The 59,898-nt window shown below is 47.5% G+C and overlaps 1 protein-coding gene across 1 annotated transcript; it reads left to right on the forward strand.

Annotated features, from left to right (window-relative positions):
• Positions 1-18,407: 18,407 nt before the first annotated feature.
• Positions 18,408-58,507, forward strand: LOC116986581 (T-lymphocyte surface antigen Ly-9-like). The gene is made up of 5 exons (XM_033042179.1): positions 18,408-18,471; positions 37,759-38,076; positions 54,586-54,867; positions 55,362-55,460; positions 58,406-58,507. The coding sequence occupies exons 1-5, from the start codon at positions 18,408-18,410 to the stop codon at positions 58,453-58,455; spliced, it is 813 nt and encodes a 270-aa protein (XP_032898070.1). The 3' UTR covers positions 58,456-58,507.
• The last annotated feature ends 1,391 nt before the right edge of the window (positions 58,508-59,898 follow it).

Genomic DNA, 59,898 nt, shown 5'->3' on the forward strand with positions numbered 1-59,898 from the left:
ATATAAAGAGTAAGAAAGAGTCAAGAGTGGAAGTTGGGCCACTGGGGAATGATGCAGGAGAAGTGATAATGGGGAATAAAGAAATGGTTGGGGAGTTAAATAACTTTTTTGCGTCAGTCTACACAGTGGAAGACACCAGCAACGTGCCTGAAATCAAGAGAGTCAAGGGGTAGAAGTTAGTGGAGTGGTTATTACTAGGGAGAAGGTGCTTGGGAAGCTGAAAGGGTTGAAGGTGGTTAAATCGTCTGGACCAGATGGACTGTATCCTAGGCTTCCGAAAGAGGTGGCTTTAGATATTGTGGAGGCATTGGCAGTGAGATTTCAAGAATCACTCGAGACAGGAGAGGTCCCAGATGATTGGAAAAATGCCCCGCTGCACAAGAAGGGAGCAAAGCAGAATAGTGGAATCTATAGGTACACAAAAATGCTGGAGAAACTCAGCGGGTGCAGCAGCATCTATGGAGCGAAGGAAATAGGCGAAGTTTCGGGCCGAAACCCTTCTTCAGTCTAGTGGAATCTATAGGCTGGTTAGTCTGACCGGTGGTTGGTAAGATTTTAGTGTCTATTATAAATGATGAGGTTAGGAGTACTTAGTTCACGATAAAATAAGCCGAAGCCAGCATGGCTTTGTGAAGGGGAGGTCTTGCTTGACAGATTTGCTGGAATTCTTTGAAGAAATAAATAGCAGCACAGACAAAGGAGAGTCAGTAGATGTTGTTTACCTAGATTTTCAGAAAGCCTTAGATAAGGTGCCACACGTGAGGCCGATAAGAAAGATGAGAGCCCACAGTATCAAAGGGTAGAAATTAGCATGGATAGCAGGTTGGCTTGATGGCAGAAGACTAGTGGAGTTCCACAGGGGTCGGTGCTGGGGCTGCTACTCTTCTAGTTGTATATATATTAATGATTTGGATGAGAGGATTGAAGGCTTTGTGGCCAAGTTTGCGGATGATACGAAAATAGGTGGAAGGGCAGGTAGTGTAGAGAAAACAAGGAGTCTGCAGAAGGACCTGGGATTGTGGGCAGACAAGTGGCAGAATTAATATAGTGTCACAAAGTATGGAATCAAGTATTTTGGTAGAAGGAATAAAGGTGCAGACTATTTTCTAAATAGGGAGAGAATTCAGAAATCGGAGGTGCATGATGGTCTGTGTGGACTCGGTGGGCTGAAGGGCCTGTTTCTACACTGTATCTCTAAACTATAAGATGTATATTATACAGATCATCCTCGTGCTCCAAAGAATAAAGTCCTAGCCTGCTCAAACTCTCCCTATAGCGTTGGCCCTCACATCCTGGCCACATTCTTGTAAATCTTCCCTGTACTCTTTCCAGCGAACAGCATCCTTCCTGTAGCAGGGTGACCAAACCTGAACACCATTAACCATCCGTCAGCTCACCTGCCCAACCAATTAAGTTCCTACAACAATATGTGACCCAGGAGCTGCACGTGCTGGATTCACTCAGGAACACAGCACGCTACCCAGTCTGGGTCTGTGCTCATCACAGTCCCAGGGCTGCCACTGTTGGCCAGGTTCTGGGCCAGTCTGAGTTGGGTCACACTCGGGTTTTTAAGGAACACTGGGACCACTCACAAGTGACAAAAGATATGGAACTGGAGAGATTCCCAGGATACAGAGCCATAAACAGGACATAGTGGAGAGTTTGTGGATGAGTGCGGGCAGTGTTCGGGAAGAGGGCACATGACACGTGTGGACTTCCTCCAGCAACAACTGGCTGAACTGAATGGTGAGGGAAGAGTTAAACTGGTGGGTGGAAATGAGCTGGGATCGGCTCATTCATGTCTCGTGGATCTTGGAGACGGGTTATGGGGTATCGAGGGGTTTACAAGTATCTCCGTTACTCATCTTTCTTCCCTCTGCCCAACCTCAGAGCCCGTGGCAGGAACACAGATCAAGGCCGAGAACATCACTGAGATCTGCGACTTCACACTGACCTGCTTCGTGACCTCTGGTGGCCTCATCGACTTCACGTGGTCGAAGGAAGTTTTGGGAAAGGACAGCACCCATCACCTCGAGGGACATGGAAAGACAATACAGGTTCATCACACAGCAGAGCTCGGGGACGTTGTGTACAGGTGTGAGGCCAGGAACCCGGTCAGTGAAGGCACGGCACAAATCCGTTTGAAGAACATCTGCAAACAGACCACACCTGGTGAGTGTCAGAGGGCGAATCAGGTTTGAAGAATGTGGTGGTTTAATTGTTCATTGAGACAGTGCAGAGGGAGCTTCACATTTTTTTCCCCTTCCAAGGACTTTATTCAGTAATTGCATATTACAGTGTACCAGAAAGTACAAAAACGTTCAATGGTCACATTGCATCAGGCAATCATCATAAAACAATAATGGCATCTTTACAATGCATTCATTGTAAAGATGCGGAAGGTCATTGTTCACGGAAGGCCACCAGAGTCCCCGTGGACACTACATGTTCCCTCTCCAGGGACATGCGAGCACAGACATAGGCCACAGAAGAGGGGCAGGCAGCCGACTTTAGTGTGGCCATTGACTGGACCTGGAGCAAACCGACAGAGAGATCCTACCCTCCTGATCGACAATCCCCACTCCCTGCCTTGTGCCCAAACACCAGAATCATGGGACAAAAATGCAACCAGAACCTGAGGAGCAGCCCCTTCAGATACTCATACAGGGGCTGCAACCTCTCACGCTCCATATACACGTGGTACACGGTCTCGTTCTTGCCACAGAAGTTACAGACAGTTGCCGAGTCTGTGAACCGACTTAAACATCTGTCTCTGAGCAACACTCTGCACCCCAGGTCCCCGATGTAAAGGGGGAGACCTCCACTGGGGACCTCTCCCGCCGTCAGGTGGTAACTCGGATCGCCAGGGCGTGTCCGGATGGAAGACGAGGGTGAGGAAATGGAGAGTGTGCAGGAGCAAACTGCACGGAATGGCACGCTGGGCATCTTGGAAAGGCGGCTCGTGTTGTGTAGGGCCGGCTCCCGGGAAAGATTCCGGGGCCTGGTCCCAATGAGCAATTCTGATGGAGCGGTGGTCAGCTCGGTCTGAATCATTCCGAGCACACGCCTCTTCACAACACCCACCATGACAGGGTGAGGACCGGCCACCCTCGCAGTTACAACACCCCCCTCCCCCTGAGGAGCAGCACACTGGCTGAAGGTGACCAGATTCATAATTCTCAAGGCATCACGGTAGAAACTGTGCAGATTCGATGTGGCCGGTCGATTCAAGTATTCAGGGGTGTACGTCCTATCAGAAAGACAGAAAGGTGGGAAGAGGGTGTGGGGTAGCTCTGTTAGTTAGTTATTTACAGGACCCCAAACATCAGCCAGGATATAGGGTACAAGTTACATCAAGAGATAAAATTGGCATGCAAAAATAGACAATGCAACGGTGGTCATGGGAGATTTCAATATGCAGATAGACTGTAAAAATCAGGTTGGTACTGGACCCAAGAAAGGGAATTTGTAGAGTTCCTCCGAGATGGATTCTTGGAGCAGCTTGTACTGGAGCCTAATAGGGAAAAGGCAATTCTGGATTTAGTGTTATGTAATGAACCGGATTTGATAAGGGAACGCAAGGTAAAGGAACCATTAGGAGGTAACAATCACATCATGATAAGTTTCAATCTGCAATTTGAGAGGGAGAATCGGATGTGTCAGTATTGCAGCTGAGCAAAGGGGACTACAGAGGCATGAGGAAGGAGCTGGCCAAAGTTCACTGGAAAGAAACCCTAGCAGGGGTGACAGTGGAACACCAATGGCAGGAATTTCTGGGCATAATCCGGAAGATGTGGGATCTTTTCATTCCAAAGAGGAAGAAAGGTTCTTGGGGGAGAAAGAGGTGACCGTGGCTGACAAGGGAAATCAAGGTCGGTATAAAACTAAGAGAGAATGGATATAACATAGCAAATATTAGTGGGGGGATTGGGAAGCTTTTAAAGAACAACAGAAGAACTAAAAAGGCAATATGGGGAGAAAAGATGAAATACAAAGGTAAGCTAGCCAATTATATAAATGAGGAGAGCAAAAGTTTTTTCAGTTATATAAAGAGTAAGAAAGAGGCAAGAGTGGAAGTTGGGCCACTGGAGAATGATGCAGGAGAAGTGATAATGGGGAATAAAGAAATGGCAGAGAAGTTGAATAACCTTTTTGCATCAGTCTTCACAGTGGAAGACATCAGCAACGTGCCTGAAATCAAGAGAGTCAAGGGGTAGAAGTTAGTGGAGTGGTTATTAGTAGGGAGAAAGTGCTTGGGAAGCTGAAAGGGCTGAAGGTGGTTAAATCGTCTGGACCAGATGGACTGTATCCTAGGCTTCCGAAAGAGGTGGCTTTAGAGATTGTGGAGGCATTGGCAGTGAGATTTCAAGAATCACTCGAGACAGGAGAGGTCCCAGATGATGGAAAAATGCCCCGCTGCACAAGAAGGGAGCAAAGCAGAATAGTGGAATCTATAGGTACACAAAAATGCTGGAGAAACTCAGCGGGTGCAGCAGCATCTATGGAGCGAAGGAAATAGGCGAAGTTTCGGGCCGAAACCCTTCTTCAGACTAGTGGAATCTATAGGCTGGTTAGTCTGACCGGTGGTTGGTAAGATTTTAGTGTCTATTATAAATGATGAGGTTAGGAGTACTTAGTTCACGATAAAATAAGCCGAAGCCAGCATGGCTTTGTGAAGGGGAGGTCTTGCTTGACAGATTTGCTGGAATTCTTTGAAGAAATAAATAGCAGGACAGACAAAGGAGAGTCAGTAGATGTTGTTTACCTAGATTTTCAGAAAGCCTTAGATAAGGTGCCACACGTGAGGCCGATAAGAAAGATGAGAGCCCACGGTATCAAAGGGCAGAAACTAGCATGGATAGCAGGTTGGCTTGATGGCAGAAGACTAGTGGAGTTCCACAGGGGTCGGTGCTGGGGCTGCTACTCTTCTAGTTGTATATATATTAATGATTTGGATGAGAGGATTGAAGGCTTTGTGGCCAAGTTTGCGGATGATACGAAAATAGGTGGAAGGGCAGGTAGTGTAGAGAAAACAAGGAGTCTGCAGAAGGACTTAGGATTGTGGGCAGACAAGTGGCAGAATTAGTATAGTGTCACAAAGTGTGGAATCAAGTATTTTGGTAGTAGGAATAAAGGTGCAGACTATTTTCTAAATAGGGAGAGAATTCAGAAATCGGAGGTGCATGATGGTCTGTGTGGACTCGGTGGGCTGAAGGGCCTGTTTCTACACTGTATCTCTAAACTATAAGATGTATATTATACAGATCATCCTCGTGCTCCAAAGAATAAAGTCCTAGCCTGCTCAAACTCTCCCTATAGCATTGGCCCTCACATCCTGGCCACATTCTTGTAAATCTTCCCTGTACTCTTTCCAGCGAACAGCATCCTTCCTGTAGCAGGGTGACCAAACCTGAACACCATTAACCATCCGTCAGCTCACCTGCCCAACCAATTAAGTTCCTACAACAATATGTGACCCAGGAGCTGCACGTGCTGGATTCACTCTGGAACACAGCACGCTACCCAGTCTGGGTCTGTGCTCATCACAGTCCCAGCGCTGCCACTGTTGGCCAGGTTCTGGGCCGGTCTGAGTTGGGTCACACTCGGGTTTTTAAGGAACACTGGGACCACTCACAAGTGTGACAAAAGATATGGAACTGGAGAGATTCCCAGGAAACAGAGCCATAAACAGGACATAGTGGAGAGTTTGTGGATGAGTGCGGGCAGTGTTCGGGAAGAGGGCACATCACACGTGTGGACTTCCTCCAGCAACAACTGGCTGAACTGAATGGGGAGGGAAGAGTTAAACTGGTGGGTGGAAATGAGCTGGAATCGGCTCATTCATGGCTCGTGGCTCTTGGAGAAGGGTTATGGGGTATCGAGGGGTTTACAAGTATCTCCGTTACTCATCTTTCTTCCCTCTGCCCAACCTCAGAGCCCGTGGCAGGAACACAGATCAAGGCTGAGAACATCACTGAGATCTGCGACTTCACCCTGACCTGCTACATGACATCTGGCGACTCCATCAGCTTCACGTGGTGGAGGGAAGCTGTGGGAAACGACAGCACCCATCACCTCGTGGGACATGGAAAGACAATACAGGTTCATCACACAGCAGAGGTCGGGGACGTTGTGTACAGGTGTGAGGCCAGGAACCCGGTCAGTGAAGGCACGGCACAGATCCGGCTGAAGAACATCTGCAAACAGACCACATCTGGTGAGTGTCAGAGGGCGAATCAGGTTTGAAGAATGTGGTGGTTTAATTGTCCATTGAGACAGTTCAGAGGAAGCATCACATTTTTTTTTCCCTTCCAAGGACTTTATTCAGTAATTGTATATTACAGTGTACCAGAAAGTACAAAAACGTTCAATAGTCACATTGCATCAGGCAATCATCATAAAACAATAATGGCATCTTTACAATGCATTCATTGTAAAGATGCGGAAGGCCATTGTTCACGGAAGGCCACCAGAGTCCCCGTGGACACCACATGTTCCCTCTCCAGGGACACAATGGGAGCCAACAAAGAGCCATTGATCTTGACAAGGCACTTTGCAGCAGTGTTCTATCCATGCTCTGGGAGTGTGTGAATGGACAGCGCTGTCACAGTTATTTGATGTCAGTCTACATTGCGGGCCCAGAGTTCTTGCTGAGTTTGTGAACAAGGCCCAGTGCAGTCTCTCTGATGAGTGATCCCCTCTCTTTCACCAGGGTTGAGAAGCTGTCTCTGTGGATGTTGGTTGAGGGCCACGGTCGCAGCCGTCCTGCTTCTGATTCTCATCTCAGTCACTGTCGCCACCCACATCATCAGTGAGTGCTGTTTTTAAGTGTTTCCAGTGAAAATGTAGAAACAATGAACTGCAGGCATTGTTTAATTCAGAAAAGGACACAAAGTGCTGGAAGGAAACAGGTTCGCTTGGACCATCTCCGAACTCTTCCTACCATTTCTGAATATCACCGTCTCCATCACAGGAGACAGACTATTGACCGACATCTACTACTAACCTACTGACTCCCATAGATATCTAGACTACATTTCTTCCCACCCTGCTTCCTGTAAAGACTGTCATCTACTCCCAATTCCTACGTCTACGCTGCATCTGCACCCAGGACGAGGCTTTCCATGATCATTGGAGATGTCCTCATTCTATAGGAAACGGAATTTTGACTCTTCCATTATAGATGAGGCTCCCACTAGGGTCTCCTCGATATCCCGCAGCTCTGCTCTTGCTCCCCATTCGCAACAAGGAAAGAGTCCCCCTTGTCCTCACCTTCCACCCCATCAGCCGTCGCATACAACATATAATCCTCCAACACTTTCACCACCTCCAACGGGATCCCATTACTGGCAACATCTTCCCATCTCCACCCCTTTCTGCTTTCTGCAGACATCCTTTCCTCCGTAACTCCCTGGTCAACTCGGCCCTTCCCACTCAAACCACCTTCTCCCCAGGTACTTTCCCCTGTAACTGCAGGAGATGCAACACCTGTCCCTATACCTCCCCCTTCGACTCCATCCAAGGACCCCAACAGTCATTTCAGGTGAGGCAGAGGTTCTCTTGCATCTCCTCCAACCTCATCTATAGTATCCGCTGTTCCAGGTATCAACTTCTGTACATCGGTGAGACCAAGCGCAGGCTCAGCGATCGTTTCGCTGAACACCTCTGTTCAGTCTGCCTTAACCTACCTGATCTCCCAGTGGCTCAGCAGTTTAACTCACCCTCCCATTCCCAATCTGACCTTTCGGTCCTGGGCCTCCTCCATTCTTAGAGTGAGGCCTAGCACAAATTGGAGGAACAGCACCTCATATTTTGCTTGGGTAGCTTACACCCCAGCGGTATGAATATTGACATCAAATAGCCCTTGCTTTCCCGATCTTTCTATCCCCGCTCCCTTCCCAGTTCTCCCACCTCTTACTATCTCCGACTACATTCTACCCGTCCCGCCCACTCCCCTGCCAGCAATCTGAAGACGAGTCTCAACCGGAAACATCACCCATTCCTTCTCTCCAGAGATGCTGCCTGTCCCGCTGAGTTACTCCAGCATTTTGTGTCTACCTTAGGCTCAAGGATCTAACTAGTAGAACAGAAAAAGGCTCACTCATCTGTTTAGTTACAAATTTGTTTTTTTGGCAAGAGAGGACAAAAAGAATACTTGTCTCGGTATGCCCGGCGTCCAGTTTTACAGCAGCACACATCTCTCTCTCTCTCTGCCTCTATCTGCAGCGCTGATCGCGTCTCAGCCCGTCGGAGAACCCCTCTCGTACATGAACTTGAAAATTTCTCATATAACATTCCACCCCTTGAACAATCTGGTTACCGTCACATCCGGCCCACAGGCTTTACCTCATCACATCCGGCCCACAGGCTTTACCTCATCACATCCGGCCCACAGGCTTTAGTAAAGTCCACACGGTCGTGATGCAAATCCGCACATAGAAGGCTGTAATATTATGGCCAACAAGATTGTCCCAATGGTCAGTTCCCAGTGCACCACTGTTGTCCACCAGCCTCCAAACATCCCGAAAGGCCACCATCCTCCCGGGAGATTGTAGTCATGGTGCTGTTCTCCGACCCTTCCCCATGGATTCCAGGATGTGGTCAGCGAGGATGGTGATGTTCTCTTTTACCTCACTCAGTGTCAAACCAGTCACCGAGTCTGTATGACCACGCATGGTATAAATTAACCTGTTTTTGTCGTAGGTCCCAAACTTGAATGTTGTCATCAATACCATCAGAGATTATCTGATCGCTTGTGTCATTAAACGTTGCTGCCAGTACCTGGCACGTGTTTTGAAACATATGGATTGCAGCCTTCTTCCGAATGTCCTATAGTTTAATTGTTTCGTCATTGCTTCCTGTACAGCCGTTGGGCTGGATAACATGAATTCAGAAAGGATGTGTGACCTTTAAGTCCCTTGATTCTTTCACCTGTTTCATTATCTCACCGTTACACTGACCACTCCGAGCTCACTGTGTCCACACCGTCACACTGACCACTCCGAGCTCACTGTGTCCACACCGTCACACTGACCACTCCGAGCTCACTGTGTCCACACCGTCACACTGACCACTCCGAGCTCACTGTGTCCACACCGTCACACTGACCACTCAGCCACAGCGCCATGGGTCACAGACTGTTCAGGGAAATTCTCGTAAACAGTAGCTCAGCAGTTTAAGAAGCATCTCTGGGGAACATGGATAGGCGCATTTCTGCTCGAGATCGTTGATTGTAGGGGCAGGGGAAAAGGGTGGAAACGGGAAAGGCAGGACAAAGCATGGCAGGTAAAAGATTGACAAAGGCGGGAGAGGGTGGTTGTTGATAGGCAGATGGTTAAAACAGAGGCCAGAGATAAGAAAGGAAGGTGAGAGACAGGTTTAAGAGCTCCAGATTGTGAAGCCAGATGGGGATAATTAGCAAGTGGTGACCTAAAATTGTAGAATTTAATATTAATTTCGCTGGGTTTTTTGAGCTATCCTCATGGAATACGAGGTGGTCCTCCATTTTGTGTATGGCCTCACTCTGGCAATGGACGAGGCCTAGGACAGAAAAGTAAGTGTGGGAATGGGAAGGTTCAAAGGTTCAAAGGTTCAAAGGTTGGTTTATTGTCACATACACCTAGATGTAGTGAAATTCCTTTTGCCCATGCAGCACATAAAAAAGAATACAAACATAACAACAATAAATAGCTTTAACATAAAAACATCCCCCCACAATGGTTCCCATTATGGGGGAAGGCACAAAGTCCAGTCCCATCCCCAATGTTCACCCATAGTCGGGCCTATTGAGGCCTCCACAGTTGCCTCTACGGAGGCCCGATGTTCCTGGCCGTCCTCGCCGGGTGATGATATTCCGGCGTCGGGAGAGTCCTCTCAGCGGCATGGGAACCTTGGAACGGCCGCCTCCCTACTCGAGACCGTGGCTTCCGGAGCCGACAAGGCCGCGCCGAATGGAGCTCAACTGGCGATCTCGTCGCGAGATCCCAGTCTCCCGATGTAAAGTTTCAGCGCCGCCGCTCGCAGCTCCGCAATGTTTTTAACGCCGGTCCCAGCTCACCGGAGTTCCAGCGCGGCGACTCAGGCAAGGCACCGCCCGCCCCGCAATGGCGCTCCAGCGCTGCACCGCCGTCCTCACACCCGCAGATCCTCCGATGCCGGTGCCGCCGCCGCAGGTACCGCCGCCGCCGCAGCCGCCGATGCCGAGGCTCCGGGCGGTCCCCTCGCTCCTCGGACCCGCAGGTCCGCCGATGCTCCGGGCGGTCCCCTCAGGAAATACCGTTCCAGGCCCGCTGGTAGGCCGCGAGGACGGGTCGAAAGTGCAGCCCGGAGAAAAGCTGCATCTCCGACCAGGTAGGGACCCTGAAAATTAGTTTCCCCCTCCCCCCCCACACATAAAAAAGCTAGAACTCCTCAAAAACAAAACACTAAACTAACTAAAAATAAGAAAACAGAAATGAAAAACAGACAGCTGCAGGCTAGGCAGCCATACCCCCTACAGGTCGGCGCCAGATCGAAGGGGAGTTAAAATGATGGCAAATGGGAAATACAGTTGGCATTGGCGGACCAAACGTAACTGTTCATTGAAACAGACAACGAGTCCATGCTTGGCCTCCCCAGTGTACAGGAGGCTATGTTGGGAAAACTGGATGTAGTAATTGAGGATAGAGGAGGTGCCTGTGAACGTCTTTCTCAGCTGGAAGAAATGCTAGGGTCACTGGATAGAGGCGAGGGTGAAGGTATACGGATATGTGTTTCATCTCCTGCGGACCCCCATATGGTGCACTGACCTCTCCTATCTCTCTCCCCACAGGCGCCCGCCCTGTCAGTGGAACTGCAGACAGGCCTCACAAGACTGAATGACTTCCCCTCACCTCTTTCCTTCTCCACATCTGCTTTTCCACCTCCCTCTGCCACTGCTCCTCACTCACTTCCCTTCCTCTCCTCTTCCCCATTTTTCTCTTTCCCTTCCCTCTCCTTCCCTGCACACCTCTCCGTACTTTCCCTCTCGCACTCCCTACTCTATAAAGGGAAGTCAGCAGGAAGGTCGGGAGGGTGAGAAGAGTTATGGCAGCCAGAGGTGGGGAGGGTGAGGGACGGATAGGGAGGAGAGATAGAGAGAAGTGACAAAGGATAAGAGGAAATGGATGTAGAGGGTTCGGGGGGGGGGAGGGGCAGAGGTGTCAGGAATATGAAGGGAGATGGGGGGGTTGGACGGAACATGATTGGCATGGGGAAGGACAGATGAATGAGGGAGGATCATAGGGATAGACAGTGGGGGGAAGGCAGAGCAGAAGGAGGTCTGGAAGTGTAAAGAGCAGAGTGAGGATGGCTGGGTGGGGCTGGGGATTGGGAGAGCATGGGAATGGAGGCTGCCTGATGGGGAGAGAGTGGCAGTGGCAGGTGACAGAGTGAGCAGGGGTCGGGAAGCCGGGAGGAGGTAGGAGTGAGGTTGGAGCGTGAGAGAGTCTGGGAAGGAGAGGAGGGTTTGAGGTTGTGAGGTGCTGTGTCTGCGAGTCGGGAGAGGGAGAGAGCCGTTGGCACGGAATCAGAAGAGAGCCTGTGCCCAACCAATGATCCTAAGAAACAGCGGACCGTTCCTGGAACCAAAGACGGCTGCAAAGGTTTCCAATTGTGTTTGTTCTGGGATGAAATTGCAAGTTGTCTGTAACGACCGGACATTTATTCCTCCCCCCTGTAAGTGTGAATATATCTGAATAAAACAAACTTCTTTTTTAAAATTTCAAAATAGACATTATTCAGGAAATAAATATATGCAATACATGAACCATGCAAAAAATTAATCTGACATTTTCGGAGGCTATACAGATTATTCAATACAGTCTACATACAATGCGCAAATTTCACAAATTTATCCCCCATCCTTGCCACTCATGTGGCCCACTGGCGTGGGATCCCTACCCTTATTTTGAAGGGTGTCTCCACCACACCCTGCCCCCCATGTCCAGCAGCGGAAGGACCCTAGATTGTGGTCCTCCACGAGAGATCCTTGGCGTTGGCTGCACCGAGCTTCAGTGTTTCCCTCAGCACTTACTCCTGCAGTCTGCAGCGGGCCAGTCGGCAACATTCCCTGACGGACATCTCGCTCTGCTGGGTGGTGAACAACGCTCGGGCAGACCAAAGAGCTTCTTTCACTGAGTTGATGACCTTCCAGCAGCACTCGTAAATCACAGTCCTCTGTGATGGAGCTGTTCGGAATAAACAGTGACAGGGACCCTTGCAGAATCCACACTCTGCAAAGAGGTGGGCAACCGTCTCCTCTCCACAGCAGCTGTCCCGAGGGCAGCGTGCGCTGGTAGTGAGGTTCTGACGGTGCAGGAAGGATCAGACTGGGAGGGCTCCCCTCACCGCCAGCCAAGCCAGGTCTTGGTGCTTGTTGGTGAGTTCTGGCGATGAGGCATTTTACAAGACAAGCTGGGCAGTCTGCTCTGGGAACCACGCCACCGGAGTCCTTTCCCTGCAGTGCCTGCAGAACGTTTCGTGCTGACCACTGCCCGATGGACTTGTGGTCAAAAGTGTTGGTCCGGAAGAACCTTTCCACAAATGACAGATGGGGCGGCAATGTCCAGCTGACTGACACATAGCGTGGCATCTGCGCCAGGCCCATCCTTCGCAACACCGGGGACAGGTAGAACCTCAGCAGGAAGTGACACTTGGTGCCAACGTACCTTGGCTCTATACTCCGCCTGATGCAGCCACACATGAAGGTGGCCATCAGGGTGAGGGCGACGTTGGGCATGTTTTTTACCCCTTTGTCAGCCGACGTGCATTGTGGCCCGTCGCAGCCGGTCTATCCTCGACCCCCAGATAAACTGGAAGACGGCCCGGGTGAACCCTGTGGCGTAGGAGGAAGGGACAGGCCACACCTGCGCCAAGTACAGCAGCCCCGAGAGCACCTGACACCTGATGACCAAATTTTCCCCCATTATGGAGAGGGAGAGTTGCTTCCAGCTTCTTCCCCACCTTGTCTATCCGTTCCAGCCAATTCTTGTCACAAGCCTCAGCCCCCCCACCCCTCAGCCACGGTCACAGGATCAGCACCTTCAAGAAGTCAGGCTTAATGGTGAAGGGGATGGAAGATCGGTCAGGCCAGTTGCCAAAGAGCATGGCCTCGCTCTTCCTGCGGTTCACCCTGGCTCCCGTGGCCGACTCAAACTGGTCGCAGATGCTGATCAATCTGCGGACCCAATGAAAGCATAGAGAGCGAGATGACTCTGGTTGACTGAGAAACTACTTTCTAACACATGGTAGGAACCAGTTACAGCACCATTTAACTAGACTGAGCTAGTAGTTAAAAGGATTTCCACACCGGAACACAAACAACAGGAGTACTACAGCTGTGGTTAATAAGATTAAAGAGATTTTTTTAAAAGGAAGGACTAAAACTGATGTGCCGCAATGCTGGGAACTATATTCTGCTCTCTGTATATTTGCCTTCGCTCTGTACAGGGTCTTGGTGAGACCACACCTGGAGTCAAGAACGGAACTCACTATCAAAACATGGAGGGGACGGGGGACACAATTTTTTGGCGCGCGCTATTTCCCGCAAGCCCAGGCAGGTTAACCTGGCGGGGATGTCGCCCACCTCTCAAAACATGGGGGGGACGTGTGTCCCCTGCCCCCCCCCCCCCCCCCCCCCGGGTTTTCCGCCCCTGCCTGGAGTATTGCGTACAGTTTTGGTCTCCTAATCTGAGAAAAGACATTCTTGCGATCATACAGAGAAGGTTCACCAGACTGATTCCTGGGATGTCAGGACTTTCATATGAAGAAAGACTGGATAGACTCGGCTTGTACTCGCTAGAATTTAGAAGACTGAGGGGGGATCTTATAGAAACTTACAAAATTCTTAAGGGGTTGGACAGGCTAGATGCAGGAAGATTGTTCCCGATGTTGGGGAAGTCCAGAACAAGGGGTCACAGTTTAAGGATAAGGGGGAAATCTTTTAGGACTGAGATGAGAAAAACATTTTTCATACAGAGAGTGGTGAATCTGTGGAATTCTCTGCCACAGAAGGTAGTTGAGGGCAGTTCATTCGCTATATTTAAGAGGGAGTTAGATGTGGCCCTTGTGGCTAAAGGGATCAGGGGGTATGGAGAGAAGACAGGTACAGGATACTGAGTTGGATGATCAGCCATGATCATATTGAATGGCGGTGCAGGCTCGAAGGGCCGAATGGCCTACTCCTGCACCTAATTTCTATGTTTCTATCTACTATATTTCAGTTTGAAGTTATTGTCTGTGTAAGGACTATCTAATCTGTTTGGGTAGCATGCAATATAAATATAATGCACTGTATAGCAATGTTACAAAATTTTGAGATTTTAAAAATCAAGTCTGTAATTTATCCCATCAGATAAAGCATAAAAATAAGTTTAATTTGACACCTAATTCACTTTCATATCTCAAGTATTTAAAAAGTTATGGCCATTTTCATACTGGGAAATGAGCATCTTGTTCCCTATTGATTTTCTATGGACATTACAAAAAAGCTGTGATCGTGAACAGTCAAAAGCCCATAACTTTCTTAAAAATTAAGAGAACTGAATGAAATTTTCAGTTATCATAGATTGAAGCATTCTGAAACAAATATAAAATAATCTTACTTGGATGACCTGAAATTAAAGCATATAATTAGTTAGTTACCTAATTGTAGCTAATTTCAGACTTCAATTACTAGATCTAAACATCTATCCATTTCTTAATAAATGATTAACATTTTTAAATAGCCTAAATGTCCAAATAATATTCACAAATAATTCACAATAAAACATGATTTTTAAATCTCATTTACATTAATTTATAGGCCAAATGGAAGGAATTTAGTGTTTAATTGCTGTAAATAAATGCCCATTTAAATCAGCTTTCTAGTGGGTCCCTGTGGAACGCGCTGGTTTAGAACGTTCACATTGCGGTAGATTTGTGCCCCAAATGCCGAGAAAAATACTGCGCGACATAATGGGCCCAAATTGAGCTACTCGCAATATTAAACTTTGTATAAAGGGATCTTTAGAAGCCCTTTTTAATGTAAAAATATACAACCTAACTTCTGCTATTTGCTTTATGAGACTCTGCGGTTGCTGGCGGTCGCGGGTTTAGAGATTGATTTTTAAACTACTATAACTATTATTCAAGGCCTTTAAACCTAATAATAGCTTTTGCGACGGGGTCTTCCAGCGATTTTTCGTTAATAATTAACTAGGCTGAACATTTTCGATTGGAACAGCTTAGAGAAAATCGCGTTTTAAACCCGCCCCCTCTAAACGGCGCCAAAATCGCGCACACCCTCAGCAGCAGATCTTCAACGACGCTTCAGGTAGGCTTTGCAACATACCTACACTGTACCTCAGCACACGTAACAATAAACACAAACTTCAAATGTTACCAAAGAATATTAGGCCCACAGTTTGTAAAACGTTTCACAGTTGAGAAAAGAATCAAGTCATTGACAAAGAAAGGGGAAGCAGAATAAAAGAGCAAGAAAAAACAGCAAATGTTTAAAAACATCTGAAGATCTGTAGTGTGGCAATGATTGACTAATGTTGATATGGAACCATCACGACTGAGACAGGAGAAACTATATTTTAATTTAGGTTAGAGATGCAGCGTGGAACAGGCCCTTCAGCCCACCCAGTCCATGCCGATCATCAATCACCCATTCACTCTTGGGCACTTGTTGCAATAATACAATACTATACAATAATGCTTTATTAGCCAAGTATGTTTTGCAACATATGAGGAATTTCATTTGCCAAGTCAGTCATGCAAATAAAAAGCAACAGAACACACAAAATACACTTTAACATAAACATCCACCACAGTGACTCCTCCACATTCCTCACCATGATGGAAGGTGAAAAAAAAAGTTAAATCTCTTCCGTTCTTTGTTCTCCCGCGGTCGGGGGCCTCGAGCCTTCCATTGACGGGGCGATCATACTCCCGTAGCCGGTGGTGGGGCCCTCCGCGTCGGGGTGACCAAGCTCCTGCATCGGTGGTAATCTCAGCTTCCCACGCCGAGCGATCTGACCCCGGTCGGGGCTTGTAGAACTTTCTGTGTCGTTGGAGCTCCCGACATCTACGGTCACTACCCGAGACTGCGAGCTCTCGATGGTAAAGTCTGCAGGCTAAGGCAGGAGCATTCCAAGGCAGGGGTTCGGCTCCGATGGTAGGTCCATGCCCCATGGTGGGGCTCAAAGTCAGTCCCGAGTGAGGCCTCCAGCTCCACGATGTTAGGCCACAGAGGGACTGGAGATACAACCTTGAAAACAATCACATCTCCAGCAGGGTAAGAGATTGAAAATGTAAATACCTACGGAGGGGATGGAAAATATGGGAAGGGATGAATGAAACAAGGAGGTGTTGTGTCTGCGAGTTGAGCAGGTGAGACTGGGAGACGAAGAATGTCATGCCAGGCTCTGTTCTGATCCTGTGCCAGACCGATGATCCCAAGAAACAATGGAGTGTTCCTGGAAGCAACGGGTGTTGCAAACATTTACAATTATGTTTGTTCTGTGATGAAATTGCCAGTTTGTCTGTAGCAACGGACACCCCCCGCCTCCCAGCCCCACCTAGATCCCCCCCCCCCCTAAGTGTTAATATATCTGTATAAAGCAAACTATGAAAGCACAGACACTGCGATGACTCTGGTTGACTGAGAAACTACTTTCAAAAACACCCTTTAACTAGACCGAGCTAGTAGTTAGAAAGATTTCCACACCGGAACACAAACAGAAGTGCGACAGCTGTGGTTAATAAGATTAAATAGATTAGATCAAAGAAAAGGTCAGAAACTGACATGCCACAATGCTGGGAACTATATTCTGCACTGTATCTTCGCCTCTGAGCCATGCTCATATTTGGTCAGTGCTGATTGCAGCACCTACAGACGTAATAGGCAACATATCCTGCCTGTGAATTAGCCGGCTCCACCTCCGTATTATTCTGACCGTACTAGTGTACTTCTGTCCACGTCCAGCAGCATTGGCCCGCCTGTACCAGCACAACAACCTGCTTCTGAAACGGTTACTTTCCCAATGGCGGCGCCTCCTCCACCTGTACCGAAGTCCCCTGTTTCGTCACCGCGAATGCCGTTTCAATCTCCGCCACCAATTATACCACCGACTATGTCCCCAGTGGCGAAGTCCGGAAATGGTTTATATCGCACACGTGTTGGTCGTGTTTGCAAACCCATCGTAAAGTACCCAAGCTATGACTCTACTCCAGCTTATTATCATTTCCTATGCATGTCTTATGTAGTCAGTAGTTTTGTATTTACATTTAATTCTTTAAAAGGGAGGATGTAGATCAGTGTGACTCATGCTATGAGTCACACTGTGGCTCCGCTCACTGGTTTAATAGAAAGCCCTTTTCCCTTTCCCTCCCAGTCATGAGCTGTATGTTAAGATGAAGTTACCTATGCTGTATTGCTAATAAAAGTCTTTGGATCCTAATCACTGTGTGTGAGTTAAGACAATCCAACAGGCACCAGGGAGGCAACACACCATCCTGTGTGTGGGGTTCATTAGCTGGGACATTTAATACAGAACAGAGAGGTTATGGTACAACTTTATAAAATCTTGATTAGACCACAGCGGGAGTATTATGTATAGTTCAGGGCACCACACTAAAGGAGGGATGTGATTGCACTGGTGAGAGTGCAGAGATTCATCAGTTTGTTCACTATCCCTACAATAGATGTGTCCACACTGAGAGAACATAAGGTTAGGAATAAGAGCAATCTGAGGAAAACACTGTTTCACCCAGAGGGTGGTTGGAGACTGGACCATACCGCATGAGACGGTGGTGGATGCAGAGACTCTCACACCTTATGGAGCACTTGAATGACCAAGGCACAGACGGCCATGTGTAGTAAATTGATAGTCAGCATGTGCATGGTGTGTCGAAGGGCCTTCTGTGCTGTATGACTGCTGCCTCAGACAGATCAGTGGATCACGGGCTGGGGTGTAGGATGGATGTCTCCTGTCTCACAGTGCGGGGACTTTCCAGGGGCGACCAGTGATCCACTGCTTGAGGTCCCAGGAAAGTTGACAGTGTGGCGTCAGCTGATGCACAGACCACTTATGGTCGAACCCTTGTCAGTAGTTACGAAGGCTGTCACGTGACATCATGGGCTAAGGGGCTAAGGCTTATGTCCTGCTACATAAGCATATCTCACATTGAGATCACCCCAGTCAACAGGTAGCTGAGCTTGAGACAATACCCTCGCTCAGCTACAGCAGCAATGACAACTATGTTAGTGGAACAAATTTGCATGTAACACCTGAATAAAGCAACTTTTTATTCACCACATTTGGTGTCGCTACATTGGTGACCCCGACTATCCAAATTGGAATTTTGGATTTCTCCCGACATACGCAGCCTCGGGAGACCTGATGTCTGCAGCCGACAGCCCACCCCTGCAGAACGACGCTGCCGCCAACCTGGCCCTACTCCAAGGTATGCCACAGGCTGCCCGGGTCAAGAGGCGCGATCCAGGCCATGTGTGACGGCTGCCAAGCTTTCCTGCATGATATGCCCGGAGCCAACCTCTGATTCTGAGAGGCCGCGGCTGCTGCCACTCCCCCACCAACTGCTGCCCACCGGAGCTGAGAGGTCAGCTGATACACAGACCACTTATGGTCGAACCCTCGTCAGTAGTTACGAAGGCTGTCACGTGACGCCATTGGCTAAGTGGCGTGTCCTGCTACATAAGCATATCTCACCTTGTCAACAGGTAGCTGAGCTCGAGACAACACCCTCGCTCAGCTACAGCAGCAATGACAATTATGTTAGTGGACCAAACTTGCATGTAACACCTGAATAAAGCATCTGTTTATTCACCACGTTTGGTGTCGCTACAACAGTATCATACAGTGCGGGGAAAGTGTACCCCAGTAACTGGGTGTGTGGGGAACAGTGTACCCCAGTAACTCGATGTGTGGCCATTTTTAACTCTGTGCCTTGCCTGCCCTGGGATGGTAAGAATGGTCCCTGGGATTGAGGGTTCAGTCCCACTGATCCCCTCCACCATGGCTCAGTACGTGTCCCGTTACCGTCTTGTTTCCCTCCGGAGGCTGCAGTTTTGCAGGGCATTTCTGTGGTTGCTGGACCTGTGTGTAGATAGTCTCTGTCTCTGTGGGCCCTGGGTCTGTGGGGCAGAGGGACAGGTATGAGGCTATGCTTGCAATATGCAGCAACTCCTTCACACTCCAGTCACATCAAGACCCTTCCTTATCACCCCTCTCTCTGTCGCTCTCCCGACATGCCCGCTGCACCAACTGTCTGCCCATTCTACCCTCCCAGCCTCCTCCTCCAACCCTCCACTCTCTCCCCCCCCCCCCTCCACAGCCTCTCTTGGATCTTTGTCCCCTTTCCTGTCATCTCCAGCCTCTCTCAATCGAACACCAGTGCCTTTTCCACCTGTCCAAAAGCTGTGACCTCTCAGGGTGGGTGTGTGAGACACATTCCTGTATCTTGTTTCCCACCCATCCCCAACCACAACTCCTGGGCTAGTCCAGAGAGTGAATGTCTGAGACACTTTCCTGTATCTTGAACCCCACCCCCCCTCCCAATCCCGCCCTACCCCCTCCCATGGGCTGGGAACACCTTGGTGCTCTGGGCACGGGGTGAGGCACTTGCCTGCTGGCACGTCCCCTCCTGCTGCATTTACCATCCAGGCACCATGGCATTTCATCCGGTTCACAATGACAAGGCCCAAACTGGCAATGACCACAATGACAGCGATCAATGTAGTTGTAAACTTTACAATACCTAAATGGAGAGGAGAAAATATTCTGTGATTACTCCATCCTCGCGCAACGAGTGACACAGGATCGACGGATCCACTCCATCCCACCTCAGGCTCGGAAAAAGTCCCCGCAACCCAAACAACCTGCCTCAACTTCCCCAATCACTCTTCACTTCATTCCCCTTTCAACGTCCCCATTCCAAACTCTGCCTTATTCTACCCCTCTGAAACAATATCCCTCAGAAACCCATCTCCTCCTCATTATCTCATGCTGACAATCTTTCTTCTGATTTTAAATAGTAAGATTAAACGGGAACTTACCAGTTTGAAGTTTGATCTTTATTTTATGAGGAGTTACGTTGAGGGATTACGTGAAGAACCCGCCAGCCCGCATGCGCGTCAATCTTCAAAGCAGCAGTCTGAAATCACAGATAACAGTTGTTGAACTAAACATAGTAAGATTAGAGAAAACTAGAATACCAGCTGACCTTTATGATAGAGGGTTGGGAGTGGAGGGCACGTAATCCCTCAACGTAACTCCTCATAAAATAAAGATCAAACTTCAAACTGGTAAGTTCTCGTTTAATTTTACTATTTTACTTTGGAGTCACGTGAGTGACTACGTGAAGATTTCAAAGCTCTGTGATTTCATGTTGTGGAAACGAGTCCATGCGTCACACACTGCATTAGTTAACCAATGATGAGTGAACATTAATAATGCATTCAGGCATGACATAGATATAGGCATGTTGATGCTTTTAATGAACAAATAATGATAATAGTAACCCCCTTCAACCGGGAGGAAACTATAAAACCTAAAATAGAGTTGGTAAATACCCCCGGTCTGGCAATGCGTTAGTTCTAAAATGTTTGGAAAGATCGTTCGTTTGACCATCCTGCAGCCACTAGGATTTGGTCCCGCGAAACGTCCATAACCCTGCTGCTGATGTTGTTGCAGCCCTGGTGGAGTGAGACTTGAAATGTCAGTGTTCACTCCTGTATAAGCCAGAACCCGTTTTAACCACCTGGCGATGGTCTGTACGGATCCCTTGCACCTTTTAAATCCCCTAAGGACCTGGCCTAGACTTGGCAGATCCTGACCCTTGCTCTCTGAGTGAAGATGTTGATACCGCACCACCTTGAGTATTTTTCCTTGCCCCATGAATGATTTAACCATTTTTTTGGTTCAATTTTGCTGACTTATTTTGGTTTAGTAAAATTATAACTAAACCCCCCCCCCCCAACAAATATTCTTTGCACCTCCATTTTCTAAAACCAAATCTAAAATTGCACCTGCTCCTGTTGGACCGACATTCTGGCTGGAAAAGATTTCCTTGCCCCCAATCCAGTTGTTCCTGTCGCTGCACCCACGCTGGCCACTCCCAGACCATGCCTGCCGCAGCAGTGGCCACCGCTGACTCCACTGCCACTGTAATTCTGCTCCAAATCCCTCCCCGTTAGTCTGGTTCAGTAAAACACTGAGCCAAGCACTGGATCAACTAAACTTCTTTATTGTCAAACACGAACACAATAACGATACCTAACCAACACCGCGGGACTGATCCTTGTTTCTACTCGTCCAAGCCCTTCAGCTTCGTGCGAATAGATACCTCGAGATGGTCAGCATAGTCCCAAGAGCTCCCCCAGAAGATCGACCCAGACTCATGTGCTGTATCCTATATACTGTATCGGACCCGTTGCGTGAAATACATGGGGGGGGGGGGGGGGGGGGGGACAACTACTACAAACCAATCAATAAAGGTCATGCAATACAATAATTGACAGTTCCCTAACCCAATCACAAAATACCTCCATTACATTGTTTCTACAAAGTTTTGAATGGAAGACAGTTCCCCTAAATAAAGAAACATTTAACCAGGTATCAAACAATTCGGGCAAGGCCCCTTCCCTTGACCAATCACAAGATAACAGTGCAAAGACCATGCAACATAGTTAGCAGTGGTATCATAACATATATTTCCCCAACTAATCCAGATCATGCACTTGCAGAAAAGCTCAGCTCTCTCTGCAAAACCCTCATATATATTAACAATTGAGGGGACATCTGGACATCACCCAGTACTTAGCTTTCTTTTGCACCTTTTCCAGAAAGTTGCGAAGCAGGTTTTGCACAGGCAGAGATCCTCCATTATGTCACGTACTAAATTGGCCAATATTATCACCTCAACCACCACCAACAGCATCACCGTAACAACCACCGCCGCCGCCTCTGCCACCATCACCACCCCAGAGAAGGACTGAGAGACAAGTCAGTCTCCCCCGAGAGAGATGGACTGATACACTAGTCAGTGTGCAGATATCTCTCTGATCGAGAGGGACTGCGATACTCCAGTCAGTGTACAGTTATCCCTCCCCTGAGAGAGAGGGACTAAGAAATATCATAGTGTCATCAGGTCAAAGAGACATACTGCACAGAAACAGGTTTTCTTAATGCTGACATGCCTCAGAATGATGAAGACCCGCATGCCAAAAGCCCTCTCACCACCCCGCAAACAGTGGTGCTACTTTATACCCCTAGGTTCCTCATTCTACAATCACTCCTAGGGCCCTCCTTTTTACTGCGAATGTCATACAGAGCTAGATGTCACAAATGCAAACCCTTGCACTTACCTGAATTAAATTACATTTGCCATTTTCAGCCCACCTACCCAGCTGAGCAGGATCAAAGGTTGTTGATAACTTCTTCAATGTCCATGATTCCACTATTTTAGCATCATCTGCAGACTTACTAAATGTGCCTTGACCATTGTCATCCAAATCATTGATATAGATGATAAGCAGCAATGGACCCAGCATCGACCCTTAAGGCACACCACTCATCCTGGGCCTTCAGTCTGAAAACAAACTTCCACCATCACTGTTTCCTACCGTAAAGCCAATTAGGTATCCAAATAGATCTCCCTGTATTCCATGTGATTTAACCTTCCTAAGATGTGGAACATGATCAAAGGCTTGCTGAAATCCACAAAGACTCCATCTACCATCCTGCCCTCATTTACCGTAAATGATAATATTGGCCAAATAAATATGTCACAAAATGGAGAATCTCTGCACTCGCAAAGCCTGCCTGTTCTCTTTCTGTGAAAAGCTGCAGAGCAATGTGTCATGGCCCCAAGGTGTCTGGACCCTGGGAGGATGTAAGTACAAGGTGATACTCAGATTTCCACCCTATTGTTAATATGTGTGAGGGTTTTGCGGAACAAGCTGAGCAGGGTTGCAAATGCATGGTCAGGATTGGTTATAGAATGAGGTGTTGTATTGTTAATAATGTTGCAGAGTGTTTGTGCTGTTATCTTGTGATTGGTCAAAATATGGAACCTTGTTCAAATTGTTTATGTTACCTGGGGAAATGTTTCTTTACTTTGGTGAACTGTCTTCCAACCAGAACCTTCTGTGGAAACAATATAATTGTACATTTTGTGATTGGGTTAGGGAATTGACAATAAATGTATTATATATTTATTTGTGATTGGCTTGTGGGGGTTGCCCCCCCCCCCCTCCCCCTCCATATAGTTTCGCACCACGGGTCTGGTACAGTATAAGAGGGGACACCACATGGATCGGAGTCGATCTTCTGGAAGTGCACTTGGGACTGTGTGACTGTCTGGAGGTGTCTCTTTGCACGAGGCTGAAGGGCTTGGACGAGTAAAGACAAGGATCGGACCCGCAGTGTTGGTTAAGTATCGTATAGGAAGTTCGTTTGTGTTAGTGAGAATAAAGAATTAGTTGATCCAGTGCTTGACTCAGTGTTTTACTGAACTAGACTATGGGGGTGAGCTGTAGAGAGCATAGTTACATTACTTCCTCCAAAATCTCAATCAAATTCACGAGACACGATCTCCCATGCACGATCTCCCACAGCTGCAGCTCCTGGCAGACCGCATTGAACGATTGGAACTGCGGCTGGATTCATACTGGAGCATCCACGATGCTGAGAAAGTCGTGGATAGCACGTACAGCGAGTTGGTCACACCGCAGGTAAAAGGTAAGAGGACAGAAAGTGAACGGGTGGCCAATAGCCAGCAAAGCAGTAGGCAGGTAGTGCAGGAGTCCCCAGCGGTCATCTCCCTCCTAAACAGGTATACCATTTTGGATACTGTTGAGGGAGATGGCTCATCAGGGGAATGCAGCAGCAGCCAAGTTCATGGCACCATGGGTGGCTCTGCAGCACATGAGGGGGGGGGAAAAGAGTGGAAGGGCAATAGTAATAGGGGATTCAATTGTCGGGGGAATAGATAGGCGTTTCTGCGGCCGCAAACGAGACTTCAGGATGGTATGTTGCCTCCCTGGTGCAAGGGTCAGGGATGTCACTGAACGGCTGCAGAACATTCTGGAGGGGGAGGGTGAACAGCCAGTTGTCGTGGTGCATATTGGCACCATCGATATAGGTAAAAAAAGGGATGAGGTCCTACAAGATGAATTTAGGGAGCTAGGAGATAAACTTAAAAGTAGGACCTCAAAGGTAATAATCTCTGGATTACTACCAGTACCACGGGCCAGTCAGAGTAGAAATAGGAGGATATTGCAGATGAATACGTGGCTTGAAAAATGGTGCAAGGGGGAGGGATTCAAATTTTTAGGACATTGGAACCAGTTCTGGGGGAGGTGGGACCAGTACAAACAGGGCGGTCTGCACCTGGGCTGGCATGGAACCAATGTCCTTGGGGGAGTGTTTGCTAGTGCTGTCGGGGAGGATTTAAACTAATGTGGCAGGGGGATGGGTACAAGAGCAGAGAGGCAGGGGGGTGTAAACTGAGGGTAGAAGCAATAGGTAGCAAGGTGAAAAGGAAAAGTGGCAGGCAGACAAAACCAGGGCAAAAATCAAAAAGGGTCACTTTTCAACATAATTGTATAAGGGGTAAGAGTGTTGTAAAAACAAGCCTGAAGGTTTTGTGTCTCAATGCAAGGAGTATTTGTAATAAGGTGGATGAGTGCAGATAGCCATTATGATATAGTTGGGATCACGGAGACATGGCTCCAGGGTGACCAAGGCTGGGAGCTGAACATCCAGGGATATTCAATATCCAGGAGGGATAGAGAGAAAGGAAAAGGAGGTGGAGTAGCGTTGCTGGTTAGAGAGGAGATTAACGCAATGGAAAGGAAGGACATTAGTTTGGAGGATGTGGAATCGGTATGGGTAGAGCTGCGAAACACTAAGGGGCAGAAAACACTGGTGGGTGTTGTGTACAGGCCACCTAACAGTAGTAGTGAAGTTGGAGATGGTATCAAACAGGAAATTAGAAATACGTGCGACAAAGGCAAAACAGTTATAATGGGTGACTTCAATCTACATATAGATTGGGTGAATCAAATTGGCAGGTGTGCTGAGGAAGAGGATTTCTTGGAATGTATGCGGGATAGTTATCTAAATCAACATGTGGAGGAACCAACGAGAGAGCAGGCTATTTTAGACTGGGTATTGCGTAATGAGGAAGGGTTAGTTAGCAGTCTAGTTGTACGTGCCCCCTTGGGCAAGAGTGACCATAATATGGTTGAGTTCTTCATTAGGATGGAGAATGACATTGTTAATTCAGAAACAATGGTTCTGAACTTAAAGAAAGGTAACTTTGAGGGTATGAGACGTGAATTGGCCAAGATTGACTGGCAATTAATTCTAAAAGGGTTGACGGTGGATATGCAATGGAAGACATTTAAAGACTGCATGGATGAACTACAAAAATTGTTCATCCCAGTTTGGCAAAAGAATAAATCAGGGAAGGTAGTGCATCCGTGGATAACAAGGGAAATCAGGGATAGTATCAAAGCGAAGGATGATGTGTACAAATTAGCCAGAAAAAGCAGCATATCAGAGGACTGGGAGAAATTCAGAGACCAGCAGAGGAGGACAAAGGGCTTAATTAGGAAAGGAAAAATAGATTATGAAAGAAAACTGGCAGGGAACATAAAAACTGACTGCAAAAGTTTTTATAGATATGTGAAAAGAAAGAGATTAGTTAAAACAAATGTAGGTCCTTTGCAGTCAGAAACAGATGAGTTGAGTATGGGGAACAAGGATATGGCATACCAATTGAATAACTACTTTGGTTCCGTCTTCACTAAGGAAGACATAAATAATCTGCCGGAAATAGCAGGGGACCGCGGGTCAAAGGAGTTGGAGGAATTAAGTGAAATCCAGGTTAGTCGGGAAGTGGTGTTGGGTAAATTGAATGGATTAAAGGCCGATAAATCCCCAGGGCCAGATAGGCTGCATCCCAGAGTACTTAAGGAAGTAGATCCAGATATAGTGGATGCATTAGTAATAATCTTTCAAAATTCTTTAGATTCTGGAGTAGTTCCTGAGGATTGGCGGGTAGCAAACGTAACCCCACTTGTTAAGAAGGGAGGGAGAGAGAAAACGGGGAATTACAGATCAGTTAGTCTAACATTGGTAGTGGGGAAACTGCTAGAGTCAGTTATTAAAGATGGGATAGCAGCACATTTGGAAAGTGGTGAAATCATTGGACAAAGTCAGCATGGATTTACGAAAGATAAATCATGTCTGACGAATCTTATAGAATTTTTCGAGGATGTAACTAGTAGCGTGGTTAGGGGAGAACCAGTGGATGTGGTGTATCTGGACTTCCAGAAGGCTTTCGACAAGGTCCCACATAAGAGATTAGTATACAAACTTAAAGCACATGGCATTGGGGGTTCATTATTGATGTGGATAGAGAACTGGCTGGCAAACAGGAAGCAAAGAGTAGGAGTAAACGGGTCCTTTTCACAATGGCGGGCAGTGACTAGTGGGGTACCGCAAGGCTCAGTGCTGGGACCCCAGCTATTTACAATATATATTAATGATCTGGATGAGGGAATTGAAGGCAATATCTCCAAGTTTGCGGATGACACTAAGCTGGGGGCAGTGTTAGCTGTGAGGAGGATGCTAGGAGACTGCAAGGTGACTTGGATAGGCTGGGTGAGTGGGCAAATGTTTGGCAGATGCAGTATAATGTGGATAAATGTGAGGTTATCCATTTTGGTGGCAAAAACAGGCAAGCAGACTATTATCTAAATTGATATAATTTAATTTTGATATAATTTAATTGCCACACAACCAAGGTCGGTGGTATTTGGGTTGCCAGCAGCGGTACAGTAATAAAGAACACAACCACAATAAAACATTTACACAAACATCCACCACAGCATTCATCACTGTGGTGGAAGGCACAGAGATTGGCCAGTCCTCCTCCATTTTCCCCCGTGGTCGGGACCTCCACCCTCCACAGCCGTTGCTGCGGGCGTCCAGATGGTAAGGGACAAAGTCAAAGTCAAGGTGAGTCCAGGATCGGCTCTTCCCAGCCAGAGACCGCGGCTTCAGGCTGGTGTAGACCGCAGGCCGGCGGTCAAAGTTTTAAAGTACCTGCCGTGCCGCAGCCAGAAGCACCACAGTCTGCAGGGCCGGCGGTCGAAGCTCCCCTCCAGGGGTGATGTTAAGTCCATACCGCGCCCGCGGTAGAAGATGGCCGCGGGCCGGCGGTGGAAGCTTCTTCTTCCACCCGGGTCCCCAACGTGAGATCCCGGGCTGTAGACGCCGCACCAGCTGGAGTTCTGCAGACTGCGGCTTCAGGCTGCCGGCTGCCGCGGGCCAGCGTAACGGAGCGCTCCCCTCCAGCGAGGTCTCACCCGCTCCGCGCCGAGAGTCCACGCTGCGCCCGCCGCTGAAGCTCCGGGCGCGTCTCCGGGAAAGTCCGCGCCGATCCTTGCTGTTAGGCCACGGGTGAGGCGACCTGAAAAAGTCGCCTCTCCATGGAAGAGGCGGCCGAAACGGTTTCCCCCTCACCCCCCCCCCACACCACCCCCCACACATAACACACAAAGAAACATTAAAAACAGACTTTTAAACATACTAAAAAAAATAAAAAAAGTTGAAAAAAGACGGACACGCTGCCGACAGGCTGCTGCCAGTGCAGCGCCCCCTACCGAAATGGTGGCCGATTAGGAAAAGGGGATATGCAGCGAGACTTGGGTGTCATGGTACACCAGTCATTGAAAGTAGGCATGCAGGTGCAGCAGGCAGTGAAGAAAGCGAATGGTATGTTAGCTTTCATAGCAAAAGGATTTGAGTATAGGAGCAGGGAGGTTCTACTGCAGTTGTACAGGGTCTTGATGAGACCACACCTGGAGTATTGCGTACAGTTTTGGTCTCCAAATCTGAGGAAGGACATTATTGCCATAGAGGGAGTGCAGAGAAGGTTCACCAGACTGCTTCCTGGGATGTCAGGACTGTCTTATGAAGAAAGACTGAATAGACTTGGTTTATACTCTCTAGAATTTAGGAGATTGAGAGGGGATCTTATAGAAACTTACAAAATTCTTAAGGGGTTGGACAGGCTAGATGCAGGAAGATTGTTCCCGATGTTGGGGAAGTCCAGGACAAGGGGTCACAGCTTAAGGATAAGGGGGAAATCCTTTAAAACTGAGATGAGAAAAACTTTTTTCACACAGAGTGGTGAATCTCTGGCACTCTCTGCCACAGAGGGTAGTTGAGGCCAGTTCATTGGCTATATTTAAGAGGGAGTTAGATGTGGTCCTTGTGTCTAAGGGGATCAGAGGGTATGGAGAGAAGGCAGGTACGGGATACTGAGTTGGATGATCAGCCATGATATTGAATGGCGGTGCAGGCTCGAAGGGCCGAATGGCCTACTCCTGCACCTAATTTCTATGTTTCTGTGGACACGCTGACCATCACTAATCAACCCATCTTTCCAAATAATGCCTCTGAATCCACTCCAGTATCCAGTCTTATCCCTCTGAATTCCCTCCAGTAACTTACCTACCATAGATGTGAGGCTTACTATATACGTCGCAGACTTTTCTCAAAGGCACAACGTCAACCACTGTGCAATCTTCTGGTACCTCACTCATGTATCTCAGTCGGGGGTCCCATAAATTCTTCTCTTACTTCCTGTAGTGTTCTTGAGTAAATCTGATCAGGCCATGGAATTTTATCTACCTTCATATGATTTAGCATGTTCAGCGCCTCCTCTACTGTAAGCAGACTAACCCCAAGACTTCTCCATTAACCTTTCCATGAAACCTAGTCTTTATGTCTTTCTCCATGGTAAAAACATTGGAGAAATGTTCATGGAGGACCTTTCTCATCTCCTGTGGCTCCAGAGACAGTCATGAGTCAGTGTACAGGTACAGATGCTAGCCCTCCTCGCGTTTCAAATGCCCGACATGGACAGCCCATTAGTGTGACCGCCGGGGTGGATGAGGATGGATTTGCCGGCTACTGCAGGCACCTTCTGTCAGGTGGGCACAGGACATCCCCACATGCCCTCTGCCACCACCCACCCCCAAGCCTCTGCAATCGTGGGCTGGGTTGATCCAACCATAGCTGGGAGCGCTGAGCAGAATTACCTACTCACTCGCTAAGTCAGTGAAGGCAACTAGTAGCCATTTACCCCATGCCTTCTAGCTCTCCAGTCACAGCTGTTTCTCTCCCACACACCATTGATGATCATTTCCAACCGATAGAGTTCTGAGGAACAGAATCTGTGTTAACCTGGGGACCCATGTAGATGCCCCTGGAGAGAGGGATTGAGGGAAAGTGTAGATATCACCTTCAGGGAGGGATTGAGACACACCAGTCAGTGTACAGATATTCCCCTGAGTGAAAGGGGCTGAGAGACACCAGTGTGCACAAATATCATCCAAAGAGAGAGAGGGACAGAGAGACGTTAGTCTTACTCCTTTTGAGGTAGTTGAGATAATGAGCAACAATTGGGCTGTGTTAGAATTGGGAAGAGAGAAGGGGAGATGAACTAGACCAAGGAGAAACTCATTGGTGCCCCTGAAGTGGGAGCCTCAGGACTGTGCTCTTGTTGCCTGTCCTTCCTCCAGCTATTCTGCAGCACTCTGCTTTGCTTTGTGGCTTCTCATATTAATCTGCCTCCTCCCACACTGGCTTCCTGTCCATCTCTCAATTGTCTACTCACTTGCACGGAACAAGCAGAGTAGGAGGGCGTTGACTTTGAGGGAAGTCTGTCCTCTCTCCCAATGCTCTACTGAACCCCATCCCTTCCTCATTGTGTCTGTCGTGACAAGTCAGGTGTGCCCTCACACTGGTTCCTGGATACTGATGGACATCAGGTGCCTGCTCAGCTGCTTCTGGCTATCTCTCCCCATCTCAATCCGTGAGTTTATTCTGATTTAGTTATTGTATTTCACTTAACCTCTGGGGACTGCTTTGCTTTTGCAGACTGGAAACTCGAAACTTCTCAGCAAGTCAAGCCGGGTTTATTGTCATAAGGTATGGTACATGGTGGGAAAGATTGGTGTGGGAGAATTGGGTTTCACTTTGTGAGACACTGGCATCAGTATTGGGGAAGGAGGGAGCTGTTCCCATATGACGGAATCCATGTGAACCATGATGGGACCAGGATTCTGTGGAATTGCTTAAACAGGGCTGTAGAGAGGGCTTTAAATTAAACCGTGGGGGAGTGGGATCAACAAATTTGAAATGTATAAATGAAGTTGCCCTGTGAACATTTGAAGCAACAGATGGAACTATTTTATGAGACAAATGACACACCTGGTATTTCGGCCTCTTTATTATGGGAATCTTTTAAGGCCTTTGTCAGAGGTTCTATTATCTCATATCAAACGTATTAAAATTTAATAAAACGGTCGGAACAATTGGAATTAGAGGAACAGATTAGACAGCTTGATTTAGAAAATGCTACCGATCCCTCTATTGACAAACACAATAAGATAGCAGTATTAAAATTCAAGTTAAATCAAATTATTTCTGCAAGACTTATTAAGTTATTTCAATACACTAAGCAAAAACTTTGAATTTGGTGACGTAGAAACATAGAAACAGAAAATAGGTGCAGGAATAGGCCATTTGGCCCTTCAAGCCTGCACCGCCATTCAATATGATCACGGCTGATCATCCAACTCAGTCTCCTGTACCTGCTTTCTCTCCATACCTCCTGATCCCTTTAGCCACAAGGGCCACATCTAACTCCCTCTTAAATATAACCAATGAACTGGCCTCAACTACATTCTGTGGCAGAGAATTACAGAGATTCACCACTCTCTGCGTAAAATATGTTTTTCTCATTTCAGCCCTAAAAGATTTCCCCTTTATCTTTAAACTGTGACCCCTTGTTCTGGACTTCCCCAACATCGGGAACAATCTTACTGCATCTAGCCTGTCCAACCCCTTAAGAATTTTGTAAGTTTCTATAAGATCCCCCCTCAATCTTCTAAATTCTAGCGAGTACAAGCCAAGTCTATCCAGTCTTTCTTCATATGAAAGTCCTGACATCTCAGGAATCAGTCTGGTGAACCTTCTCCATACTCCCTCTATGGCAAGAATGTCCTTCCTCAGATTAATACCAAAACTGTATGCAATACTCCAGGTGTGGTCTCACCAAGACCCTGTACAACTGCAGTAGAACCTCCCTGCTCCTATACTCAAATCCTTTTGCTATGAAACTGCATAAACTCCTGGCACGTCAGCACAGAAAAATGGAAAAAGATCACACCATCCAAAAAATTAGATCAGAAAAAGGTGAGCTGCTCACACTCCATAAAGATATCAATGAAAGATTTTTTTAATTCTATCAAAATGTATACACATCTAAAACTTCAGTAGAAACTATAAAGATTAAAAACTTCCTTGACAATTGCAATCTTCTGTCACTCAATGTGGCGGAACGCGAAGAATTAGGAGCGCAGATTACAGTAAAAGATATTGAAGAGGCCTGGCGTTTTACCGTTATTTAATAAAATCACTGAATAATGGTAAAACGCCAGGCCCAGATGGGTTCAGTAACGAATTTTAAAAAAATCATGAATTAATTTCTCCTCGCTTACATGCTCTTTATATACACGCATTTAAAGAACAGACATTACCACAAACTTTAGCCGAATCAACTATTACACTGATACCCACAAAAGATGAAGATCTTGAAGATCCAGGATCATATAGAGCAATAGCTTTTTTAAATACAGACCAGAAAATATTAGCTAAAACCCTGCCAAGAAGACTAAGTAAGTACGTTAGTAAATTAATACACTCTGATCAAACTGGGTTTATATCCAAGAGACATTCGTTCAATAACTTGAGACGCTTGTTTAATATAATGTACTCACACAGAACGATAAATGAAGACTTATCAATTATTTCCTTAGATGCAGAAAAAGCATTTTACTAAGTAGGATGGGAATATCTCTTGCAAAAATTCCTAGGAGAAATTTTTATTTCATGGATAAAGTTGTTATATAACAATCTGACTGCCAGAATACTGACTAATCAAACTATCTCACCTAAATTTCAATTATCCAAGGGCAATAGACAAGGGTGTGCATTATCACCAATGTTATTTGCCCCTGCTATAGAACCCTTAGCTGAAAGTATAAGAAAACATCCGAGCATTCATGGCTATAATACTAAATGTACTAATAATAAGATTTTGTTATTTGCAGATGATGTACCATTCTATATTATCAATTCCCAAGTCAGTATCCCAAATATACTAAATCTCATAGAATAATTCGGCTCCTTCTCAGGGTATAGAATAAACTGGAACAAAAGTTAAATTATGCCGATAAAACCTCAAGACTCTTCATACCTCCTAAAATTTCCCTTTAGAATTGCTACGGAAAAATTTAAATATCTTGGAGTCTATGTGACTAGAAAATATCCTTCCTTATTTCAAGCAAATTTTCCACCATGAATCACCAAATTAAATCCCCTTATTCAATTTTGGAAAACACTTCCGATTTCCCTTATGGGTAGAGTAAATGCCATAAAGATGGTTTCCCTTCGACAACTCCTGTACCTATTTCAATCAATACCGATTTTCCTCCCTAAAATTTTTTTAAATAACTCGACTCTGTGATTACAAACTTTATCAGGGATTATAAAACTCACAGAATTCACAAACGACATTTATGTAAACCTAAAGAAATCGGTGGACTGGCTCTCCCTAATTTTATTCTCTATTACTGGGCAACTAATATTAAAAATGTAATCTACTGGATGGACGATGCATGCCAACAAGTAAACTGGATAAAAATGGAGAGGGAAGATTGTTTGCCTTTCAATATAGGCGCGATTCTTCTCTCTCCAATACATCTGAAGAAATCGAAAAATCCGATAATCCATAGAAACATAGAAAATAGGTGCAGGAGTAGGCCATTCGGCCCTTCGAGCCTGCACCGCCATTCAATATGATCATGGCTGATCATCCAACTCTAGCACTTTACGAATCTGGAAGCAGTTGAAATCAACCCTTAAATTGAGAAATTGATCTCTCCTCTTACCAATCTCCAATAATCCCTTGTTTAAACCGTTTACTTTAGACAAGGCGTTTGTACAATGGGAAAGCTTAGGAATTCAAAAGCTGGGAGACCTTTATGAGATGGGGACTTTCCTCTCGTTTCAAGAATTACAGTTGAAATATCATTTGAAATGTAGTCATTACTTCAGATATCTTCAAATAGGAGACTATGTGAAAATACACACGAAAGATTGTCACTCCATGGGTCCAGATATACTAGATGAATGCATGAACAGAAAGGCGGATTCAAATAAGTTAATATCGTACTTCTATAATACCCTTTTAAATCTACATATCCCATCGTCCAAAATAATTAGGCGAGCTTGGGAAGACGAATTGGGTTCAACAATTTCAAAGGATAGTTGGGAGGAAAGTCTTCTATATACAGTGGCTTGCAAAAGTTTTCATACCCCTTGAACTTTTCCACATTTTGTCACGTTACAACCACAAATGTAAATGTATTTTATTGGGATTTTATGTGATAGACCAACACAAAGTGGTGCATAATTGTGAAGTGGAAGGAAAATGATACATGGTTTTCAAATATTTTTAAAATAAAAAACTGAAAAGTGTGTCGTGCAAAAGTATTCAGCCCCCCTGAGTCAATACTTTGTAGAACCACCTTTCGCTGCAATTACAGCTGCAAGTCTTTTGGGGGTATGTCTCTACCAGCTTTGCACATCTAGAGACTGAAATGTTTGCCCATTCTTCTTTGCAAAATAGCTCAAGCTCAGTCAGATCGGATGGAGAGCGTCTGTGAACAGCAATTTTCAAGTCTTGCCAGAGATTCTCAATTGGATTTAGGTCTGGACTTTGACTGGGCCATTCTAACACATGAATATGCTTTGATCTAAACCATTCCATTGTAGCTCTGGCTGTATGTTTAGGGTCATTGTCCTGCTGGAAGGTGAACCTCCGCCCCAGTCTCAAGTCTTTTCAAGTTCAAGTGAGTTTATTGTCATGTGTCCCTGTATAGGACAATGAAATTCTTGCTTTGCTTAAGCACACAGAAAATAGTAGGCATTTACTACAAAACAGATAAATGTGTCCATATACCATGATATAAATATATACACACATGAATAAATAAACTGGTAGTGCAAATAACAGAAAGTGGTTGCTAATAATCAGAGTTTTGTCCGAGCCAGGTTTAATAACCTGATGGCTGAGGGGAAGTAGCTATTCCTGAACCTGGTTGTTGCAGTCTTCAGGCTCCTGTACCTTCTACCTGAAGGTAGCAGGGAGATCAGTGTGTGGCCAGGATGGTGTGGGTCTTTGATGATACTGCCAGCCTTTTTGAGGCAGCGACTGCGATAAATCCCCTCGATGGAAGGAAGGTCAGAGCCGATGATGGACTGGGCAGTGTTTACTACTTTTTGTAATCTTTTCCTCTCCAGGGCGCTCAAATTTCCGAACCAAGCCACGATGCAACCGGTGAGTATGCTCTCGACTGTGCACCTGTAGAAGTAGAAGACTCTAAATTTGCAGACTCTAACAGGTTTTCTTCCAAGATTGCCCTGTATTTGGCTCCATCCATCTTCCCATCAACTCTGACCAGCTTCCCTGTCCCTGCTGAAGAAAAGCATCCCCACAGCATGATGCTGCCACCACCATGTTTCACAGTGGGGATGGTGTGTTCAGGGTGATGTGCAGTGTTAGTTTTCCGCCACACATAGCGTTTTGCAATTAGGCCAAAAACATCAATTTTGGTCTCATCTGACCAGAGCACCTTCCTCCACATGTTTGCTGTGTCCCCCACATGGCTTGTGGCAAACTGCAAACGGGACTTCTTATGGCTTTTTTTCAACAATGGCTTTCTTCTTGCCACTCTTCCATAAAGGCCCGATTTGTGGAGTGCACAATTAATAGTTGTCCTGTGGACAGATTCTCCCGCCTGAGCTGTGGATCTCTGCAGCTCCTCCAGAGTTACCATGGCTGCTTCTCTGATCAATGCTCTCCTTGCCCGGCCTGTCAGTTTAGGTGGACGGCCATGTCTTGGTAGGTTTGCAGTTGTGCCATACTCTTTCCATTTTCGGATGATGGATTGAACAGTGCTCCGTGAGATGTTCAAAGCTTGGGATATTTTTTTATAACCTAACCCTACTTTAAACTTCTCCACAACTTTATCCCTGACCTGTCTGGTGTGTTCCTTGGGCTTCATGATGCTGTTTGTTCACTAATGTTCTCTAACAAACCTCTGAGGCCTTCACAGAACAGCTGTATTTATACTGAGATTAGATTACACACAAGTGGACTCTATTTACTAATTCGGTGACTTCTGAAAGCAATTGGTTGCACTGGATTTTATTTAGGGGTATCAGAGTAAAGGGGGCTGAATACTTTTGCACGCCACACTTTTCAGTTTTTTATTTGTAAAAAAATTTGAAAACCATGTATCATTTTCCTTCCACTTCACAATTATGCGCCACTTTGTGTTGGTCTATCACATAAAATACCAATAAAATACATTTACGTTTGTGGTTGTAACGTGACAAAATGTGGAAAAGTTCAAGGGGTATGAATACTTTTGCAAGCCACTGTATGCATTACTGTTCTCTTAATGTTAGGCACACACTAGTACAATTTAAAATACTGCATAGACTCTATTATTCAAAGTCTAAATTGAACAAGATCTTCCCAAATGTCTCTCCTATCTGTGATAAATGTCTCCTCTAAGAAGCAACCATAACCCATTCTTTTGATTCCTGGACAAAATTACAAAACTTCTGGAGGGAAATTTTTGATATATTTTCTAAAATACTTTAAACTAAATTGGATCACGACATAAAATTGATCACACTAGGTATGTCTGAGGCCTGTTCTGAGCTAACGATATTTCAAAGACGTTTCCTTAACTATGGCCTGATAACGGCGAAAAAATTAATACTTAAATTTTGGAAACAGGCACAACAGTCCCTACAGTGAAGATGTGGTTCACAAACATGTCTGAGACACTACATTTGGAAAACATTAGGCTTGTCTTGGCGGAAAAAACAGATCAATTTCTTAAGACATGGACACCCTTTACCGAATCTTACAACAATAGCATGATGCAACAAAAATTTAAATTTAAATCCGATGCTGGGTTGGATGAGGTGGGCGGGGTTGACGAGGGGCAAGGTATATCTCCACCTTTCTTTTTCTTTTTTCTTATTTCTATATCTTTCTGCCACACTACTTTGGTAGTTTAGGGGACTTTCTTTTGTACTTTTTCGATCTATCTTTTCACTATCTATTTTTTTTCTTTCTTGTTTTCTTCTTGTTTTCTTTTTTCATTTTCATAGTTTAGGTTATAATGTTAATAATAAAGCTGTAAATAACATTTTTAATTAAACAAAACAAAAAAAACTTTTTGGAATTCTGCACACAGATAACACAAACATTGGTTATTGTGTTGACATAAAGGACAACAGCTGGAGACTACAGGATGATATTGATGAGCTTATAAGGGATGGAACAATGACAGATGGATGTATCACTAATAAAGATGATGCAATGCATTGTGAGAGGAGTAAAAAAAGTAGGGGAAACACCGTGAATGGTAGGGCTCTGGGGAGTATAGGGAAACAGTCAGTCTGAAGCCTTGACCCGAAACATCACCCATTCCTTCTCTCCAGAAATGCTACCTGTCCTGCTGAGATACTCCAGCATTTTGTGTCTATCTTAAAAGGAAACACCCTCTGGGTTCACACCTTCCCTCCTCCCCACTCTCAACCTTCCCCAGTTCCAGTAAATTTCTGGCCTTGTTCTCTGCTTCTATTATGCGAAATGCTCCATCCCATTTACTCTGTTCAGGTCCCTCATCACTTCATATCCCCTCGATCGTCCCCCTCAGCAACCGCTGTTCCACAGCAAAAAACCACAGCCTCTACGATTTTTCCTCACAGCGACTGTTCCAGTCCCGGGGACGTCCTGTTAAATCTTTCTGCACTCTCTCCAGTGTGACCCATCTCTCCTGGGTGGGGGTGCCCAGAACAAAAGATCATATAAGGCTTTATGTCTGAAGAAGGGTTTCGGCCCAAAACGTCGCCTATTTCCTTCGCTCCATAGATGCTGCTGCACCCGCTGAGTTTCTCCAGCATTTTTGTGTACCTTCGATCTTCCAGCATCTGCAGTTCCTTCTTGAACAAACATCATATAAGGCTTGCTCTAGTATCTTTGCCCAGTTCTGTCCGCAGGGTCAGGCTGGGTCTAACTACTGTTGGGCACAGTTACAGCACTATCATCTCCAGTTCTTACCCTACGAGCCACGACTAAAGGAAAGCAGCCCCTCTGCCTATTGGCCTGTACATCCATCTTCACGGATCTGTACACCCCAAGTGCCCGCTCTAAGCTCCTTCTAGTCCCCACACCGCCCACCCCCTCTCTTTTACTCTGTATTTGCCACGTGCACCCTTCTCCGGACTGGGTTCCATTTGCCATGTCTGTGCCGCCCTGACCCATCGATATCTGGCTGCAGGCTGTAACTTCCTTCATCAGCCCCGGGTGCAGAGTCTTCACTCTGTTTCCCTCGTGGGCTCACGTTGTTGATGTAGGAACTGTGGGCCCGGTCTCTAACAGAGCCGGGAGCCAGACGATGGGCCGCATGGCCTGCTCCTGTGCTCTGTGATTCTCCCAGCTCCGATTCCTCCTCCAGTCTCTGAGCTCTCCTGCTGACCGCCTCTCTTGTCTCCTCAGCTGGGACTGGGGCCGCCGCTGGCAACGTGATCGGAGCTCTGGGCCACTCGGTCTCCTTACCTGCTGGGATCACAGTCGCACCGGATGTTGAGGAAGTTGTGTGGAGGAGGACATCACCCAGATTAAAGATAGCGGTATACAGGAATGGGAATATTGAGTACAAGAACGCCAATTACATGGGACGGGTAACTCTTCACTGCGGGAACTTCAGCCTGGAAATCCGTGATCTGCGGCGAAAGGACGCTGGTGTTTACGAGGTGGTTGTTGTTACAAGTTCAGGTGATGAAACTTTGACGAGAGTCCGACTGGAAGTGTACGGTGAGTGAGACTGCCGCGAACGTCCCAGGAGACCGGAGGGACGGGAGAGAGACCGGAGGAGGGGGGGGGGGGGGGAGAGACCGGAGGGAAGCTGGGGGAGAGAGACCGGAGGGGCGGCAGGAGACGTCCTGACGACGGGACGCCGACCCCCAGGCTCACCGCCAGCACGGAGAACCCACAGCCAGCGCCAACTCCAGCCCAACCCCGCTCTAACTCCAGAGGAACCCGCTCCCCGATGGGCCGCTACGGCGACAAGTGGCAGTTCGCCCTTGCGCTCCCTTAGCCGCCACCTCAAGTACAAGCAACACCTTGCACAGCACCGGCTTCTGCCCCTACGGTGCCCACACCCACTGCCACTTCATCCACAACCCCGAGGAGGAGGAGGGGACGAGGGGAAAAGGGGGAAAGAGGGGGAGGGGGGGGGGGGGGAGGGGGGGGGGGAGGGGGGTGGCGGCGTAAGACTGTGCCCGCTGCGGGAGGCGTTCAGCCCCGACCTGGAGTTGGTGCTGGCCCGGACTCATAGAAACATAGAAAATAGGTGCAGGAGTAGGCCATTCGGCCCTTCGAGCCTGCACCGCCATTCAATATGATCATGGCTGATCATCCAACTCAGTATCCTGTACCTGCCTTCTCTCCATACCCCCTGATCCCTTTAGCCACAAGGGCCACATCTAATTCCCTCTTAAATATAGCCAATGAACTGGCCTCAACTACCTTCTGTGGCAGAGAATTCCAGAGATTCACCACTCTCTGTGTGAAAAATGTTTTCCTCATCCCGGTCCTAAAAGATTTCCCCCTTATCCTTAAACTGTGACCCCTTGTTCTGGACTTCCCCAACATCGGGAACAATCTTCCTGCATCTAGCCTGTCCAACCCCTTAAGAATTTTGTAAGTTTCTATAAGATCCCCCCTCAATCTTCTAAATTCTAGCGAGTACAAACCGAGTCTATCCAGTCTTTCTTCATATGAAAGTCCTGACATCCCAGGAATCAGTCTGGTGAATCTTCTCTGTACTCCCTCTATAGCAAAATGTCCTTGCTCAGATTAGGAGACCAAAATTGTACGCAATACTCCATGTGTGGTCTCACCAAGACCCTGTACAACTGCAGTAGAACCTCCCTGCTCCTATACTCAAATCCTTTTGCTATGAATGCTCCTTTACTCAAATCCTTTTGCTATGACTCGGCTTGGGGCTGGGCAAAGAAGGGGGAGGAGGTTGCAGCTGCCGCCAGCACCACCAACAGCAGCTCCAGCGAGCACCCGGCCTGCCCACGGCCGGCAGGCGCCCTTCAGCAGACTCTCTCTCCGACCAGGACGACTCCAGCAGCAACGGCTCCGAGTCGCCCCGTTTCGAGCAGGGCCGGCAGCTGCCCATCTTCAGCAGGTTTTCGGTGTCGGAAGGAGCCGAGCTGGAAGTCCCGGGCCGCCCCGGGCACCTCTGGGACGGGACACCAGGGAGGGGAGTCAAGTCACTTTTATTTCTATAGCACACTTAACAAACAACTCTCGTTGGCCAAAGTGCTTTACATTGGTGGAGGTACTAACGCTACACAACAGTGGTTCATAGATTAAATACAAACATCACTACATATAGCCCTCGCTCAGATGACGTCAAGAAAGGCTTGGGAATAGAGATGAGTTTTAAGTCTCAACTTAAACTACTGGGGTTGTTGGCCCTTCAGCCATTGTTGCAGCCTCCAAGATGTCAGGAAAGCCTATGAAGATCGTGCCTGGCCCCGAGTGAGGGGGGTCGCAATTGGTGAGGTTTTCCTGTCACTGGGCATACGATGTTCCAACGGGATTTAGGGGAAGAAGGCAGAAGAATGGGGTTAAAAGGGAAATATAGATCAGCCATGTTTGAATAGCGGAATAGACGATGGGCCGAATGGCCTAATTCTGCTCCTATCGCTTATGAACTTCGGAACCTATATATAGGATGGTTAATAATTTTACAACGTCCTGCTCTTCATACCTGATGAGCTCCTCCTCCCCACCTGCGCCCTCTAGTGGAGGTATGGTCAGATATCAGCCCCCCCCCTCTGTCTTTTGGAGAACACTTTGTCATGTCTTTACGACTTGGCATCAGCTGATCATGTTCATAACTTCTAGGAGTAGAAGTACGCCATTTGGCCATTCAAGTATTCAAGGGTGTACGTCCTATCGGAAAGACAGAAAGGTGGGCAGAGGGAGTGGGGTTGGTTAGGAATGAAATTCAGTCCTTGGCAAAGGGTGACATAGGATCAGAAGATGTAGTCATTGTGGATAGAGCTGAAAAATTATAAGGGAAAAAGAGTAATGGTAGTTATTTGCAGGATCCCAAACAGTAGTCAGGATATAGGGTACAAGTTACATCAAGAGATAAAATTGACATTTAAAAATAGACAATGCAACGGTGGTCATGGGAGATTTCAATATGCAGAGAGACTGTGAAAATCAGGTTGGTACTGGACCCAAGAAAGGGAATTTGTAGAGTTCCTCCAAGATGGATTCTTGGAACAGTTTGTACTGGAGCCTAATAGGGAAAAGGCAATTCTGTATTTAGTGTTATGTAATGAACGGGATTTGATAAGGGAACTCAAGGTAAAGGAACCATTAGGAGGTAACAACCACAACATGATAAGTTTTAATCTACAATTTAAGAGGGAGAATCGGATGTGTCAGTATTGCAGCTGAGTAAAGGGGACTACAGAGGCATGAAGAAGGAGCTGGCCAAATTTCACTGGAAAGAAACCCTAGTAGGGGTGACGGCGGAACAGCAATGGCAGGAATTTCTGGGCATAATCTGGAAGATGCAGGATCTTTTCATTCCAAAGAGGAAGAATGATTCTTGGGGGAGAAAGAGGTGACCGTTGCTGACAAGGGAAATCAAGGATGGTATAAAACTAAGAGAGAAGGGATATAACATAGCAAAGATTAGTGGGGATTGGGAAGCTTTTAAAGAAGATAACTAAAAAGGCAATATGGGGAGAAAAGATGAAATACGAACGTAAGCCAGCCAAAAATATAAAAGAGAACAACAAAAGTTTTTTCAGTTATATAAAGAGTAAGAAAGAAGCAAAAGTGGAAGTTGGGCCATGAGAGAATGATGCAGGAGAAGTGATAATGGGGAATAAAGAAATGGCAGGGGAGTTGAATAACTTTTTGCATCAGTCTTCACAGTGGAAGAAACCAGCAACGTGCCTGAAACCAAGAGACTCAGAGGGTGGAAGTTAGTGGAGTGGTTATTACTAAGGAGCAGGTGCTTGGGAAGCTGAAAGGGCTGAAGGTGGATAAATCACCTGGACCAGATGGACTGCGTCCTAGGGTTCTGAAAGAGTTAGCTTTAGAAATTCTGGAGGCATTGACAGTGGTATTTCAAGAATCACTAGAGACAGGAGAGGTCCTAGATGATTATAAAATTGCCAATAGGGAGGTTGCACTTAAGGTCACTGGGTCATAGGGCTTGACGCACGGAGTCGCTCAATCCATCTGGAGGACATCGCAGCTTCCGGTATATGTTGTTAATACACGAAACGCATACTTTCCTACCTGTTAAAAAACGCCAAAATGTTGAATTTTTGCGCTGTAAAAAATTGTGGAAATCGGGGTAAGCGTGAGAGCCATGTACCCAACTTCAGAATTCCAAAAGTGAAGCGAAATGAAGAGAAGCGAGAGCTGAAGTGCCAACAACAGCTAAAGTGCTTGGCAAACATTGGCCGTGCAGATATCGAAATTGAAAATATTGGGAATTATCGCGTTTGCTCGCTGCATTTCAGTGAGGCACTATTTGTGTTTTTTCTTGATTCCTTTGGCATCTAAAGTGTCTCAGAAGTGATAAATCTGGCTGTAAATTTTGCTTCAAAGGCGTTTTCTTTTTGTGTGTAAAAACCAGCAGAATAGTGGGATCTCTAGGCTGGTTAGTCTGACTTCGGTGGTTGGTAAGATTTAGTGTCCATTATAAATGATGAGGTTAGGAGTGCTTAGTTCATGATAAAATAAGCCGAAGCCAGCATGGCTTTGTGAAGGGGAGGTCTTGCTTGACAAATTTGTTGGAATTCTTTGAAGAAATAAATAGCAGGACAGACAAAGGAGAGTCAGTAGATGTTGTTTACCTAGATTTTCAGAAAGCCTTTGATAAGGTGCCACACGTGAGGCTGATAAGGAAGATGAGAGCCCACAGTATCAAAGGGCAGATACTAGCATGGATAGCAGGCTGGCAGGATGGCAGAAGACAAAGAGCGGCAATAAAGGGGGCTTTTTCTGGTTGGCTCCCAGTGACTAGTGGAGTTCCACAGGGGTCGGTGCTGGGGCTGCTACTCTTCTAGTTGTATATATATTAATGATTTGGATGAGGGGATTGAAGGCTTTGTGGCCAAGTTTGCAGATGATACGAAAATAGGTGGAAGGGCAGGTAGTGTAGAGAAAGCAAGGAGTCTGCAGAAGGACTTGGGATTGTGGGCAGAAGTGACAGATGGAATATAGTGTAGCAAAGTGTGGAATGATGCATTTTGTTCGGAGGAATAAAGGCGTAGACTATTTTCTAAATAGGGAGAGAATCCAGAAATCGGAGGTGCATGATGGTCGGTGTGGACTCGGTGGGCTGAAGGGCCTGTTTCTACACTGTATCTCTAAACTATACTTCTATAAGATGTATATTAAACAGATCATCCTTGTGCTCCAAAGAATAAAGTCCTAGCCTGCCCAAACTCTCCCTATAGTGTTGGCCCTCACGTCCCAGCCAAATTCTTGTAAATCTTCCCTGCACTCTTTCCAGCGAACAGCATCCTTCCTGTAGCAGGGTGACCAAACCTGAACTCCATTAATCATCCATCAGCTTACCTGCCCAACTAATCATGATCCTACTACAATAGGTGACCCAGGATCTGCACGTGCTGGATTCACTCTGGAACACAGCACGCTACCCAGTCTGGGTCTATGCTCATCACAGTCCCAGGGCTGCCACTGTTGGCCAGGTTCTGGGCCGGTCTGAGTTGGGTCACACTCGGGTTTTTAAGGAACACTGGGACCACTCACAAGTGACAAAAGATATGGAACTGGAGAGATTCCCAGGATACAGAGCCATAAACAGGACACAGTGGAGAGTTTGTGGATGAGTGCGGGCAGTGTTCGGGAAGGAGCACATCACACGTCTGGACTTCCTCCAGCAACAACTGGCTGAACTAAATGGGGAGGGAAGAGTTAAACTGGTGGGTGGAAATGAGCTGGGATCGGCTCATTCATGGCTTGTGGCTCTTGGAGACGGGTTATGGGGTATCGAGGGGTTTACAAGTATCTCCGTTACTCATCTTTCTTCCCTCTGCTCAACCTCAGAGCCCGTGTCAGGAACACAGATCAAGACCGAGAACATCACTGAGATCTGCGACTTCACACTGACCTGCTACGTGACATCCGGCGACTCCATCAGCTTCACGTGGTGGAGGGATGCTGTGGGAAACGACAGCACCCATCACCTCGTGGGACATGGAAAGACAATACAGGTTCATCACACAGCAGAGATCGGGGACGTTGTGTACAGGTGTGAGGCCAGGAACCCGGTCAGTGAAGGCACGGCACAGATCCGGCTGAAGAACATCTGCAAACAGACCACACCTGGTGAGTGTCAGAGGGCGAATCAGGTTTGAAGAATGTGGTGGTTTAATTGTTCATTGAGACAGTGCAGAGGGAGCTTCACATTTTTTTTCCCTTCCAAGGACTTTATTCAGTAATTACATATTACAGTGTACCAGAAAGTACAAAAACGTTCAATATTCACATTGCATCAGGCAATCATCATAAAACAATAATGGCATCTTTACAATGCATTCATTGTAAAGATGCGGAAGGTCATTGTTCACGGAAGGCCACCAGAGTCCCCGTGGACACCACATGTTCCCTCTCCAGGGACATGCGAGCACAGACATAGGCCACAGAAGAGGGGCAGGCAGCCGACTTTAGTGTGGCCATTGACTGGACCTGGAGCAAACTGACAGAGAGATCCTACCCTCCTGATCGATTATCCCCACTCCCTGCCTTGTGCCCAAATAGCACAATTATGGGACTAAAATTCAACCAGAACCAGAGGAGCAGCCCCTTCAGATACTCATACAGGGGCTGCAACCTCTCACGCTCCATATACACGTGGTACACGGTCTCGTTCTTGCCACAGAAGTTACAGACAGTTGCCGAGTCTGTGAACCGACTTAAACATCTGTTACACACCACGTCTCTGAGCAACACTCTGCACCCCAGGTCTCCGATGTAAGGTGGTTGTGATAATGAGCAGCAATTGGGCTGTGTTAGAAGTGGGAAGAGAGAAGAAGAGAGCAACTAGACCAAGGAGAAGCTCATTGGTGCCCCTGAAATGGGAGCCTCAGGACTGTGCTCTTGCTGCCTGTCCTTCCTCCAGCTATTCTGCACTGATCTGCTTTTCTTTGTGGCTTCTCATATTAATCTGCCTCCTCCCACACTGGCTTCCTGTCCGTTTCTCGATTGTCTACTCACTTGCACGGAACAACCAGAGAAGGAAGGGCGTTGACTCTGAGGGAAGTCTCCCTCTGTCCTCTGTCCCAATGCTCTACTGAACCCCATCCCTTCCTCATTGTGTCTGTCGTGACAGGTCAGGTGTGCCCTCACACTGGTTCCTGGATATTGATGGATATCAGGTGCCTGCTCAGCTGCTTCTGGCTGTCTCTCACCGTCTCAATCCGTGAGTTTATTCTGAATTACTTATTGTGTTTCACTTCCCCCTCTGGGGACTGCTTTGCTTTTGCAGACTGGAAACTCGAAACTTCTCGGCAAGTCAAGCCGGGTTTATTGTCATAGGTATGGGCAGGTATGGTACGTGGTGGGAAAGATTGGGGTGGGAGAATTGGGTTTCACTTCGTGAGACACTGGCATCAGTATTGGGGAAGGAGGGAGCTGTTCCCATGGGACGGAATCCACGTGAACTATGATGAGACCAGGATCCTGTGGAACTACTTAAACAGGGCTGTAGATAGGGCTTTAAATTAAACCATGGGGGAGTGGGCTCAACAAATTTGAAATGTATAAATGAAGTTGCCCAGGAGGGCCCAAGAGAGGCTACTCAGAGGACGTCCAGAAGAAGTAACAGGACAGGAAGTTTATAAAGGGATAAGAGTCCATGTTCAGGCAAAATGGGGACCAATGTGAGAATAGGGGTGGTGACCACAGAACCAACGGTCTTAAATTTGAATGCAGGCAGTATATATAAGATCGATGAGCAGGTAGCATAATTAGAAATTGGTATTTATGACATTGTGGGCATCACAGAGATGTGGTTGAAAGAGGGTCAGAGCTGGGAGCTAAACATCCAAGGATACGCACCCTATTGAAAAGACAGGCAGGTGGGCAGAACTGGTAGCTCACTATGTTGTCTCCGAAAGCTGGCATCAGTCTCATTTAGACCTGGAGCGGGGCCGTACATCGCCCGGCGTGACCTTAAATGGCCGTGGGACTTACCGTCGCCCCCCTGGGGCTTCAACATCGGGAGAAAAATGGTGCACAGGGGAGAGAAAAGACCTTGCCTTCCATCACAGTGAGGAGGAGATTCACCTTGATGGATGTTTGTGTGAATTGAATTGTTTGTGTGTCTTGTAGGAATTGTTTTGTTGGTATGGCGGTAGAAACGGAGTTTCGTTTGAGCCTCACTGAGGTTCAAATGAGATGGAATAAATATTGAATTGAATTGAATTGAAATGGATGCTTACAGTTTCTGAACCCTTCCATAAGCTAGGGAACTCTCCTTTCACCTCTACCCCATGGCCGTGATTGGACTTTGTGTATGGAACTGGTGTGCTACAATGCTGATAAATATATTCGGCACTTTGTTTTGTCCCTTTGTTCGACCTATTGTACTTGTGTTTGGCTTGGTTGTATTTCTGTGTAGTTTGTATATCAAACAAAGCTTTTCATTATACTAGGTACACGTGACAATAATAAACCTAAACCTAAACCAAAAGTCTGCCCATTGCCTTTCCATCCCTCTACTTGGAGAAGGTGTTGGACAGGGTAGATCACAGCTAATTTTTTGGAATCCTGCACGCCATTGGGCTTAGGCCAGGCTCCTCGGTATTTAGTACGTAGCCACAGGGTGCCTGGTGAAGGTATACACATTTGTCCTTGATGGTGTACCTTCACTTTAGGAGTGAAGTACATTGAGGATGCTCCATTAATTACAGGCCTAACATCAGAGGTAGGGGAGTTATTGGAAAAAAATAAGACATGATTAATTACTTTGAAAGGCCAGGATTAGCCAAAGATTGTCAGCTTGGTTTTATTCCACTGTGACCTATTAGGAAGTGGTGACAATATGTATTAATTAGGGCATGTAATCCACCTGCCTACCTATAAGATCTTTGACATTGGAGACTAGACAAAAGGTAAAGGTCCACAGGACCCAGATCAAGTTGACAATATTGGCTCGATAATAGGAAGCAGAATGATGGTGGAAGGTTGCTTCAGTGATCGACAGATTACAACCAATGATGTCCCATAGAGATCAGTGATGTGACCCATAAAGCCTATTTACACATTAGTAACTTGGATGTAAACGTAGGAGGCGTGATTAATAAATTCACAGATAACACAAACATTGGCTATTTTGTTGACATAAAGGACAACAGTTATAGACTACAGGATGATATTGATGAGCTGTTAAGATGGACGGAACAATGACAGATGGAATGTATTACTGATAAAGATGACTGTAACTTCCTTCCTCAGCCCTGGGTGCAGAGTCTTCACTCTGTTTTCCTCGTGGGCTCAGTGTCTCAATTTATCACATTTGAGCATTGAAGAATACATGGAGCAGAATTCCTGCTGGCAAGCACATATTTCACAGGTCAACACGAGGAACGCATCCAGGGCTGGATTTAGATGAAGAGAGGCCCTAAGCTATTTCACTTGTGAGTCCCCTCCCAATCCCAATCCCCCACCCCCACGACTAGAGGACCATGACTACCCGACAGTGACAGTGTGACACTTTTAGATCCTACTGTATGTTGTCATTAAACAGTTGGTTTTAAAAGACATATTGGATTCACAACGGAGCGGGCGATGCTTTACCTGGATCGCCGTTTGAAGCTCTGGAGTGTTGGGCCTGCTGCTTCAACATCATGGAGCTGTGGTTTGCGGAGCTCCCAGCCTCGGGCCGCACTGATTTTAATATCACGGAGCCCTGGGAACCCTTTGCCGAGGTCCACCAGCGTGAATCTCTGCCCAGCTCAACCTGTAGACTTCTGGAGCTGCGGTCTCCAGTAGGAAGTGGCCGATTCGGAAGTCCAAGCCACTGTGAACGGTCTCCCGTTCCGACGTCGGATGTTGACCCCCAAATTTCATTTTAGCAATCGCGATGAGGGGGGTCCAAGAGGAGGAGATCCGTTGGAGACGGGAAAAGGGATCGTCAATGGGGGGCGAGGACTCCTTCCCTTGGAAGAACGGTGTGAGGCAGAACAGCTCCAAATAACGGTGGCCGCGGAACTCATTGAGGTGGGGATGGAGTGGGACAAAGGTGAGACCTCTGCTGAGGACAGACCATTCGGTATCAGAGAGGGGGAGGTCAGGGGGATGGTGAACACACGGCAGGGATGGGGGTTGGGGCCGGAAGGCAGGTGAGTGGACTGAGGCCGAGGCGATGTCTGGTGGGGGGGTGGTGGGTGGTCAGGGGGTAGGGGGGTATGAGGAATGCAGTGTGGGTGGGGAAGAGCTGGGATCACATGGGTTGAGCGGAATGGGGAAGACCCAGTGGAACAGCCACTGAGGTTACCAGGGTTGGGGGGACTAGCACTAGGATCCAGCGCAGTCAAACCCAGGGTAGTGGGAGTCTGCAGCGTGGTACTTCAGGCCCGGTACTGAGTCCAGGCTGCAGGTAAGGCGACTGCTGCGGGCTGCTGGAGGGCGGTGGAGTGGCCAGGGTCAGCGGGAAAAGAGTAGGAGGTCCCGGTGGGCGGATGGTCAGTGGGGCGGCGAGGTTCGACGGGTCAGGTGAGGCAGCGAGGTGAATAGGCCCCCATAGTTCTCGAAGCTTGTCTAGCTTATACGTAAATCCGGCCCTAATTGCAAAAATTGCATTACATGGCAGAATGACACCTATGGCCAGCCCATGCAGAAGGAAATATGACAACCTTTGCCTCTGATGACACAAGAATGGCTCCAGGCAAAGAGAATGCAGCTGGTAGGAATTAGGCATCCTTGATGCATTCCTGTCTGAAAGTGAAGGGCGCTGTCCATCCACATCCTGAAGGTATGCAGATTTGTACGTTCATTGGCCTCTGTAAAATTGCTCCTAATGTTCAGCGAGTGGATGGACAAGTGAGATTGTATAGAACTCGTGTGAACGAATGGTCAATGGACGGCATGTACTCGTTGGGCCGAAGGGTCTGTTTCCATGCTGTAAAAAAGTGAAGGGTGCTTTCAGGAGCCCGTTTACAAACACCAACAGAATCTTCACCTTGTTCCCTCCGTGGGCTCACTGTCTGATACAGGGACTGTGGGCCGGGTAGCTCACGGAGCCGGGAGTCAGACGATGGGCTGCATAGTCTGCTCATGTGCTCTGTGATTCTCCCAGCTCCGTTTCCTCTTCCAGTCTCTGAGCTCTCCTACTGACTGCCTCTCTTGTCTCCACAGCTGGGACTGAGGCCGCCGCTGGCACCGTGACCGGAGCTCGGGGACACTCGGTCTCCTTACCTGCTGGGATCAAAGTCACACCGGACATTACGGAAGTTGTGTGGAGGCGGAAATCGCCCAGATTCAAGATAGCGGATTACTCGAATGGGAAGATTAATTACTTTGACATCAATTACAAGGGACGGGTAACTCTTCACCCCAGGAACTTCAGTTTGGAAATCCGTGATCTACGGAGAGAGGACGCTGGTGAATATGAGGCGACTTTTGGAACAAGTTCAGGAGATGAAACTCAGGCAAGAGTCCGACTGGAGGTGTACGGTGAGTGAGACTGCCACAAAGTCCCGGGTATCACCAGCTCCTGAACCCATCTAATTAACGGGCGGGGCAGATCCTGTGCATTCCCCAATTTACTGAACCCCACTGACTGCCATCAATCTCCCATGTGCTCTGCTCTCCAGCAAGTGTTGTCTTGTCTGTGCTGCTTACGGTGGCTCAGCTACGCGAATGTGACTGCAATTTTACCCACTCCTGTCCCCGACACCTTTCATGATGTTAACTTGTGGGAATGGTTTGAAGAATATGTACATCCCGACATGAATAAATAGAGATAACTGTGTGAAAGTGATGGCTGGGGTTGTTGGCCCTTCAGCCATTGTCGCGGCCTCCAAGATATCAGGAAAGCCTGTGTTCCCCCTGAAGACCGTGCCTGGCCCCGAGTGAGGGAGTCGCGATTGGTGAGGTTTTCCTGCCACTGGGCATACAATGTTCCAACGGGGTTTATGGGGAGAAGGCAGAAGAATGGGGTTAAAAGGGAAATATAGATCAGCCATGTTTGAATGGCGGAATAGGCGATGGGCCGAATGGTCTAATTCTGCTCCTATCGCTTATGAACTTCTGAACATATATATATGATGGTTAATAATTTTACAACGTCCTGCTCTTCATACCTGGTGAGCTGCTCCTCCCCACCTGCGCCCTCCAGTGGAGGTGTGGTCAGATATCAACCCCCTCCCCCCATCTGTCTTTTGGAGAACACTTTGTCATGTCTTTACGACTTGGCATCAGCTGATCATGTTCATAACTTCTAGGAGTAGGTAGACCATTTGGCCATTCAAGTATTCAGGGGTGTACGTCCTATCGGAAAGACAGAAAGGTGGGAAGAGGGTGTGGGGTAGCTCTGTTAGTTAGTTATTTACAGGACCCTAAACATCAGCCAGGATATAGGGTACAAGTTACATCAAGAGATAAAATTGGCATGCAAAAATAGACAATGCAACGGTGGTCATGGGAGATTTCAATATGCAGATAGACTGTGAAAATCAGGTTGGTACTGGACCCAAGAAAGGGAATTTGTAGAGTTCCTCCGAGATGGATTCTTGGAGCAGCTTGTACTGGAGCCTAATAGGGAAAAGGCAATTCTGGATTTAGTGTTATGTAATGAACCGGATTTGATAAGGGAATTCAAGGTAACGGAACCATTAGGAGGTAACAATCACATCATGATAAGTTTCAATCTGCAATTTGAGAGGGAGAATCGTATGTGTCAGTATTGCAGCTGAGCAAAGGGGACTACAGAGGCATGAGGAAGGAGCTGGCCAAAGTTCACTGGAAAGAAACCCTAGCAGGGGTGACAGTGGAATACCAATGGCAGGAATTTCTGGGCATAATCCGGAAGATGTGGGATCTTTTCATTCCAAAGAGGAAGAAAGGTTCTTGGGGGTGAAAGAGGTGACTGTGGCTGACAAGAGAAATCAAGGACAGTATAAAACTAAGAGAGAATGGATATAACATAGCAAATATTAGTGGGGGGATTGGGAAGCTTTTAAAGAACAACAGAAGAACTAAAAAGGCAATATGGGGAGAAAAGATGAAATACAAAGGTAAACTAGCCAATTATATAAAAGAGGAGAGCAAAAGTTTCTTCAGTTATATAAAGAGTAAGAAAGAGGAAAGAGTGGAAGTTGGGCCACTGGAGAATGATGCAGGAGAAGTGATAATGGGGAATAAAGAAATGGCAGAGAAGTTGAATAACTTTTTTGCATCAGTCTTCACAGTGGAAGACATCAGCAACGTGCCTGAAATCAAGAGAGTCAAGGGGTAGAAGTTAGTGGAGTGGTTATTAGTAGGGAGAAGGTGCTTGGGAAGCTGAAAGGGCTGAAGGTGGTTAAATCGTCTGGACCAGATGGACTGTATCCTAGGCTTCTGAAAGAGGTGGCTTTAGAGATTGTGGAGGCATTGGCAGTGAGATTTCAAGAATCACTCGAGACAGGAGAGGTCCCAGATGATTGGAAAAATGCCCCGCTGCACAAGAAGGGAGCAAAGCAGAATAGTGGAATCTATAGGTACACAAAAATGCTGGAGAAACTCAGCGGGTGCAGCAGCATCTATGGAGCGAAGGAAATAGGCGACGTTTCGGGCCGAAACCCTTCTTCAGACTAGTGGAATCTATAGGCTGGTTAGTCTGACCGGTGGTTGGTAAGATTTAAGTGTCTATTATAAATGATGAGTTTAGGAGTACTTAGTTCACGATAAAATTAGCTGAAGTCAGCATGGCTTTGTGAAGGGGAGGTCTTGCTTGACAGATTTGCTGGAATTCTTTGAAGAAATAAATAGCAGGACAGACAAAGGAGAGTCAGTAGATGTTGTTTACCTAGATTTTCAGAAAGCCTTTGATAAGGTGCCACACGTGAGGCTGATAAGAAAGATGAGAGCCCACAGTATCAAAGGGCAGAAACTAGCATGGATAGCAGGTAGGCTTGATGGCAGAAGACTAGTGGAGTTCCACAGGGGTCGGTGCTGGGGCTGCTACTCTTCTAGTTGTATATATATTAATGATTTGGATGAGAGGATTGAAGGCTTTGTGGCCAAGTTTGCGGATGATACGAAAATAGGTGGAAGGGCAGGTAGTGTAGAGAAAACAAGGAGTCTGCAGAAGGACTTAGGATTGTGGGCAGACAAGTGGCAGAATTAATATAGTGTCACAAAGTGTGGAATCAAGTATTTTGGTAGAAGGAATAAAGGTGCAGACTATTTTCTAAATAGGGAGAGAATTCAGAAATCGGAGGTGCATGATGGTCTGTGTGGACTCGGTGGGCTGAAGGGCCTGTTTCTACACTGTATCTCTAAACTATAAGATGTATATTATACAGATCATCCTCGTGCTCCAAAGAATAAAGTCCTAGCCTGCTCAAACTCTCCCTATAGCGTTGGCCCTCACATCCTGGCCACATTCTTGTAAATCTTCCCTGTACTCTTTCCAGCGAACAGCATCCTTCCTGTAGCAGGGTGACCAAACCTGAACTCCATTAACCATCCATCAGCTCACCTGCCCAACCAATTAAGTTCCTACAACAATAGGTGACCCAGGGTACACAAAATTGCTGGGGAAACTCAGCGGGTGCAGCAGCATCTATGGAGCGAAGGAAATAGGCGACGTTTCGGGCCGAAACCCTTCTTCAGACTGATGGGGGGTGGGGGGGGGGGAAAGAAAGAAGGAAAAGGGGAGGAGGAGGAGGAGCCCGAGGGCGGGTGGATGGGAGGGTGGGAGGAGACAGCTAGAGGGTTAAGGATGGGGAGGAGACAGCAAGCGCTAGCCAAATTGGGAGAATTCAATGTTAATGCCATAAGGACGCAAGGTCCCCAGACGGAATATGAGGTGCTGTTCCTCCAATTTCCGGTGTTGCTCACTCTGGCAATGGAGGAGACCCAGGACAGAGAGGTCGGATTGGGAATGGGAGGGGGAGTTGAAGTGTTGAGCCACCGGGAGGTCAGGTAGGTTATTGCGGACTGAGCGGAGGTGTTCGGCGAAACGATCGCCCAACCTACGCTTGGTCTCACCGATGTAAATCAGCTGACATCTAGAGCAGCGGATGCAGTAGATGAGGTTGGAGGAGATACAGGTGAACCTTTGTCGCACCTGGAATGACTGATTGGGACCTTGAATGGAGTCGAGGGGGGAGGTGAAGGGACAGGTGTTGCATTTCTTGCGGTTGCAACGGAAAGTGCCCGGGGAGGGGGTGGTGCGGGAGGGATGGGAAGAATTGACGAGGGAGTTGCGGAGGGAGCGGTCTTTGCGGAAGGCAGACATGGGGGGAGATGGGAAGATGTGGCGAGTGGTGGGGTCACGTTGGAGGTGGCGGAAATGGCGGAGGATTATGTGTTGTATTTGCCGGCTGGTGGGGTGAAAGGTGAGGACCAGAGGGACTCTGCCCTTGTTGCGTGTGCGGGGATGGGGAGAGAGAGCAGTGTTACGGGGTATGGATGAGACCCTGGTGTGAGCCTCATCTATGGTGGCGGAGGGGAATCCCCGTTCCCTGAAGAACGAGGACATTTCCGATGCCCTGGTATGAAATGTCTCATCCTGGGAACAGATGCGGCGTAGGCGGAGGAATTGGGAGTAGGGGATGGAGTCTTTACAGGGGGCAGGGTGGGAAGACGTGTAGTCCAGATACACCTCCGCCACCATAGATGAGGCTCACACCAGGGTCTCATCCATACCCCGTAACACTGCTCTCTCTCCCCATCCCCGCACACGCAACAAGGGCAGAGTCCCTCTGGTCCTCACCTTTCACCCCACCAGCCGGCAAATACAACACATAATCCTCCGCCATTTCCGCCACCTCCAACGTGACTCCACCACTCGCCACATCTTCCCATCTCCCCCCATGTCTGCCTTCCGCAAAGACCGCTCCCTCCGCAACTCCCTCGTCAATTCTTCCCTTCCCTCCCGCACCACCCCCTCCCCGGGCACTTTCCGTTGCAACCGCAAGAAATGCAACACCTGTCCCTTCACCTCCCTCCTCGACTCCATTCAAGGTCCCAAGCAGTCGTTCCAGATGCGACAAAGGTTCACCTGTATCTCCTCCAACCTCATCTACTGCATCCGCTGCTCTAGATGTCAGCTGATTTACATCGGTAAGACCAAGCGTAGGTTGGGCGATCGTTTCGCCGAACACCTCCGCTCAGTCCGCAATAACCTACCTGACCTCCCGGTGGCTCAGCACTTCAACTCCCCCTCCCATTCCCAATCCGACCTCTCTGTCCTGGGTCTCCTCCATTGCCAGAGTGAGCAACACCGGAAATTGGAGGAACAGCACCTCATATTCCGTCTGGGGACCTTGCGTCCTTATGGCATTAACATTGAATTCTCCCAATTTGGCTAGCCCTTGCTGTCTCCTCCCCTTCCTTAACCCTCTAGCCGTCTCCTCCCACCCTCCCATCCGCCCGCCCTCGGGCTCCTCCTCCTCCTCCCCTTTTCCTTCTTTCTTTCCGCCCCCCCCACCCCCCATCAGTCTGAAGAAGGGTTTCGGCCCGAAACGTCGCCTATTTCCTTCGCTCCATAGATGCTGCTGCACCCGCTGAGTTTCCCCAGCAATTTTGTGTACCTTCGATATTCCAGCATCTGCAGTTCCCTTTTGAACACAATAGGTGACCCAGGATCTGCACGTGCTGGATTCACTCTGGAACACAGCACGCTACCCTGTCTGGGTCTGTGCTCATCACAGTCCCAGGTCTGCCACTGTTGGCCAGGTTCTGGGCCGGTCTGAGTTGGGTCACACTCGGTTTTTTAAGGAACACTGGGGCCACTCACAAGTGACAAAAGATATGGAACTGGAGAGATTCCCAGGATACAGAGCCATAAACAGGACACAGTGGGGTTTGTGGATGAGTGCGGGCAGTGTTCGGGAAGAGGGCACATCACACGTGTGGACTTCCTCCAGCAACAACTGGCTGAACTGAATGGGGAGGGAAGAGTTAAACTGGTGGGTGGAAATGAGCTGGGATCGGCTCATTCGTGGGTCGTGGCTCTTGGAGACGGGTTATGGGGTATCGAGGGGTTTACAAGTATCTCCGTTACTCATCTTTCTTCCCTCTGCCCAACCTCAGAGCCCGTGTCAGGAACACAGATCAAGGCCGAGAACATCACTGAGATCTGCGACTTCACCCTGACCTGCTTCGTGACATCCGGCGACTCCACCAGCTTCACGTGGTGGAGGGAAGCTGTGGGAAACGACAGCACCCATCACCTCGTGGGACATGGAAAGACAATACAGGTTCATCACACAACAGAGGTCGGGGACGTTGTGTACAGGTGTGAGGCCAGGAACCTGGTCAGTGAAGGCACGGCACAGATCCGGCTGAAGAACATCTGCAAACAGACCACATCTGGTGAGTGTCAGAGGGCGAATCAGGTTTGAAGAATGTGGTGGTTTAATTGTTCATTGAGATAGTGCAGAGGGAGCTTCACATTTTTTTTCCCTTCCAAGGACTTTATTCAGTAATTGCATATTACAGTGTACCAGAAAGTACAAAAACTTTCAATAGTCACATTGCTTCAGGCAATCATCATAAAACAATAATGGCATCTTTACAATGCATTCATTGTAAAGATGCGGAAGGCCATTGTTCACGGAACGCCACCAGAGTCCCCATGGACACCACATGTTCCCTCTCCAGGGACACAATGGGAGCCAACAAAGAGCCATTGATCTTGACAAGGCACTCTGCAGCAGTGTTCTATCCATGCTCTGGGAGTGTGTGAATGGACAGCGCTGTCACAGTTATTTGATGTCAGTCTACATTGCGGGCCCAGAGTTCTTGCTGAGTTTGTGAACAAGGCCCAGTGCAGTCTCTCTGATGAGTGATCCCCTCTCTTTCACCAGGGTTGAGAAGCTGTCTCTGTGGATGTTGGTTGAGGGCCACGGTCGCAGCCGTCCTGCTTCTGATTCTCATCTCAGTCACTGTCGCCACCCACATCATCAGTGAGTGCTGTTTTTAAGTGTTTCCAGTGAAAATGTAGAAACAATGAACTGCAGGCATTGTTTAATTCAGAAAAGGACACAAAGTGCTGGAAGGAAACAGGTTCGCTTGGACCATCTCCGAACTCTTCCTACCGTTTCTGAATATCACCGTCTCCATCACAGGAGACAGACTATTGACCGACATCTACTACTAACCTACTGACTCCCATAGATATCTAGACTACATTTCTTCCCACCCTGCTTCCTGTAAAGACGGTCATCTACTACCAATTCCTTCGTCTACGCTGCATCTGCACCCAGGACGAGGCTTTCCATGATCATTGGAGATGTCCTCATTCTATAGGAAACGGAATTTCGACTCTTCCATTATAGATGAGGCTCCCACTAGGGTCTCCTCGATATCCCGCAGCTCTGCTCTTGCTCCCCATTCGCAACAAGGAAAGAGTCCCCCTTGTCCTCACCTTCCACCCCATCAGCCGTCGCATACAACATATAATCCTCCAACACTTTCACCACCTCCAACGGGATCCCATTACTGGCAACATCTTCCCATCTCTACCCCTTTCTGCTATCTGCAGACATCCTTTCCTCCGTAACTCCCTGGTCAACTCGGCCCTTCCCACTCAAACCACCTTCTCCCCAGGTACTTTCCCCTGTAACTGCAGGAGATGCAACACCTGTCCCTATACCTCCCCCTTCGACTCCATCCAAGGACCCCAACAGTCATTTCAGGTGAGGCAGAGGTTCTCTTGCACCTCCTCCAACCTCATCTATGGTATCCGCTGTTCCAGGTATCAACTTCTGTACATCGGTGAGACCAAGCGCAGGCTCAGCGATCGTTTCGCTGAACACCTCCGTTCAGTCTGCCTTAACCTACCTGATCTCCCGGTCGCTCAGCAGTTTAACTCACCCTCCCATTCCCAATCTGACCTTTCGGTCCTGGGCCTCCTCCATTCTTAGAGTGAGGCCTAGCACAAATTGGAGGAACAGCACCTCATATTTTGCTTGGGTAGCTTACACCCCAGCGGTATGAATATTGACATCAAATAGCCCTTGCTTTCCCGATCTTTCTATCCCCGCTCCCTTCCCAGTTCTCCCACCTCTTACTGTCCGACTACATTCTATCCCTGTCCCGCCCACTCCCCTGCCAGCAATCTGAAGACGAGTCTCAACCGGAAACATCACCCATTCCATCTCTCCAGAGATGCTGCCTGTCCCGCTGAGTTACTCCAGCATTTTGTGTCTACCTTAGGCTCAAGGATCTAACTAGTAAAACAGAAAAAGGCTCACTCATCTGTTTAGTTACAAATTTGTTTTTTTGGCAAGAGAGGACAAAAAGAATACTTGTCTCGGTATGCCCGGGGTCCAGTTTTACAGCAGTACACATCTCTCTCTCTCTCTGCCTCCATCTGCGGCGCTGATCGCGTCTCAGCCCGTCGGAGAACCCCTCTCGTACATGAACTTGAACATTTCTCATATAACATTCCACCCCTTGAACAATCTGGTTACCGTCACATCCGGCCCACAGGCTTTACCTCATCACATCCGGCCCACAGGCTTTACCTCGTCACATCCGGCCCACAGGCTTTAGTAAAGTCCACACGGTCGTGATGCAAATCCGCACATAGAAGACTGTAGTATTATGGCCAACAAGATTGTCCCAATGGTCAGTTCCCAGTGCACCACTGTTGTCCACCAGCCTCCAAACATCCCGAAAAGCCACCATCCTCCCGGGAGATTGTAGTCATGGTGCTGTTCTCCGACCCTTCCCCATGGCTTCCAGGATGTGGTCAGCGAGGATGGTGATGTTCTCTTTTACCTCACTCAGTGTCAAACCAGTCACCGAGTCTGTATGACCACGCAAGGTATAAATTAACCTGTTTTGTCGTAGGTCCCAAACTTGAATGTTGTCATCAATACCATCAGAGATTATCTGATCGCTTGTGTCATTAAACGTTGCTGCCAGTACCTGGCACGTGTTTTGAAACATATGGATTGCAGCCTAATTCAGAATGTCCTATAGTTTAATTGTTTCGTCATTGCTTCCTGTACAGCCGTTGGGCTGGATAACATGAATTCAGAAAGGATGTGTGACCTTTAAGTCCCTTGATTCTTTCACCCGTTTCATTATCTCACCGTCACACTAACCACTCCGAGCTCACTGAGTCCACACCGTCACACTGACCAATCAGCCACAGCGCCATGGGTCACAGACTGTTCAGGGAAATTCTCGTATAACAGTAGCTCAGCAGTTTAAGAAGCATCTCTGGGGAACATGGATAGGCGCGTTTTTGCTCGATTTCCTTGATTGTAGGGGCAGGGGAAAAGGGTGGAAATGGGAAAGGCAGGACAAAGCATGGCAGGTAAAAGATTGACAAAGGCGGGAGAGGATGGTTGTTGATAGGCAGATGGTTAAAACAGAGGCCAGAGATAAGAAAGGAAGGTGAGAGACAGGTTTAAGAGCTCCAGATTGTGAAGCCAGACGGGGATAATTAGCAAGTGGTGACCTAAAATTGGAGAATTTAATATTTATTTCGCTGGTTTTTTTGAGCTATCCACATGGAATACGAGGTGGTCCTCCATTTTGTGTATGGCCTCACTCTGACAATGGACGAGGCCTAGGACAGAAAAGTAAGTGTGGGAATGGGGAGGGGAGTTAAAATGATGGCAAATGGGAAATACAGTTGGCATTGGCGGACCAAACGTAACTGTTCATTGAAACAGACAACGAGTCCATGCTTGGCCTCCCCAGTGTACAGCAGGCTATGTTGGGAAAACTGGATGTAGTAATTGAGGTTAGAGGAGGTGCATGTGAACGTCTTTCTCAGCTGGAAGAAATGCTGGGGTCACTGGATAGAGGCGAGGGTGAAGGTATACGGATATGTGTTTCATCTCCTGCGGACCCCCATATGGTGCACTGATCTCTCCTATCTCTCTCCCCACAGGCGCCCGCCCTGTCAGTGGAACTGCAGACAGGCCTCACAAGACTGAATGACTTCCCCTCACCTCTTTCCTTCTCCACATCTGCTTTTCCACCAACCTCTGCCACTGCTCCTCACTCACTTCCCTTCCTCTCCTCTTCCCCATTTTATCTTTCCCGTCCCGCTCCTTCCCGGCACACTTCTCCGTGGCACACTTCTCCGTACCTCCCCTCTCGCACTCCCGACTCTACAAAGGGAAGTCAGCAGGAAGGTCGGGAGGGTGAGAAGAGTTATGGCAGCCAGAGGTGGGGAGGGTGAGGGACGGATAGGGAGGAGAGATAGAGAGAAGTGACGAAGGATAAGAGGAAATGAATGTAGGGGGTTTGAGGGAGGGGGGGGGGGGCAGAGGTGTCAGGAATAAGAAGGGAGATGGAGGGGTTGGAAGGAAGATGGTTGGCATGGGGAAGGACAGATGAATGAGGGAGGATGATAGTGGGGGAAGGGCAGAGTAGAAGGAGGTCTGGAGAAGTAAAGAGCAGAGTGAGGATGGCTGGGTGGGGCTGTAGTTTGGGAGAGCATGGGAAAGGAGGCTGCCTGATGGGGAGAGAGGGAGGAAATGGTGATTGCGAATGGCAGGTGACAGAGTGAGCAGGGGTCGGGAAGCCGGGAGGAGGTAGGAGTGAGGTTTTAGTCTGAGAGAGTCTGGGAAGGAGAGGAGGGTTTGAGGTGGTGGTGTGCTGTGTCTGCGAGTCGGGAGAGGGAAAGAGCCGTTGTCACGGAATCAGAAGAGAGCCTGTGCCCAACCAATGATCCCATGAAACAATGGACCGTTCTTGGAACCAAAGACGGCTGCAAAGGTTTCCAATTGTGCTTGTTCTGTGATGAAATTGCCTGTAATAACCGGACATACCCTCCTCCCCTCCTTCCTCCTCATTCCCTTCACTCTCCCCCTCCCCCTCCCCCCCTTCTTCCTTCCCCCTTCCCGCCTGTAAAGGGCCTGTCCCACTTTGCGATTTTTTTCAGCGACTGCGAGCGTCAGTGACTGACACCAGTAGTCGCCCTAAAAAACCGTCAAGTTGTACGTCAATCTACGACAGGCTACGACATTCCACGTCACCCGCCTTCACAACACAAGAAGGTTACACTGAAGTATAATAGCCACATTGGAAATAAACTTATCTACAATAAATCTGAGGACCCATATCTTTTTAAGAAATAAATTGTTTATTTAATATCAGCTTAAAAATAACATCATATTGAAAAACAGCAATTTGTTTAACAAGAAAGGTTTAACGTCAACAAAAATAACTGCAAATATTTAACGCCATATTTCAAAGAACACCATACTTATGCAAACATTTTATTCAAGAACAATAGTCAGATCTGACCATAACGTCACAATTTACATCAACTCCAATGATCTTCAACAAGGCAAAAAGATCTTTATTTGTACACCAAATTAGAATGAACATCATTTCAGATGTTCTTAATAATGTAATTTGTACATTGATGTACTT

This window comes from Amblyraja radiata, chromosome 24, assembly GCF_010909765.2.
Source record: "Amblyraja radiata isolate CabotCenter1 chromosome 24, sAmbRad1.1.pri, whole genome shotgun sequence".
In the NCBI taxonomy this organism is placed as follows: domain Eukaryota; kingdom Metazoa; phylum Chordata; class Chondrichthyes; order Rajiformes; family Rajidae; genus Amblyraja; species Amblyraja radiata.

What these genes read in the sequence shown, in the direction of transcription:
- LOC116986581 (XM_033042179.1), top strand. Translation starts at nt 18,408, where the DNA reads ATGTCTGCAGCCGACAGCCCACCCCTGCAGAACGACGCTGCCGCCAAC. An exon ending in CAACCTGGCCCTACTCCAAG is followed by an intron (nt 18,472 to 37,758) that starts GTATGCCACAGG and finishes TTGTCTCCTCAG; the next exon opens with CTGGGACTGGGGCCGCCGCT. An exon ending in CTGCAAACAGACCACATCTG is followed by an intron (nt 54,868 to 55,361) that starts GTGAGTGTCAGA and finishes CTCTTTCACCAG; the next exon opens with GGTTGAGAAGCTGTCTCTGT.